We start from the raw sequence: 72,089 nt of genomic DNA on the forward strand, positions 1-72,089 counted from the left end.
CTAATATAATTTCATCAAACATAACTCAGAAGTCCAAACTCAAATCAGTAAAATTATCAATATAGAAGTGCTTTGTCTCTGTCTAAATTTAAGATCTAATTGATAATTCAAAGTCTGTGTTATATCTCTTGCTTAATTTGCTTTCTTCTTTCTCATCTTAACAGCAAAAATAGAAGATTATAAACTTATAATTGATTTGCAAATTTAAGTTAGATATTTAAATACAAACCATTTCTTGAGAATCATAGAGACAAATGGGATGTGGGGTGAAATGCTGACTAATGTCAGAATTGAATCTGTCAAGTGAAATATATATATTAAAATATGAATGTCAGGTTTGAATAATAAATAATATTTTTAATATATTATATTTTTCTAATATGTGAACTAAAATATGTATTAGCTTATTAACTTTAGCAACTCTTGGTTTCATGCATGAAGGATTAGCTGACAGACACATTCAAAAATGTCCAGTGTACATAAAGGGTTTGTTGAAAGCCCCTTGGGCAACATTGCATTGTGTCAACAAAATCCAGAGCAGTTTTTAGTTAGAAAACCTGACAAAATAACACAGCTCCAGGCTGATTTGACATCATAGCTGGACGATGAAAGACAAGCTGAAAATTTGCCTTCTGCAAAGCATATTCCTCTCGAATGTGTTATTTAAGGTCATTTTTAAGCCATTATTATAAGGTTTTAAAATACTGTCTCTAATAGAAAAAAAAACCCTAAGTAAAACAAAAAAAAAGTATTGGCAGTGAGGGAGAAGAAGGGGAGAGAAATTAAATTGTGATACCCAGAAAAAAAATTGAACTGAGATAATGACTCTCTGTAGTATCTCTGTTTCTCTGTAGAGATAGTGTCTGTCTTTAGCTATAATATGTCCGGATCCAAATATTAATTTGAAACTTAATTCCACTTTTGTTAAAAAAAAAAAGTCATGTGCTTCAGTATGTGCACAGTAGGTGTTGTCTAACAATGTGTAGAAGTTTGTGCAGGTATTCAATATGAACAGGGGAAAAAAAATCTGAATATTAAAACAGACAGCTTGTTTTGCTCTTTTTTCAGACAGAGCTGTAGGAGACAAGTGATGCTGAAAATAGTTTAAATAAACCTTAATACAACCAAGATAAAATGTGAAAGATATTCTTGTTAAATGCTGAGTAACAGGCAAGTATGAAGACACAAATAGCATACACTAAAAAATACTTATGTCAGAATATGACAAACTATATCTTTTGAAATTAAAAAAAAAAAAAAAAAAAAAGGAAGGAGATACTGTACTTTTACTGCTAAGTAAAAAAAGCACTGGCTTGGTTCCTATATCACTGCTCAAGAACACTGTTTAATCCTTTTTGTTTTCATTTTGGATAGTTTTTAAGACAATTCCAATTTGACACATGGGATGTTATCCATAAGGAAAATAGATCCAAGGCCACCAGTGTTTTGTACCTCTTTTGTTACCTATTTAGACACTGAAAGAAAACAAAAGATAAGGTAGATCTACAAGGAAGACACCGAAGTTAATTAAATCAACAAGGAAAAGAAATAATAAACGGGTGAATTAATGAATTCTGATGGATGCAGGCCAAAATTTTGACACTCAAAACAAAAAAAATGGAAGGGTGGAAAAGATAAACTTTTTTCTTTGTTTGTGCTGGTACTTTCTGTTTTATTTACAAGACATTGAGGAAGGAAATCAATAAGATACTAACTGTCATACTTTCTTCAGAAAAAAATAGCAAGAGAGTTTTTTATGAAGCAATGAAAAATTGCTCCCTTTGGCTGGAAAATTATCAGTTTTGTTTCTTGGCAAGTGCAGGTGGAAAGACTGTCAGCTAGTGATATTTTTTGTATTTAAGGTTAAATAAGGAATCGGGCAGTATGTTGAAATTCCTTTATGATGTGACAGGTGAAGGCTGTATTTGGCAATAGATGTTTAGATGCCATCTACTTTAAATTACAATAATAGTCAATGAGCAGTGCTTTTGAGTTGGAATATTTATATATGTTGCTTATTTGTAGTGGTTATTGATTTCTAACCATTTAATCAAGTTAAAACTTGATGAGGAGAAAGAAATAGCATAAAGAACCGTTAAGGTATCAAATGAAACCAAATAAAAGTCTGCTCCAATGGAAAAAGTATACTAGATGGAAGATGATATTACATTATTTCAGCAGTGATGTGGCAGGTAAATTCACAAGGGATAAAAATAAATAAAGGAAAGGCAATGCTGAAATAATCTTGAAAATTTGACTGAGTTTGTGAAGAAAAACAGGGAGAAATTACAATTACCAATAGAACTGCAGATTGACAACGTATGACAAAATTTCACCAAATAAAAATCTATATTTAAACTATATCTTTGAATTCACTTTTACAGTCAATATAGAAAATCTTACAATTTAAAAGTAAAATTTACCCTTAGAAATACACCTACATAGATTATAGAATCAAGCTACTAAAAATCCCAATTCTCTCCACCTATTAAAAGAGTTTGAAAGTATATACTGTAGCTTATTTATAAAAATAACCAATTCTTTGAGATTTTTCTCATAAAGAAAAATGTTATGCAACTTGTTCACAGCAAATATTCACATATTTTTATTTGTTAACTTGTTTTATAAAACTCTTTATAACAACACTCATGTCTTTTACCTACACTCACAAGAAGGGAGCAAGAATGGGTAGTCACACAAAACAGAATATTGTTCTATAATCTGAAGGGGAAACTTGCTTTTTCTAAACTATCTTCTTGAAATTTTGCTCTTTTTATACTTCACGATATCTATTCTCAAATTTGCACTAGCAAATTTTGGTAGGTGAGTGTGTCATTGGGTGTTCTTGATTGTGAAAAAATTGGTCTAAAAACACCTGTTCATGAACTATCTTTAATTTAAATTCTCTTATTGTTGGTACTCAAAAACATTAAAAAACTGAAGTCAGGTGAATGAGACTCATACAGATGCTGAGTTTCAGTATCTCATTTTGTGGAATCATGATATAGCTGATTATAAATTACCCTTGTGATTATTATACTGACAGATTTGAAAAGTGTAAATTAGAGTTCATGAGCCTCAAACAAAATGTATATTAATCTTTGGATAGACAGATAGTTGAAAACTGTGTTAAGTACCAACTTGATTAACAATTAGTCATGTAGTTTCCCTTTTCTGTAAAATAAAAGCTCTAATTGCACTTCAGTATCAGAAAGCAATGCCTGTGTACTTTTAGTTAGTTCAGACTTTAAACTTTTCTAGGTATGGTTTGAGTTTTTTTGGTTCATTTTTAATGTGATGCCACAGATATGATTGAATGGACATTTTCACTCATTTGAATTGTCAAGGACTTAATGAATTACATATTATGTGTTTTATTTCCCTTTTCCTACACTAATTTGGTAACAAATTTTTACAGTTTGAATTTTATTTTACTACAGCCCTTTACAACCTTATTCACTGGTTAAGTTTCAGTTATAAATTATGCAGTAGGATGAGGCAGATTAAGTACAAATATAACGAGATATGTGACACAGGTAATCTTTTTCACTCTCACTCTCACAGGCATAATTCTCTAATAAATCCTTCATTCACAACAGCCAAAGGACATTAGCATAGCACCCTCTTTACTTTTTACCTAGCTGTGCGATGAAGCAGAGCAGTGTACATTTCTAAATACTGCCTGTATTTCTGTAAAGTAATGATTGTTTCTCCATGACAGTTTGCTATTTTATGCAGAATCTTGGTCTTAAAATGTAATACTTTGAAAAGATTTTCAGATGAGCTTAGACCATACAATCTTCAAGGAGGTTTTTATATCGGTCAAGGATCATTGAGTCCAATTCCCTTCTTCTTGCAGGAACACCTAAAATTAACCATATGATTAAGAGCATAATTCAGATGCTCCTTGAACTCTGAAAGGTTTGGTGCTGTGACCACTTCCCTGGGAACTCTGTTCCAGTAACTAACCACCCTCATAGTGAAGAACCTTCCCTTTATGTCCAATCTGAACTTCCCCTAGCACAGCTTCATGCAATTTCTTTGTATCCTGTTGCTGGTCACCAGAGAGGGGAGACGAACATCTTCCCATCCAATGTTCCCCTTAACCAAGTTAAAGACTGTGATGAGGTCACACCTCATCAACTTTCTTTTTTCGAAGGTGAGCAAGCCAGTTGATCTCAGTCACTCCTCCTAAGTGCTGCCTTTGAGACCTGTCACTGTCTGGGTCTCCCTCCCCTGGGCATACTCTGGACTTTCCCGTTATATTAAGGTGCCTGTAACTACACACAATACTCAAGCTGAGGCCACACCAGAGCAGAGCAGAGTGGGACAATCCCCTCCCTTGCCTGGCTGCAATGCTGTGTCTGATGCTCTCCAGGGCAGGATTAGTCCTTTTGGCTGCCAAGGCACACTGCTGACTCATATTCAACTTTCTGTTGACCAGAAAGTCCAGATCTCTTTCTGGGGTTTCTTCCTTCAGCCTCTTGTCCCCTAGTTTGTATCTATAACCAGGATTATACCTCCATATGGTTGCTTGTTGCTCAGCCCTTCAGTCTACTCTGACTTCACTGTAAGGTCTCTCTACCCTCAAGGGATTTCCACAGCCCTTTCTAATTCACTATTAGCAGCAAACTTACTTAGTGTACATTCAAATCATACATTCAGAAAACTTATAAAAACATTAAAGAGCACAGGCTCTAAAATTTTGCCCTGGAGAGCCCACTGATGACTTGATGGTAGCCTGATTCAGATATCTAATTTCAACTTTTTTGGAAATGTAAGTAGCTCTGAATGTGTTAACATAAAGGAGCTATTAAAATATGACTAAAGAAAAGCAATATCTTGCATTTTCAGTTTAAATACTTAATTTATCCCATTTTTACCAGGATTTGTTATTAAAAATCTAGATGGTTTACTCATATGATGTTGGAAACCGCAGTCTTATATATGTAGCAAGAATTACAAAATTTTTAATTTCATTACTCACTTCCCTTTATGCTATGTTTCCTTTCAGTTACAATGTAAACTTCAGCAGTGTGTTCTTTCTATGAATCCCAGACGCAAAGTTTTTAAGAGAATTTCAAGTGTTATCTTTGGGATTTAACACCTGGAAAGCCAACAATCAGTGTCTGAATAAGCCGTCTTCTAAAACACAGTGGACAAAAAAAACCCCAAGCTAAAACAAACCAAGCAAAAAAATGATCATTTGCACATGCCCCACTCCAGTGGGATTGGTAGTAGAATCGTGAAAAAGAGTTAAAATATATGTGTTGAGATAAAAATAGTTAAATAATTGAAATAAAGGAAAAAATAATATCAATAATAACAATCAGATATGAAAAAGAGAGAGAAAGAGAGGAATAAAACACAATCTAAACAAGTGATGCACAACACAACTGTTTCGCACTTACTGATTAATGCCCAGCCTGTCCTTGAGCAGCAATTTATGGATCCCAAACAACTCCCTCCAGTTTACATACTGATATTTGTGGTATGGTATATTCTTTTTGCTGCTGCATGTCAGTTGTCCTGGCCATGCTCTCTCCTGGCTTCTTGTGCATCTCCTCACTGTCAGAGCATGGGAAACTCAGAAGATCTTGATGGAGGGTAAGCCATAACTAAAACATAGTTTTCAATTTGTTTCCACCATTAATCTCATATTAAATCTAAAATGCAACAGTTCATGAGCTACCAGGAAGAAAACTCATCCTATCCCAGACACAACCAGGTCAGTGCAAACAAAGCCAAGGAAATCAGGTCCTTCTCTGCAGTGTCCAGTGACAGGTGTTTCAAACTAAAACATATGAAAATCCACCTGAATAGAAGATTACAATTTCTTACTGCGAGGGTGATCAAACACCAGAACAAGCCATCCAGAGAAGTTGCAAATTCTCCATCCTTGGAGATACTCAGTACCAAACTGGAAAACATCATGGGCAACCTGCTCTAGCTGATTGTGCTTGAGCAACTGGGGTGGCAAGAGGGGCAAGTAGGTGTGTGTGTGTGGGCAAGAAAACCTGTAGGAGTTCTTTCCAATTTCCACCATTCTTGCTGTGAAACAAGGGCTTAAGGATAGTCATAGCATGTCTTTCAATAATATTTTCTCTCACAAAGCACAATTTTTTCATCACATCACACCACAGGGATTACCCTGATGCCTGAAAGAGTCTGTGTGACACACCTATGGTATCAAATGGCAGTCAGGAAAACAAGAATGTTTTTCCAGAGATATTACTTGCAAAAAAAAAAAAAAAAAAATAGTAATTTCTCAAAGTTTGCTTTGCAGCCAATAAAAAATAAAAGTGGCTAAGGAGGAAAAACAGGAATCCTGAGTCTCATTACTGTGTATCGGACAAAATTCCCTTTTCCGGTATTCTTGCAGCTTTTCCTTCTCCTGATCCAAACTGATTTGCTTTTTCTGATTTTGTTGTTGTCCTTCTTTTTATATTTCTATTTGTTTCCCCTGTTATTTATTAGCTGTCTGTGTTATAGAAATGCAATTTTCTCACAATGATTGCATCTTCCTTTCTTAATTGTTTTTATCTCTTTTTTTCCATCTTCTAAATGTCTTGTAAGCCATATAGTATTTCAGCCTCACTGTATTGCTGTGCCTTTCATTACGTAGTGTTGTTAAGAAGCATCATGCAGTGTAAGTCACCTAGAACCATCACTGACAAATACTGTGTAGATAGATGAGAGTTTCTGCATCACAGACAATGAGAAAAGAGGGGAAACCTCCACTCTCCTTACATAATTTTTGAAGCCAATAGGAGGAATGAAAAACCAACACAACAGTCTTCCTGCAGTCTCTTGTGAATTATTGTGGAGCTAACATGAATGAAAATTATAGAAGAGAACTTCAGATTACTGGTAGAATATTTTTTTCTTTTTATTTCTTCTTCCACTTACCTTGTGGTTACTTTTCATATCATCTATCCCATTGCTCCACTTTCTCACAATATAAGGCACCTCATATTTAGAAGCCTGACATAAATTACTTTAGCAAAACTTGTTTGGGATTTTTAAAACTTCTAGTATGATCTCGATTTTATTTATATTTTCTTGAAGCTTTCATCATCTGTTGGTGATAACAAGTTAATATTGCTATTTCTTGATGCTACATTTTCTAAAGTACTTTAAGTACATTATGTACATATTTTGATGACTGCTGTGCGAGGAGGGAAAAAGTTAAAAGCATAAAGGAAATATGTTCATGAAAATTCTAAAAATTGAGTATGATCACTTAATTGATCATGATTTTTTGCATTTCTATGGAATAAACCACTTTGTTGAGCCACTTATATCAATAAAAAGTAAAATTGCTTGAATGTTGAATATTGTAAGTTTTAGGGTTTAGGGATTTACTTCAAGTCAAAAGGCAAAGGAAATCACTGAAATAGACACAGTAATTTAATGGTAGAAATAATCTACATACAAAATGTATGGCTATTTAATGATGCATTGAAACATTGAAGGCTCTGCTACCATTTAAATATTTTTATTTTAAGAAATATCAAAACATGTAGGAAATTTTTACATGTAGTTGTAATCAAGTTAGAATTTTCATTAAGAAGATAACACTTAATATTTCAAAACCTAAAGTATTTTCTTCTTAAAATTATCAGTTGACTTTCAAACTTGGAATTTATTTTGTAAGCCTGGCCAATTTTTGGCTTTTTTTTTTTTTACCAATGATGAAATATCAAATACTTGTATCAAAAGCTTGGCACAAAGGAGCCTCAGTGGAACAAATAATACTACTGTGTTTTTTTGCCTTTTGATATTGTTAAAGATATTGTTAATTTTTAAGGGAATTCTGGCAACTTCTGAAGTAGGTCTTTGATTTTCTGAACCAAATCCCCAGGATACAAATGGCAATAACTTACCTTGTTCTTTGCTTATACAAGTGAAGCGTTCAAATATATTTTCATTTTCCCACTCTTCTAGATAGGTATTCCTTAGAGCAATGACACTATGAAACTAATTTTTTCTAATTTTTCATGTGGTTTTCTTTATTCTCCCCTACCAGCAATAGTGTTTGGTTTCATCTATCCATTTATGATGTTAAAAAGTGAGATCTCAAAATATTTTTTTCATTTGCTTTTACTGACATAATTTTGAAATCTCATCACTCTTACCCCGTAAGATGTTATAGAAAAAACGTTTACAGACACTTAGAGAAGATGTTCAGCAATAACAAATAATATGCATATATAAAAGAAAGAGAAACAGGTGAATGAAATACTAAAGTAGATTTCACTGATAAATAAGTTTAAAAAAAATAAGTTGTTGCAAAAAAGCTGACTACTGACAGCTTCTTGCATTTAAGAAATTGAGTGTTTTCTATCCCAGTATTTTTCTGCTCTAGTAAAATAATTTGAATTTGGACTTTAGATAAAATGGCTCTAGTTCTCCAGGTTATGCTTAATTTAGTGGAGAAATAAATCGTCACAAAACCAAGATAGTGCCAAGTTCCAGAGCAAATTATGTCTGAACAGCTTGTATCCAATTCCCACTATAGTTTCTTCTTTCACTACTTTTTTCCACTCTCGCTCTCCATCAGATAGTATTAAATAGGGAGCTCGAGACAACTGGCATTTAAATGTCAGATACAAACAGCAAAGATTCCTCCTGGACCACAGAGTCTTTTATAGTGGTGTTTATAGTTTAGTCTGTTGAAAAGCTATCACATCATGGGCAAACCACTCACCTATTCTCCACTTATGTGCCTGTTATTGAAGCAAAGGTTTTTCAGTTTATTTCAGTGTGAACTTTGCCTGCATAGGAAAACAGGCTATAAAGCTTTGCCAATTACTTTATTTCTGACCCATACTTTTACCCATTTTCATACCCAGCCTCATACTTTTCAGATTTCATTATTGCTTTATGGAAACTTTGTTATTAATCATTCCTGTAGACAAACTATGTTTCCTACTCCATAAAACATTTTCAGGTATCATCTGAGATGACATGTGTTTGTCTCTAAATGGTTACAGGCAAGAAATACAATGTCAAGATCTTTACTGAGAGTCATTATTTCTATTTATTTTCTGTAGCTACAATTATATCTTTGCTCTTTCCAGTGCAAACACATTTCAAGAGTGTGTGTAAAAGCCAGTATTATCAAGCAAGATTTAGACCTGAAAAATATTTTTAGTTATTTTTGTATTTCTGTGAAAATAAGTTGCTTTCTTCTGTTTTGTGTTTTGGTTCCTGTTTTCAAAATTTTTGAGATAAAGGGGAAAAAGAGACCAATAATGAACAGAATTAAATGCTCCAAAAATAAAATCAAACCAATTCACCCCCCACCCCAAAACCCTCTAATTATATCTTTTGAATAAGTTTCACACAGCCTCTAAGGTTCTGAGCTACAATTCAATGTCAAATTTCCTGAAGCAGTCACAGGGTGAAACTACTACATTCTGCTAATTGTATCACATTAGGCATACTGTTACTGCTATTAATAGGTGTGTCAAGCAATTCCTCTTGACAGGTTGCACCCAAGGCAGAGAAATACCAGTGGAAGCTAAAAGAGATCCACAGAAAACGTTTTTCCATTAGAAAATCACTGAAAAGTTCTTCATTTCTTAGTGGCAGGATGAAACAAGGGAGATGACTCTGAGAATGTTTACACTGCTAATATAATTTTAATGTATATATAGTACAATGAAGACATCCTAAATAACAACAACAATAATAATAATACTAACAATAACACTACTACTGCTGCTACTACTGCTGCTACTGCTACTACTACTAATATTTTGATGTCTGGGGCTAGTTCATTACAAAGGTTCAGGTTCATAATACATGTAATATACTCTTTGTAGATCCAAAAGGGAAAAAAACCCTCCTTACTAGACAGTAAGCAGGAATAATATAATTAATATAATATAATATAATATAATGTAATATAATATGTAATTAATGTAATGTAATATAATACTTAGACACATCAATTTAGGAGACAACAATCCTTTTATATGCATATAAGCTATCTCTAAACTCATCTTGCAGCAGATGAAGATACAGAAGTAGATTCAGTTGATCAAAGGCCTCATATATCCTGCCATAACAATTTACATCATCTGCATGGGGCTGTAAACTATTACACTGGGCCTCAGAGAGATCGTCAATCTTCTGGACTGATGATTGGATTCCAAGTAAGATACCCCAGGATATTTCAAATATTAAGAGAGAATTTCATGTGAGCAACTTAATAATATTTTTAATTTAAACAGAACAAATCACAGAATCACAGAATGGTGATGTTGGAAGGGACCACAGCAGGTCATCTGAGCCAACCTCCAACAGCCAACCAGATCATCCTGGAGCACATGGCACAGAACTGTGTCCAGATGGTTCTTGAACATCTCCTGTAAGGGAGACTCCTCGGCCTCTCTGGGCAATCTGTTTCAGTGGGTGGTCCCTCACACAGTAAAGTTCTAAAGTTCTTCCTCATGCTCAGAAGGAGGTTTCTTTGCACCAGTTTCTTCCCATTGCCTCTTGTCCTTTTGCTTGCCACCACCAAGACAATCCCAACCTTCCCCTTGACACCCTCCCTTCAGATACTTATTTAGACATTGCTGAGGTCCCTTCACAATCTTGGCATTCCCATGTCTTGAGAATGAATAGGCCCATCTCCCTCAGTTTATCCTCAAGAAAAGATGCTCATAAGAGAGACGCTTCAGTCCCTCCATCATCTTTTGTTGCCCTCCACTGGACCCACTCCAGAAGCTCCAGATCTGTCTTGCACTGAGCAACCCAGAATTTGACACAGCACTCCAGATGCGGCCTTACTAGGGCTGAGTAGAGTAGCAGAATCACCTCTCTTAACCTGCTGACAAAGTTCTTCCTAAAGTACCCAAGGACATGTTTGGTCTTCTTGGCCACAAGGTCACACTGCTGCTGCATGGACAGCTTGTAGATCTTTTTACCAGCATCCATAGGTCCTTTTCAGCAGAGCTGTTTTCCAGATCAGCCCCCAGCTTGTGCTGGTGCATGAGGTTATTCTTCTCCAGGTCCAGGACCTTGCATTTACCTATGTTGAATTTCAATTCTTATCTGCCCATCTCTCAAAAAGGTTCAGGTCCCTCTGAAGGGCTGCACAGCCCTCTGGGGTATCAGCCACTCCTCACAGGTTTGTGTCATCAGAGAATATGCTGAGAAGGCATCTGTCCTTTCATCCAAGTAATTTATGGTTAAGTTAAATGATACTGGACACTACTAGTGACAGGATTCCAACACTGTGACACTGATTACAACCTCTTGAGACCTGTCATTTAGACAGTTCTCAATTCACCTCACTGTCCACTCATCTAGTCCATAAGATATAAGGGATGCCTATGCTTTTGTAGAATGGAAATCAGATGTCAGGTTGGTCATGAAGGTGGTGTCTACAGTGTATCACACAGTGTAAGGCATCAAGTTGCTATTATGACTAGTAAAGATCTAGGACAACTCAGTTCTTTAAATATAGGAGTACAGGTCCATTTAAATTCCTGTATCTACTTATGTCTCCTTTAGCTGCTGATTCATAAGGGCATGGGTCTCCATAAAGGCTGTCAATACTGAAAGCCTCATACAAATTCCTCAGATAACCAAAAGAGTTTCAAATTACACTACAAACCTCTCTTTGACAAATGAATTGATCTCATAGTCAGTAAAGTCAATGGAGAGCTACACATTTGTTTTAAAATAGCTGTTTATTTTAGGGTGAGGTAAGTCAATTGAGTATATCGATTAGCTCATCTCTGTGGGAATTGACACAGCTAACTCACCTGAAATCACTTACATGGTATACACCAAGAGTCCATACAGTCATCTGTACCTAGGTTCTTGATGTGTCCTAGGATACACTTTTTATGTTCACTTGTTGCTTCTGGAAGGTTAGAGTCTATCACAGATCCTGTGTCATATCTTTCATGCTTACACTGGTCCTCTAGATGTCTGGGATTATTTGAGCTGTCATTAGATGCTTATGTGTGGATGAGTGAAATAAAAGCTTTAAGCCCATGAAAGCTAACTCCTATGCCAGCTGTCTGCTATTTTTGGTCTCAAGATCTTCTTTTATTAAACGTTCATTTTTTAAACTTTGATACATTCTTTCTTTCTTTTCTTTCTTTTCTTTCTTTTCTTTCTTTTCTTTCCTTTCCTTCTTTTCTTTCTTTCTTTCTTTCTTTCTTTCTTTCTTTCTTTCTTTCTTTCTTTCTTTCTTTCTTTCTTTCTTTCTTTCTTTCTTTCTTTTCTTTTCTTTTCTTTTCTTTTCTTTTCTTTCTTTTCTTTTCTTTTCTTTTCTTTTCTTTTCTTTTCTTTTCTTTTCTTATCTTATCTTATCTTATCTTATCTTATCTTATCTTATCTTTCCTTCTTTCTGTCTTTCTTTCTTTCTTATCCTTTAAAATGTTTTCACTTAATTGCCCTCTATCGGGATGCTCTGCATAACTGAAAGGGAACAGCAAGAGCAGGATTGCTCCATGAAACGAGCCAGAGGCAAGCCTTTTCACAGCAATGTTGCCAACAGAGGTATAGTCCCTGAGCTTAAAAGAAACTCCAGAGCTTCCAGGCAAAAGGTATTTTCAGGTGGGACTTATCATGACATTGCATGGGTGAAGTGAGGCCCATATAGGTGGACATAAGAATCAGAAGTTCCTGACAATGAATAAATATTGCCCTATCTACTCTATCCAGAGTACACAAAATTTATTAAAAAAGTAGATGTTTTTAAGGTAAGAATTAAAAAAAAAATTATATAAGTGGAACAAATTATTTTTTCACATGTCCAGATTTATATTTGTTCATCATTTTAGCTGAGTACTATCTTTGGAAAAATCAAGTCTGATGTTCAGAGTTTGAAATAATGACCCATAATCTACTTTATCATTTCCTCACAACATTTTGTGACTTGCTAGTAATTGCAGTCACTGTGTCATTTGTCAACTGAATATCTGTGCAAATTCCTCTTTTGTACTGGCAGAGAGACCAGGCAGACTACCCCAAATCAGCAAAAATGGCACTACATTTATGCTCTTAGGCAACTACTTCCATCTAGTACAATTGCTCCTTAGGTAAGTCTCATATTGACATCCATTATTTCATACCTCTAAATTTAAAATTATATTAATGTGGAGCAAAAGTTTTTCCTGGAAATCTGATATCTATCCAATTTTAAATGTTTCAGGTATGATTTTTTTGCTGTTGTTGTTTTGTTAGGGTTTTTTATAAAATTATTTTCATAGCAGTCAGCACATATTTAATTTGTAGAAGTTTAATATTTTCTAAATGTAATTTTTCTTTCATTCATATATATAAAACAATATTAAGCCTCTATTAGTTTTGCTATTTGTATTATAGAAAAGCTAGAAATTATTGATTCATCTCTCCTCCTCAGCTATTTTGCACACTTCATATGCAATAGTAAAAGCTTTCCAGAGTAATGACCTTTAGTTTACAGTTCTTCCATGTATAAAAATAAAAACATTTGAAATAATATTTAATATGAAAGAGTGTTGGATTCAGTTAAGTTCCTTGAAAGGGATATAGACTATGTGACACTTTTAAGGCAGAGTACAGAAGTGAAATACCCAGTTGTGACGCTGAAGTACATTTCTGAACTATTTTATTACTTCTAAGAACACAACAAGGATTCTCTCAGGTTTGTTTATAAGGATATGTTGTAGAGAAAATAATTTAAAAGAATAAATAGATGCAGGTGTGACCATGCTTTTAACAGTTATCTAAGAAATTAAATTTGGACTAAAAATATAGGCTGCATACTCTTTATAACAAAGGATCATCACTAAAATAACTGTCAACAACCCTTCTTACTGAAGATATGGAGGAGATAGGAACAAGATTACTGAAGAGAGAAAAACTAAATTAACCCTTTAAGTATAATAGCATTATTTAATCCATTTGCTTTTTGTTTTCAAAGAAAAGCAATTATTAATGTACTGCATCTGGCTGGGATGGAGCTAGCTTCATGGGAATCTGTATAGTTCTCTGGTTTTGGACATGTGCCTATAAAATTGAAAGTTGACAATACACTAATGTTTTGGCTATTGCATTATTCTTGCTCAAGGTTTTATATTTTTCTCAGAGAGAAGGCTGGAGATGGGAAATTTAGGAGGGGACAGAGCTAGGACTTTGACATGAATTGTCCCAAGGGATGTTCCATTTCATAAGATGCCATGTTCAGCAATAAAACCTAAAGCAGAGAAAGAAGAGGAAGTAGGGAGCAGGGTATTGTCTCCCTAGGTGGCCATTGCTCAGAGACTGGCTGGGCATCAAATTGAGGAATTGCCTGATATTTCCTTCTTCTTCCGTTTTTTTTTTGTGTTTTTTTGTTTTTTTTTTTTTAATTTTTTACTTTCCTTCATCCATTAACTGTCTTTGCATTAACTTATCAACTCAAAAATTTTTTCATATGCCCCGCAGGATGCAGTGAGCAAGAAGCTGTGAGGCTGCTTGATTGGCTTGTGTCAATTCATCACAATGAGGATAAAATTTAATTTTACAAACAATAATTATTAAAAGTTTTACTAATTATTTCCTGTTCAGAAAAAAACCCTAGCAATATCCATATATGTTGCAATATCCATCTACATGTATATGCATATTTAGATATATATTTCTTTATATTACTGTTTCCTAGAAATTGTTTCCTCTTATTATTTCCCATAAAATTTAAAATGAAAAATGCTGTTTCAAATATTGGTACATACTTCTCTTTCATAATTGATGATGCTTGGTACAAAATTTAGACTGATGAATTTTACACTAAATCTTATTTTTGAGACACTGATAATCTATACAATAAGAGGCAAACTCGGCTGGTTAAGTTAATGACACACTGGGGATTTGGGTTGGTGTAGAGTAAATTTTCTTCACAGTGGTTAGAATGGGCTGTGACTTTGATTTGTGCTGAGCATGAGGTTAACAATATAGAGATGCTTTTGTTATTGCTGAGCAGGGCTTGCACAGAGCCAAGGCCTTTTCTGCTTTCCACGCTGTCACACTGGTGTGGAAGTTGGGTTGTGTGGGAGGTTGGGGCAGGCAGGCCAGGAGACCAAAACTAATCAACAGGATATTCCAGACCATATGACAACATGCTCAGTATATAAAGCTGAGGAGAAGAGAGAGTAAATGTGTGGGACCTTTGGAGAGATGGCATTTGTTTTCTCAAGCACCATTACATGTGGTGGAACTCAGCTCTCCTGGAGAAGGCTGAACACCTGGGACTTCAGGTGTATTTAGAGAACTGAATGTCATGTTCTCACTCAGAGAACAGCAGTGAATAAAGGCATCTCTGATTTCAGTGAGATTGGGATTTCAATCCCATCATTTCAGGCAGTTTTACATTCAGGTAGAGATATTTTGTATTTTCCTAAAAAATAGGAATAAAAGCTTTACAGTTAAATTGTGAGACTTTATATTTTGTTGAATGTGAGTTGACCTACTGACACTTGAAGGACTTCTTTCATGTTTACATGCTGTTTTAAACAAAGTAAAATTCTTTAGACTGCGTTTTACACATGCTCTGCTTGTTTTCTGCCTATATATTTTCTGCTTCACACTGTCATGTTGCCATGGAATCTCTGTTTTGCACTAGGAAAATAAATTATTGTTTAAAAGAGAAGGTGTTTGTCAAAGTAGACAGCAAAATTAACCATATATCTAATATCATTAGATCAGAAAACTTTGAAGCAAAAGAGAGGAGTTTTTAAAATTATTTATGGCATTTATCTAAAAGCTGGACTTTGTCATTAACTAAATAATTTCATTTACATGTTTCCCATGCTGGATACCTGGGCACCCTCTGCAGTAATACAAACATTCTCAGGCTTTGGTATTAATGCTCAGTGGAATTAGGTCAAGGATTTCAATGTGTGTGATCTGCTCTGACAATATAGGTGTTTCAACCATGAACCAGAGAGAATGAAAGACATGTTGTTCAGAGAAAAACTTTGTAGAGCAACATTCATGACCAAGATAAGAGCAAGCAGAGGAATTATTTCTCTAATTGGCCAAGAAGGTTGAAGTTAAATATTTGAGAATGCCTAGGATGACTTCAGATCTCTGTAGAATAGCAGGGGACAACTGAAAATTATAGTTTTGGAATCTCTAAGCCATATTTCAAATGCCCAAGCAGTTTATTTTGAAGGCCACCTCTCTCCAAAGTGACACAGTCAAAATTAATTTAGGTCAAATCTTACATGGACTGAAAACAGCTACAAGTCTGTAGCAAAGGGATAGCAGTATCTCTACTTACAGAACAAATCGTGGTTCCCTAGGATGCCTACAAGGATGTAATGCTAAGGGCTACACTTAGCTAATGGGAATCATATGATATCATATCCTTAATTTCAAGAAGCTGACATTAATAAGATCAAAATGCTAACTCATATTAAAAATAGAGATTTATTATATTGGACAACAACTATAGTGAAGTTACAAAGTAAGTAAAATTTCAGGGCATTAGTTTGGGTTGGTTTTGTTTTTGATTTTTTTTTTTTTTAATTAAAGGCTATGAAAATTGCTAATGACAGCAGCAGGTATCAGATATAAACTCAAAATTATATTTATCATAGTCAAAAACCAGCATATTTTTAAAGTTCTATAAAGCAAAAATCATCAAATTTGATCCACAATAACTTACCTTTATTATACTAAATGGAATGGTTTATTTTGTTGCTTTCATCAATTGCCTTTTATTAAATATTTATGTTTCAACGATTCTCTATCGAATATAACTAAAGTTGTAGATGATGATTCCTAAAAGCTTAAATAGCATATCATAAATAAGAAATATTTAAAAGAATGAGAAGGCGGCACATTTACTTTGATGTTAATGATGTCCCCAAGGGGGGACAGGTAAAATTTTAAGGAAAGAAAATGAACTCTTATCTGAAATTTTAACAAAAGAGTCACTATTCATCTTGAACCAATTTAGTGATACAGAAATTAGAATGAACAAAGAAAGAAATCTGAAGACCAGTGAAAAAAGTGTAAAGGAATGCAAAGTAAGGGTGGACTCTCTACTAGATATGAACCAAGACCTTGTATAGATTAAATAATATATAGAAAAATTAGCTAAGTAGTATGCTATTCATTCTGCTTATTCATTTTAGCTTGTATTAAATGTAGTGCTCTTTGAAGTCTGTTACTTGCTTTGTACTGTTCCATTGGCAAAGGAATTCAGTAATTTGGTGTATACTTCTTTGTAAAACACATGTAGTATTTTGATATTTTTGGAGAAAAACACACAGCATAGTTGATTAATATTCATGTTAACATTTACAGCCATAAAGGGAATGAACAGCAGGAGACAGACTATAATTGAGTAAACCAGCATTTTAATATTCTTTCCCAGTGACTAAGTATATACCACTAAACTTACGATTGTAGTGCCAGAGCAAAAGGATAAGTGATTCAAAAGTCAAGTTGAAATTGAGTTTTAAGTGTTTTTTTATCATGTAGAATTCAAAGCAGAGTTTCATATCCTACATGACACTTCAGAAAAGTTGAAATTTTGTCAGCTATTAGATCAGCCTGGTAATTAGGATTCAATTTGAGCCCTACATTAGGGAATCTCATGGAATTTATTGACTGAAATGAAACTGCTTCAAGGCAGAACAAAATTAGAATGTCTGAAATCACTTGTAAACGTTGGGAATCTAAATTGTGAAATACCATTATAATTAAGAGCTGCTGGTGACATGCTTGCTGGTGCATCCATCAATTCCATTTCCTTATGACTGACTTAGTATAGTCACTTAATTGCAAGTCCTGACTTTTTTTTTTTTTTCCACTTCCTAGAGGCGCTATGAAGACATGGAGCATTAAGGAAGCTTCAGTAATATTAAACATTCAAAGAAATTTTTATTTCTGTTTTTTGAAGTAACTCTTTGTCAGAAGACAACTTTCCAAAGTTTGGGAAGACATGGACTCAGTTTTTTATTGGTTAGATTCTTCTTCTTATTGTTTTATGTGTCAAAGCAAGTATTTTCAATATTATCAATATTATGGCAGTGCCTTTTAGTTTGTTTATGACTGATATTCTATGAAATTATTGCAGAAAATAGTATCTTCTATGAATCAATTAGAAAAATTCTTGTTTAAACTCAATCTGTCAGTTAATATTCACAGGCTACTGAGATGATGGAAGAAATTGCCCTCAGAAGTAGCCTTCAGAGAAAGGTATCTACTTCCTTGTGGGAGAAACAAACTATTACAATTCCCAAAAACTTATTTTCTTATTTGCTTTAAAAATTTGAGTGCAAAAGATTCAGGATATAAAAACAGGATGGCATAAAAATCAAGCTGCTGCCTTTGTGTTGCAGAAAGCACTATTAAAAATATGATTTTTTTAAACTTCCAATTATGATTTCCTTATTCCATCTTAAAAATAAAAGTTATAAATTGTACTTTGCAAAAATCAGATTACAGACACACACAAAATCCCCAAACAGAAAATAAAATTTACTGAGCACTTCATGAAACACTGCCAGTGTTTGTGTCTAGCTGGCAACACATACAGTTCAATTATGCATGCTTATAATGATGTTGATACATAATCCAGCTCTCCCATTTTAATAAAATAATTGTAGCGAATAGCTATAAAATAAAAATAGAATAAGACATTAATTTTTTAATGAAATGACAAATACAATATTAAAAAACCCTCTAAATCAATATGAGGCATATTTTTTCCTCAAAATTTGGATTTGAAATGTTTGTAATTTTTGGACTGGGAAATTTTGCATTTACCACAATGCTTAACAATTACAATTCCTAAAATTTTGTGATACTCTTCACTGGAACTGTACTTGGTATTCATGAAATGTCAGAATTAAACACAAGTAAATTAGTTTTGTGCCCTCTGACATTTTTGTTATTGTTTAGTTTTTAATTGCATGACTCCACACTCATTTTTATGCACACTCAAGGTACATGCATTGAATGAAAATTTCTTTGCATTTTCCTTTTTTTTTTTCTTCTCAGAAGTCTCCAAGGCTTATTCCTTAGATGTCATCCAAATTATTAATTAAATGTAAAATCATTAATCTTCAAATAATTAATATCTCTTTGAGAATGTATTAAGGTGCTCTGACCACAATAATCTGAATGCTGAATTGATCTTGGTAACATATTTGTGAAACTAAGTAGAATTACAGTCATCATCTGTCAGATAAGAGGTTTAGAGAGTGGGAAGCAAAAGGTATTAAATAACCACTTATCTCCGTGCCAAATTCAAAGCAGAGAAGGTCTGATGTTTTTTTTCCTGGTAGAATTTTCACATAGAAATTCACATGTTCAAAATATATCACTAATTAAATTTGGTAACAGTTGTGAGCTACTGTCATATCTGTAAATTTAAGTCTTGGAGTCTTCTACTAAATATTCTCAACATAAAGACTATACAATTATTATTGATGAAGATGTTGATTTATCAGCCTCAGAAAAGAACAAAACATTTTGTTTAACAAAATGTGCTTATATTACATTCTTCAGAATCAGTCTCCTTTAAAAGAAGGATAGTCTTTCTTTCCCTAATACATTTTTTTCTTCATTTTTACTACAAAAAATCTGGGAGAGAAGAAATAAAAGTATTACAGAAAAGGGAGTAACTAAGTACATAAATGTGATACATTTCAGGAGCATTATTCATTCTATTCATTACTGACATAAGAATCATGCGAAAATATTGCCATTTGATCATAACATTAAAAACTGAGCTTTATAATATGTATTATCTTTTATAGCCTAGAATTCCAAGTAGGATGGGATTGAACCTAGAAGCATTATTCCTATCAATTTATTATTATTGTCACCAATGTAATTTATATTATGTGCCTTCAACTTGGTTCACAGAATCACTGAACAGTTCAGGATGGAAGAAGTTTCCTGCTCAAGCAGAGTCACCTACAGCAGGCCGCCCAAGACCATATCCAGAGAGCTTTTGAACATCTCCAAGGAGAAAACTTCACAGTCTCCCTAAGCAACTTGTTCCCATGCTGAATTACAGTTGCAGTAAAGAAGTGTTTCCTGAAGTTCAGAGGGAGCCTCCTGTGTTTCAGTTTGTGCCCACTGCTTCTTGTCCTGTCACTGTGCATCACTGAAATCATGGCTCCATCTTCTTTGCACCTAATGACACATATTTATAGGATTACCCAAGAGCCTTCTCCAGGCTAAAGAGTCTCAGCTGTTTCATGCTTTCCTCATACATCTTGCTCTTAATAATTTTTGTGGCTCTCATCTTGACTCTCTTCAATATAATAATTTCCCTTCTGTACTGAGGAGCCCAGACATGGTCATGGTCCTCCAGGTGTGGCCTCATTAGTGCTGAAGAGAGGGGAAGAATCACTTCCCATGCCCTGATGGAAGTGCTTTACTGTGATAATTTCAATTGGAATTTGTTTGGTAAGGAAAGATCACAGGATAAAGGAGCTGTTTTATAGATATCTGATTTTTTGGTTTTTGGAGTTGTTTTGCTTTATTTGTTTATTCTGTGAAAGTAAGAACACAAAAAGCAAATATTTTATTTAATTTGAAGTGATATTCAGTTTATACAAGATTTTTTACAAGATATGGAGCAGAGACAGCAGCTCAAAAGAAGAGAAACAAAATTATCTAACATAACTTAGGTATGAAGATTTAAGACTTTTTTTTAATCAAGAAAGTCACAATTGCATTATTTTTGTAAGGATATTCCAGAAAAAAATTGCTTTTATCAGTATTTAATCACACTGGTATCCTGTAAGGAAATGCACAAAAAAGTTAAAAACTCAAATTAATTGGATTTTTTTTTTAATTTAAATAAGCTATGACATGTAGCACCTAGCATGAGTTGGGTTTTTTTAAACATTAGTTAAAAGAGGAATAGACAAAAATAGGGGAGTAATTTAAGGGTAAATGAACTATACAGAGAACCTTGGAGAGGGGGAGGCTGTAAGTCACTCCAACAAGTGGCAGCCTGTTGTTTTGCACCACAGGAATCTTGATGAGCTTAGCTCTACACAGTCCTAGACCTGACCCCAAGAGAGACTCTAGAAAAGCTCCCCAACAGGACCAATCCCAGACTGATTTATGGAAGATATTTAGTCTTCCCACTAACAATTAGGTCCTCTAAATTTCCCACAATCAAGGGATGAAAACTCTGAAAAATTTTAATAAAGGGGATAATTGTATTTTCATAAAAACTATTTTTTAAGTAATTTGCTTAGCAATCCTGCCATGGTTTTGAACTGAATATATAAAGATTACTTCAGAAACATATGAAATATTAATTTATTGCATTCAAATTATTTATTTTATTGCATTAAAAACTATCTACATTTATCAGAATACATAATTGGAGTTCCCATCCAAAAGGGAAAGATTCTGTTCCTCTGTTGTTATAAATTAGTGCAAAATGCTCTTATTGAATGAATCTTGATCCACCAAGTTTTTGACCTGAAGCTACACTAATATCCAGATACTTGATGATGTGTGGGATCTTAGGAAACATTTTTAAACATTTATCTGCATGTGTTTAGTCATGATAGTGAGTGCTTCTCACTATCATAAGAAATTTATCTGCCAGAAACACTTCACTGGGATAAATTGTAATAAGGTGGTCCTACCCATTACAATTAAAGGTGTCCCAATCATGTATCAAGTAACAAACAGCCCATACCCGGTTTTCTGTGACATAATGGAAACTAGGAAATTGTTCTGTCAATTACAATTGGAAGGGTGAATACCATTGTGAAAGGTCACTCAGCCTTTTGCTGAATTGAATGAGTTTCAAGAAGATGTTTTTAACACTACATAATACTAATGTAACAAAACAGTAGACTCTGGTCTCAAAGTACTTATGGCGTCTATCAGTGCTTTGAATTATATTCTTTTTTGTCTTTTTCTTCAGATTCAAACTTAAGAAACATAAATACTATACTGAAACTTTTAAATTCAGTTCCCATAACCCAGTAAAATAATTAAAATGGCAGCCTCAAAAGTCATTCAAATGTTCAATTACTAGTGCTCAGATTACAACAAATTAAATAAATTAAGTCTCTGATCTGAGAAACACTTTATTGTCCTTCCAAAATAGCATAAACATGTGCATTTACATATGCACTGGAACATTTAGGATTCAGGCAGGCATTAGAGAATAGCTGAAGGAAATGAATGTGCTGAAGCTGAAGACAATGACAAATACATTAAAAGGCAAATGCCACAATATTCAATTCACTGCACCACAGTCTTGAAAAAATAAACCATTATTTTAGATCTTTAATCCATTTGTACTGTTTTCATTGCAGACAGACAAATATGAAAATAAAAAATTAGGTTTTCAGAAACTGTTGCTTTACCTTTAGGTTGTTGGTAACACAGCATTTTTTAAAATTATTTTTAGTTTTTTTTTTTTCCCAACAGAATTTCTTCTATATTTAGTATATTTCATTCTTTCTATTAATACAATAGACCATTCCAGAGGCCTTCAAAATTACATCTTTCTCAATATTCACAGAATCATAGAATGGTTATGTTTGGAAGGGGTCTTAAAGGTCATCCTATTCCATCCTATCCTTCTCATGGGCAGGGATGGCATCTACTAAACCATGTAAATCAAAGCTCCATCCAGCCTGCCCTTGAATACCCACAGCCTCTCTGGGCAACTTGATCTGGTGCCTCACCACTCTCATAGTAAAGACTTTCTTCCCAATACCCAATCTAAATCTGATGGCTTTCCAATTGAAGGCATTGCCCCTGTCAAAAGTCCCTCTCCAGATTACCTGTAGGCTTCCTTTAGGTACTGGAATGCTGCAAGAAGGTCTCACCAAAGCTTTATTCAGGCTGAACAATCCCAAGTCTCTCAGCCTGTCTTCACAGGACAGGTTCTCCAGCTCTGTGAACAACTTAGTGTCCCTCCTCTGTGACGGTCCGCTTTTCTCCCCCTGGTCCCAGGCAGTAGGGGTGTCTGGCTAGCGCGCTGCTTCTGGGCTGGACCGGGGTTGCTGCGTGTGTGCGGAGCTCTAGGGTTGTGCCTCCGCGTGGGTCTGCCGCACCGTAGCCAGATGCTGAGACGAGACAAAGGGTGAGGGAAGATGACACACCCTGCTCACGTGGTTGAGAACTCTTTATTCTCGCATGGCCACAGCAGTGGATAATGCAGCTGTTCCCAAGGCAGCATGGGCAGAAATGGCGTCGGGATACCGGGAGCAGGGGGTTAAATAGGGGCTGGGCCGACAGGGGTGGAAACGCCCCTCGTCTAATGGGGACAGACAACAGGGGAGTGACGTGGAACACAACAAGCTATGGGAACATAATAGGGGTGTGTACAGGGTTCTGGGACAAATGGGATTACAGAGGTGGGGTGATTGATACAGAGCTTTCTGAGGGAAAGGGGAGTGGTTACAAGATGGACATGACCAAGCTCCTGTGATACAGCTTGGAGCAAACCATTATGAGGGGAAGATAGGGGTACATAGAACAGGCCTAACTAACATTTATTAAATTCCCTAACTGTACCAACTCAGGATGCAACGCTCTTCTGGACTCAGTCCAACAGTTCTTATACTGGGGCTGGATGTAATACTTTGCAGAGTCTTGCAAGGACAGAGTAGAGGTCAGCCCACTTGACCTGCTGACCATGCTTCTTTCAATGAAGCCTGTGTTATGGTTAATTTTTTCATCTGCAAAACTATATTGCTGTGGCATGTTGACCTTCTCATCCACCACAACACCCAAAGTCCTTCTCTTCAATCAGACTTCCCTTGTTTTCGATATGTTCTTTACCCAGCCTGTGCCAGTGTTTGAGATTGCCCTGAACCAGATGCTGGACCATGCACTTGGCCTTGTTGAACTTTGTGAGGTTTACATGGGCCTACCTCCCCAGGTCCCTTTGGATGGCATCCCTTTCCTTCAGTATGTCGATCACACCACACAGGCTGGTGTCACCCGCAAACTTGCTGAGGGTGCACCCAATCCCACTGCCACGTCACTGACAGAAATGGTCAATAACAACAGTGTCAACAGCAATCCCTGAGGAACACCACTCATCACTGGTCTGCACATGGGCAGAGAGTTGTTGACCACAACTCTGATAGCAACCAGCCAGCTAACTCCTTATCTGCTGAGTGATTTATCTGTTAAGTCCATATCTCTCCAGTTCACACACAAGAACATTATATGGGACAGCATCAAATGTTTTCTACAAGTCCACATAGACAATGTCCATCGCTCTTCACTTATCCATCTATGCTGTAAACCAGAGGATCTGCTTTGTAATTTTTCCAGATATAGAGGTGAGACTGACAGGCCTGTAGTTCCCCAGGTCTTCCTTTTTTAACTTTTTAAAAACTGAAGGTTGTGCTCCCTCTTTTCTGGTCAGTAGGAACTTCACCAGTCTGCCACAACCTTTCCAATACTGTAGATAGTACCTTAGTTCCTTGAAAAGTGCAAATTTGTTTTTTATTTATGCATCAACATGTGTTACAGAGGGCATGAAAAATTGCCATTTCTAGACAGCTTTTGAATAGCTCTAAGGAGGGAAACTCAACTATCTCTGTGGGTGTTCTGTGTCAGTACTTGGCCTACCTCCTGCCAAAACGTATTTTTGCAATTCATACAACATTTTTATCTTTTTTCCTCGAAAAAATTTACAATCCTGAACTGTATCATGCAGTTCAGAGATTCACTAATGCTTTACTAACGCTGACACTGAAGTATCTCAAAATAAATCAAGAAGGTAGTCTGAAATTTTTAATCTAATTAAGTCAACTGGAATTTTTCAATGGATTTCAAAAAGGTGAAAAATTTACTGATAGTCTGGTTTCTAGAAAATCTTACAGCAGTGGACCAATAATGAAAATATCATGAATAAATAAACACAGATGACTTTTATTTAAATTAAGAAATTTAGTATTTCTCAGCTATGCAATGTAATACAACAGCATCTGGCTACTATATACATAACTCTGATGGACTTTTAGAACCAAAAAAAAAAAAAAAAGAAATGTCATTTTCCTTAAATAAAGGAAGTATTTATTTGAAAATCTATGCTAACAGTAATGATTCAGGTAAATAATGTCAATGGTTTTTCTCTAGAGTCAAGTTGCAATAGTAAGAGAAAAGGCATCTTACACATTTGCATTCTTAGAACATAAATGCTATTAATTACCCATTATAAAATCATACAGGTCTGGAAGAAACTGTCTCAAGAACACAATATTGATAACTTCTGTTACAACTTTTTTATATGTGCCTTATGATTTACTTGATAGTCTTACTGTATATAATGGAGAGACTCTAAAGAATCAGAATAAATGGTTTCTTTATTTACTTTTTCAAACTTATTTTCAATACAGAAAATACTATTTTATTTTGCTATCTGGCTATATAATAACTTTAAATAGCACTATACAGCTAGACCTATTCTGGCTATATTTTATTTGAAACCTGCTGGATTCTTGTCCAACAAAGTAGCCTCAAATTATTTCTTCAGATTTGTAACCCACTCATTAAAAAAAAAAAAAAAAAAAAGGTGTGAAAGAACACCTTGTCCATCAGCAATATGTGAAGGTCTAACAGTATAATAGAGAAGGTAAGTAACCTATGGCTTTGACAAGTTTATTCACTCACATTCTGTACATAAGCCCTCATTATCTAAAGTTATTATATGTTGGTTATTATTTCAGCCCTGTTCAATTCTTACTAGAGAAGTTACAAGTCTGGAAAAGTATTATTTTATGGCAGAGATCTTTGGTAGGTCAGATATTAATTAGAGAAGTAAAGAAATTCATACTGAAATACTCTGTGCCATTTTGACCCATCTTCATTGTACTGCAACACTGAGGTGTTTTTTTGAGACACATTCATTACTATGCTTGCCACAAATTATTGAACATTCTCTTGAAGAGATGATCTAGTGAGATATAAATATCTTTTTTTTTCTTATGAATTTGATGGCCTCCACCTCGCCCTGACCTTTATTTCCCATAACCCTGCTCAAGTAATCACCAGCAGCAACTGTAATTGGGTGCACATGGTCATAGACATTTCATAGGACTCCAAGTAGATCTGTGTGACACAAATAATGCAATAGCCAAGGGCTGTTCTAGGCAATTATCTAACCAGAGTGCTGGTCAAGGGCTGATCCAGGACAAGGATGGAATAAACTAATATCTGTAGTCAACATGCAAATATGACCATAAATTAATTATCTAACTAAATAAGTAGTGGACAGCCCAGACTGTTGAGTCTCTAGTACAGAAGTGGGCTGCACATCAGGATCTCCCCTTGAGAAAGGACATATCTCAATGTTACTATTTGAGGATGAGAGACTTCCTTTTGCTGACATACTAGGTAAGTGAATTTGAATGAATGCGCTCAAATTTTGAAATCTTAGATAAAAGGATTGATCATAACATAAAGAGTCGGACAAGTTTGGGCCTAAGTATTGATCCAGACACATGTAAACTCCCCCATGAGAAGGTGTAAGGGATGCCTTTCTGAACCTCATGGCTCCCTCAGGAGGTTGTCCCTGAGAGGTTTGTCTGACCCTGCCCTCTATGCAGTAAATATAAGTGAGTGTACCCAGCCACCTAACCCTATTAAATGACTGTCATATTTACTATTAAACTTTGTTAAATTGCTAGTTTTTAATGAATAAACATATTGTAACTGCCCTGTTCCAAGTGAAGTGGGTCACTCCATCCACAGGAGGCAATTTATTAAAGGCCTTACAGCACAAAGATACTTACCTATATATTTTTCAAAGTTGGGGAGAAAACAGAAATTTAGTAATAGAAGGAACACAGAACAGAAGGTCTTTTTAGGAGACCAGTAAGTTGTCAGCATTGGTGCTTGGCAGCAGTCAGTGGTGGATGGGAACTAACTGTCACCATCAGTTTATCATCCTACTGTAAGACTTTCATACCTTCTTTCTGCAAGTTCTCACAGGCAGCTCCTCGCAACACTGACTCCTTTTCTCTTTCTTCTGCACGGCTGGCTGACTTCTTCCTGTCCCTAGCATGACCACCTAACCCTTTCTGTCCCTTGCAGCATATACTAACCCTTACAGTCCTTAACACAAATGCCTGACCCTTTCTGTCCCTAGCACAACCACCTGACCCTTACCCCTCACAGCACAGCTAACTAACTCCAACTCTCCTCTCGACCAGCTAATCCACTCTTTTATAACACCCATCCTTATTGGACACAGCTGTGCCCTATTGAGGGGAAGCCTGTTCCTACTCTTTGGTAATTAGTACAGCTGCAACTCCTCAGGGGCGAGATTGCCTTCAGCACTATCTCTATTTTCTTACAAACCATCCTCCCACAGAAAGTGCCTAGTACTATGCGTGTTCCTTTGTTTTCACTTATGAATTTCTTCTTTCTCAGTATAAGAACTTGCACTAGATGACAAAAATTAATTGTGTCTGAGAAATAGACAATGGATTGTACTCAAAGCTAGATCCAAAAACTCATTCAGGTGTCTCCACCAGTAAGAGAAAGAACCAAGTGATGGATGCTGATGAACAAAAACCCTCAAACAAAGAAAAACACATATAATCTTTTAGGGTGTTTTAGGTCTGGTTTTTTTTGAGGGATTTTTTTTTAAGCTATGCATGAATGATTTGGTTTAGGATTTAAAGACAAATGAAGTACTTTTAGTGACAAGTAAGTAAATCAAACTACTACTTATGTTCAGTTCACATCTGAGTAGAGAAAGCAAGTTAAATTATACTCAAACCATCTAACTATAAAAAACACCCTTGAAATTGAAGTAGAAATACTTTATTTGCTGTTTTAAATAGAGACAAGCCAATCTGGATTAATAATTAATAACTAAATTTATTTGCGATCGCATAACAATTTAGTGTTCGAATTCGCCCGCAGTCTACAGAGCAGCTCTGGGTACAAACTGACAGAGTCAGTGCCTCTGTCAAGTTTGCGCACCATTGTATTTCTGTAGAGGGTTTTTATACTTTTTATTCCACCTTTGGCTATAAGTCATTCTGGCAAGCTGCATATTCATGCAGTCTTCTCTCACAGAGAAGGCATTTTGGCCTCTGATGTTTTCTGAACAGCAGATAATCAGCTAGTGATGAGCCCAGACATCCTCTTTCTTGTCTTTCCTCCTGATGTTGAGTCTAGGTCAGGCTTGGAGGCCACCTGCTTGTGATTTGTTTGGGTGCGGCCTGATAGCCAGCTTTTCGGCTATTGCTTTCTGATGGCTAGGGCTTTTAAAATGCTAATTAGGTGCCTGGCAACTTGCTCAGCAATTTACAGTAACTCTAAAACATTTTATGGCTACAGTGTATAACATTCATAACTACAGTTTATTACATGCACCCCCAACTGCACGAATTATACATATATAACATTTACTGTTATAGAAGTTACTGAAATAATCACTATCAATTTATGGGTAACTCTCAGTAGAGCTCTAGAGACATATATGTTAGCTGTCTGTAGGTAAAAACTGTTTGTAGGTAAAACCTTAATTTTGATTCTTAAGACCTTATATGAACAAGAAACTTGTTCACTGAAAATTGTATTCAGGTGTATTTCTGAAAAGTAGCTTCAAATCAAATACCTTCATCTATTACCTTCTGTCCATATTTCTCAAAATACCCTGTTTCAGATAACAAAAAACACCAAAAAAAAGGACTCTGTGTCAGGAGAAGCTTTGACTCCCCTGTCTTTCCTCATTTCTTTCCCATTGGATTGCAACATTCATCTAGATAAGGAAAAAAACCCAAGGTTGAGCAGATTCTGTACATCTCCCAAGGCACACAAATTCCAGATATGTTTGTAAATTAGGAGCTCTTCCTTCTAAACCTTCTGGGAACTTCTGTATGTTAGACATGTGCATGTTTTGAGTACCTTTGACATAGGTTGTAAAACATTCATCATCTTGAAGCTATCTACGCCCTATAGATTCAAGGTTCAGGGAATAGAAGAAGAACTTCAAAGAGCACTGCAGCTTCAAACCTGAATTTAATTAGTTATTTATTAACCCAGATTGATGGATGAGGAAAAAAATGAACAAAACCGGAATCATCTTTCACTGTATCTCCTGCTATGAACTGGAGAACTTCTCCACACTCGTGACTGTCACTTCCCAGTGGGATCTGCTTCTGATTTGGAAAAGACTGCCCTCCAGGCAGGGGCCAACAGAAGGAACCTCCAGGACAGCAGACAAACACACTCACTGAATTTCAAGTAGGGCCCCAGTAGAGAGGACGAGAAATACCCACCACTGTCATCTTCTGCCTGGTAGTGAGAACCACTAGGTACTAGAAGATTGCTGTAATTGCTGCAGATACATTTTTCTCAAGGAAGATAGTGCTGTCAGTCTTAGGACAAAAAGGAATATTCAAAGGTGAACATAATATGCAGAGAAAAAGGATAAATACTAGATTCTAAATACTAGAATACTCCCTAACTTTTAGGGAAATTTTTCTGAATCAGATCCTTTTGACTGTTTAACCTTTAAATCATCAAAAGCACTGACAGCTGTTGGCTCTGTATACGCATAAGTATACATGTATATACATATATGGACCTTTTGTCCACAGCAATGGACACAGTGTACCAACTTTTACACACAGCTCAGATAAACCAGCTGTGTACAAACTGATCATCAACATCTGCCTGTGAATAAGTACCAGTACCCTTGTCAGTCTACCATTAGTCCCATTACAAGAAGTCTAGACATCTAAATAAGCTGTCAAAAGTTTCAGACAACTAATGGTTCTCTGTCCCCAGGCATTTGGCACCTAGCTATATCCTTCTGTTCAGTTTAGTTCCAAGTTCCTTTTGCAGATACCTTTCATAGCATACAATGAGAGCACAACCACAAAGGAAGCTGAGGTACAGTAAGACAAAACGGATGAATAGTATGAAAAATTCAAGTAATGTGAATAACTGGGACCAGAGTGGAGCCATCTGAGAGTGCTTAGAGAACTAAAATTCAAAGTATCAGCATCATGGGTGAATTATGCCATTTTAAAATACAGCTGCTTCTTCATGCAGTGGAGTCCCTAATGGATTTCTGTCTATAAAAGAGAAGCCAAAGAAAGAAACATCAATTAGAGTTTGGACAGTTTCTACACAATTCCCTGGAAACCGAATGCTTGATTTAAAGTCAAAGTAAGTTTGCTCCAGTTTTGTGTTCAGATTTTCACTTTTATTCAACCAAGATACTTGAGAGCAGAAAGTATGGCATAACTACAAATTAGGTAGCTATGTAAAATGTGCAGCATGTTTATGTGATTTTGTGAACTTAGTTGCATGTGCATCTTACCTAATATTTTTGCTATTGTCAGATTTATAATAATTATTTTACATCTAGTCCTGACTGCTCCTTTTATATCAGAGTTAATTTCCATATACAAGTTTTCATTTGAACTCACCTTTAGAATCAAGCAGAATTTAATATAGACCTGTAAAACCTTCATATTTGGAGGTCTTTCCCAAGAAACAGCCTCCCATTCCTAAGCATTTGGCAATGGGGACAAAATAAAATAATGAATTACAAATTACAGTTTAAAAAGGAAATAGATAAGTTCAAAACATGTTGTAGGTATCTGATAACTCTAAATTTGTATAAGCATTCAGTTACCTCTAGGCTGTAGAAGTGTTAACAAGGGTTGAAAAACATTTTAAAAAATTTAGACCCCTAACATGTTTCTATGCCTATAAGTTGTGTGAATATACTGTCTAGATTCTCCACATAATGCCTGAATAGAGTTATACATCTAAGAAAAGCATCTGGCTACAGCCAGGAAAAAAAAAGAAAAAGTTACCTAAATCAGGACACATGGAGAAGAAATGAGTATTTCAGGCCCAGCTATAATTTCTTTACATGAGCACAACTTTTATGATGACATATATACTTGTCTGGTCCCATAAACACACAGTAGTTACCTTTTTTTTTTAAGTGAATTAAATGCAAGTGCAATTGCATGAAGTCAGATTTCTTGAAATCTGAATGTTACAATCCAAATGAATACAACTGTATTTGCTGGCAGTTACTTTATTTTTAGAGGTTAAAACATATTTTAGGACATACGAAAAACCTACTTAATTGAAACAGAAATTTAATCAGTTTCTGTAACAAATTATTGTTTTTTTAACATACACATAATTATTGGAGTTGTTTAAATATAAGTCACTTCTTGAACATAATTTGTTTGAGTTTTTGTTGACACAATTCTGGAATCAATTTTGATTTCATTAAATTACCCAGTAATATTCACCTTAATCTCCTCCCCCTGCTTTTTTTGTTGTTTTGGGCTTTTTTTAATGCAACCCATCCAAGACAAAGTTATTTAAAATATTTATCAACAAACAGAAAAAGTTAAGTATTCTGAAAATTTAGATGAACATGCATTTTTAAGAGATTTTTTTCTCTTACTTGAACCAGTGATTTTCATAGTCCTGTGAAAAGCATATATTTTTTCTGTCACAGGAAGAAGAAAGAAATTGAAATGGGTGAGAAGATTCATTGACTGTTGGCTTAGGCATCTTAAGTGGTTTGTTTCTTTAAGTGAAACCTAATTCGAGACAGATTTGAGGCTAAGGAGAAAGAAAAGAGAAGGAAAAGGGAATTAGGAAAGAGGCAATAGAGAGGAAATAGAGGGCAGGGAAAAGCAGAGACAGGAAGGAGACTGACGATCCTGGGAAAATCCTTCCAGGCTAATAGTAGACTGAATTCAAAAAGAACTGTCTGCCTTGTCAAAGAGACAATAAGTATTTTTGCCAGGGGCAGTGTTTTGCTCTTCCTGGCTCATTTTTGCAATAAATTGGCTTGATAATTCATGTCAGATTTTCTTGCAGATTATAGTGAGAGTATAGTGAACATGAAAAAACAGAACATATTCTGTCCAGTGAAACATTCCGTAAGTGTTTTATTCTATACCACTGACCATTCAATGAAGACATAAAAATAAGCCCCTTCCTCATAGGCTGCAGGTGCTCTGTTTTCAATGCTGTTTCTCAAAATCAATGAAAAATGCATCATTGTTTTAAGGTGAGGTGTAAGGCTCAAAAAACTCACTGAACAAGAATTTTTTTTAAAAGGCTTATGATTGTTCATGTTAGATGAACAGGAGAAATACCAACAAGTGTTACACAGAACACTTCTCAAAGCATTACCTTGACCCAATTAGCAATTTAGCAAACTCTAAGCCCATTCAACTTTAAGTCATTCAAAAATTACGAGAAAAGAAAATGAGAAAAAGAAAGAGAGGCACAAAAGATACAGAAAAGGACTTACATAACTTCCAGCTCCTGGGTTTCAGGAGTGTTCAGCTGATAGCAAATTACAAGAGAATGGAATATCAAGACACATACTCACCTCTGTGTTCAGCAATAAATACCCCTCAGCTTTCCTGGGCCCTTCCCCCGGGTGGGATTTCTGGTCATTTGGCTACTCAGGAGCTGGGTTAGGTACTCCTGGGGCAGGTGTGAAGCATTGCCTCTGGTGTGACAGGAATTGGCAGCCACTCCCAGGCTGGGATACAGACTCCAGGGATGGGGTGTGTGGGGCAGGGCACTTCCTCACCCAAGGCCCAGCCTGACTTTTGCACCACACATATGCACGCCAGCATGTCTTGAGACCTCAATATCTCCAGTGTCGCATATTAGAAAATTTGTATCTATACCTAACGTCCTAAACAGGCACAGAATCCTAGGATTTTAATTTCTCAGGTGAAATAAATTATTAAAACCAATATGTGTTTGGGAGTGGTCAAACAGCTAATGTAATGCAACAGTTGCATTTTGCCTATCTCTCTATCACCCCAGAAAAAAAGTTTAAAAAGATGTAATAAAAAAATTTCAGGCAAACATTTCTACATCAAAGCCAGAAACCTTAGACAAACATTTTTTAAAACAAAACAACATTATATTTGTTTATCTAATCAAAATGAGAAGATAATGGGAATTGTTGAAGAATTTTTATGGTAACCTTTGAGAGTAATTAAATACACTTGTATCGAATTTTCTCTTTTTTAATTATTACTAAGAAACACATTTAACAGTCCTACCACTGTAAAAGGTTCTTCAAGGAGTCTACAAAGATGTGCCATAAGCTGAATTTTTGTATTCACTTGCACCAGCACAAATCCTGTGAGCATCAGATACCTTAGCCTGGCTTTGGGTCCATCCCTCAGTCAAGATCTGTGTCCAAAAATTGCATGAGCACAATGCCTTTGAACAAATAGTTACTCAGATGTCAGTTAAATTTATAACAACCACAGAAGCAATTAAGTTTTTTGTATTACAAGAATAAAATAACTTTTTACCTATTATCTGAAGTACTACCTCATCTAAGGATAGTACTATAAAAAAACAGTGAGATTTGAAAAAATAATAAAAAAAATCTTTAAAAGCAGTGTATTGCAAGTAAAAGTTGCAAAACCATGGGGGGAAATAATGTCACTAGTCTTGAAAAATAGCTAGGGTTTTCTTTTGTATTTGTTAATTTTTGTCATCATGAATAGCAAAAAATGATATCAATAAATTTGTAAATAACTGGAAAACTGGTCTAGCTAAAGATTGCTCTGGTATTAGAGATAAACCAAATGCTAAGAATAAAAGTTTTTTCTTAGGTCTTCTTACAGACTTTTATGCATGATGCACTTGTTTAGTTAGCGCACTAAGAGTCAAAGATGGTGGAGCTGGAGTCTTTTCTTCCCTTGACTACCTATTTTTCATTAGGAACTCAACATCATCTATTACATATATGATTTTGTTGCTTTTTTTTCCTGAATTAATATGACAAATACTAACTAAATCTAGCATTTCATAAAACAAGCTAGTCCCTTGAAGTACTATAGATGAATTATGCTTATTTTACAGCCTAGGTCCATATCAATATATTCCTCTATATTTTCCCAGACACACATTTATTCATTCTTCTCTCTGTTTAAAAAACTTCTATTCAGAGACCAGTGTTTCAATAGCCACTTTTTTTTTTCCAAAATGTACTATAGCATTAGTTGTATCAGCTGCTTCTTGTAAGTTTGTAAATAGAAGTTTGATTTCCCAGAAGCCTATTTTTGCTTTAATATGTTTCAGAGAAAAAAAAAATGAGAAAGAATACTGTTCTGCACCTTTGAATTGTTGGTTTAAGTAAAGGATAAATTTATGTCTGTCTTTGAAAGGCTTCATACTGTGGCATTGGAAAAAGTACTGTGAACCTCTTGAAAACCAGCACACATCTGAGATTACTGTAGGTCACTAGCACCATTTGGGTCACCTCAGGATTGAGCTACAGATGTTTTAAATACTGCCTCTTTTCATCATTTATATTTTAATGGTCAGACACTACTGATGCATTTTGATGCTAGAGGGTGAAAAAGTCTATTTTGAAATACCATCCATGTAAAGTTGAAAAGCCTCCCCAGCACAATATACACACTCACAGGCAGCAGGGGACTTTATCAGAGAAATGTTGAATTAAGCCTGGTTAACTCAGATGAAAGAACCGATCTCTTGAACAGGATGAACACAATTTGTGCTACCAGATTTCCCTCTTATACCCCAGCATTCCACTGATTTAAAGAAGATGTTAAATTAAAGCTATAGCATAGCAGCGGGGAGATGGTTCCAGCAGAGATGGCATTAAAATTAACTTTCTTATAGCAAAAGCTGTTGCATAATAGACTGAGAGGGCAGGGGAGGATGAGGTTGAGGCTGTGTTTAGTTCTAGGATGTAAGAAATATCTCTGAAATTTATTATGATAATAATATTTCAGTAAAGTTTTAATCAGGTAGTCAAAGTTAAAATGGGCAAATTTTACTGCTGCTACAATGAATAACATAATCTTAGAAAAAGGAAAAAGAAATATGGGGTGTTGATTCTGATCTCAATAGCACCTGGCAGTGCTATTGGTATCTTCTGCTGTTAGGAGTGCCAGTTCCTTCTAATCCTTCAGAATTTTTCTAAATTGTGAGAGTTTTCTTCTCCATAGGGGGGTCTATGTGCAATTCTCCCAGTTAGACATACATCTAATAAACTTGCTGGATCATATTAATCCATATTTGAGTGTTTTATTGTCCATACATGAATGTTTTTTTCAGGGCTAAGTAGATTCTTGTGGGAAATAGTGTGCACTCATATTCTGTTCTGGTATGTAACCATCATATAGCCTCATCTGCCCACTCCATTTCTGGAACTAATAAAAAGACAAATATATCATGTTGAGTTTAGACCACATTAAGTTTAAAATTCATCTGACTCCAGGACTACTTCCTATTTATGGACAGAGCCCACTTCCGTTCCTAGCATCATGAAGTCAGAGAGTAATAAAACCACAGAATTACAGACTCAGATGGTAGTTGAAATTATAAGAGACCTTTGGAGCACATCTAGTCCAACTCCCCCTGCTCAAACAGAACCACCTACAGCTGGATGTCCTGGACCATGTTAGGGTGTCCTGGATGGTATCCAGATGGCTTTTGAATATCTCCAAGGAGGAACATTCCACACATCTCTGGGCAACATCTCCCAGTGCTTCATCACCCTTAGAATAAAGTACCTTGATGTTCAGAGGAAACACCCCTGAAAACAGACTGGCTCTATTACCTTTGCACCCTACTTCAGGTAATTAGATAAATTAATGAGATTTCCCATGGTCCTTCTCTTTTCTGAGCTAAAAAGTCTCAGATCTCTCATTCTTTCCTTGTATTGGAGTTATCTATCCATTAATCATCACTGTAGCACTATAAGACTATCAATGTCTGATTAATATTTCAGGCAACAAATTAAATTTTTCAGGAGCAATATGTTTGTGAATTATACCCATTAGAAGAAATATTCAAAAATTTAGTCTGATGAGAAAGGTTGATAATAAAAAAGAAACTCAAAGGTTCTCATTTCCTATAACTTTATTTTTGGGACTTTCTGAAATGTATACACATGGTCTAAGATTGAAACAGTGCTTCTCACTTCTTAAATTAACTTATTTTGCTTTAAAAATTGCAGTTTTTTAAAAAAAAACTACTTTTAACCTTGAAGTTTTGAAGTCTTACAGAGAAATCTATAACAGACAGCTTAAAAGTTTAGCAGAAGGATGATCCACACAATGAACTCCTCCTTTATTTTCAACATTGTTGATAAATTCAACAGTGCATTATTACTATATTAAGATAATACTGTTTTTGACCAAATAGAGTGCTAGAAGGGGTTCAAGCTATTATTATGAAAATCTGTTTACTGCATAACATACAAGTAATGCTTTAGTCTCATATAGTCTTTAGTATCTCAAACCTTTCTCTAAAACTATTATGTTTATTCTGCCTTTACTGACACATATGCATCTTTACTGATATCTATACTGATAAATATGCATTCATTAGGAAGAATTTTTTTTCCTTTCTCAACAGGATTGAGTTTCCTCTCTAACAAATGCCTGTAACTTTTTTTGAGAAGTTCTTAAAATGTGTAAGAATCACTGAAAACTCAAAATCACTCTACTTTTCCAAGTATAAACTACATTTTAAGTTATCGTGGCTTCCTTTTACTGTTTTCAAGGCACTGTGAGAATGTTACTAGTTCTTTCTTCATTTGGGAATTAGAGAAAGGTTTTATGATTTCAGACAGGCATTAAAACTTCTGAGAGTTGTTATAGCAATATCTCTGACACCGACATGAGTGGTAATATGCTCCAGTTCTTACTCTGCTGCCTGTGAAGACAAAGAATTTCTTACAGTTTAATGTTGTATAAGAAAAAAGTCATTATTTAATACGTCATCATAGTTGCAAATGTCATGGTTTAAGGTCTGCTGGCAGGAAAGCACCATCACTATTCTGACACTAGAGTGGGGGAGAGCATGGGAAGAGTAAAAGTGAGAAAACTCATGGGTTGTGATTAATTGGTTGAGATTAATAGGTAAATCAAAAGCTGTACATTCAAGCAAAGCAAAACAAGGAATTTATTTATTGCTTCCAATGGGCAGGCAGGTGTTCAGCCATCTCCAGGAAAGCAGGGCTCCATCACATGGTTATTTGGGAAGACAAATGTCATCATTCTGAATATCCTTCCCTTCCTTCTTCACCCAGCTCTCTATGCAGAGCATGGTGACACATGGTATGGAATATCCCTTTGGTCAGTTGGGATCAGCTGTCCTAGCTGCATCCCCTTCCAGCTTGTTGTGCTCTCTCAGCTACCTTGTTGGTGGGTTGGGGTAAGAAGCAGGAGAGGCCTTGGCTCTGTGTGAGCACTGCTCAGCAACGACAAAAATATATCTATATTTTCAATACAGCAAAAGTCCAAAACACAGCCCTATACCAGCTACTACAAAGAAAATTAACTCTATCCCAACCAAAACCAGCACAGTCCTTCAGTGGAAACATGAGAATACTTTAAAACTGACTCAATTTAAAATAGGAGATAAGAAAGAAGGGAAAGACACAGACTATAAGGAGAACATAGACTATAAACAAGATTAACAATATTTTAGAATGAATAGTATCTGCAATGCTGTGGAAGATCAAAAAGCCCATGCAGACTAGGAATTTCGCACAACACCTATGCTGAAAATATAGATAAAGTTTAAATAATGAAGAGATAAAATGAGATTAAGATGAGATGAGATAATAAAATGAGATTAATCTTGTGCTCTGGAGGATAGGTCACTCAATTATTCCCTAGGCCTACATACAATAGTCCCATGGTTGTGACAGCTACCACCAAAACTAATAAGCAGCCGGGGGTTTTATGTAATTTTTTTCCTTACAAGGATTTTTTTAAAAAGTAAAAAAATAAAATGGATGGTGACGAGGCATCAAAGAAGACACATTTTTTAAAAATCAAGCAGGTAAGTTACTAGATTAACTAAAAATAAATCAAAAGTATTTACATGAATAAGGCAGGGGGGAAATTCCATAGGGATTGGAGGGATAGTACAAGGTGTTGATGATGGTGGTGACTGGCATATGCCCTTACCTAAGGTGCCTAAAATGTGTGAATGGTGAATGTGTCTTATGTAGTGTGTTGCTGGAAGCATAAAACATATAAATTAGAATTCATCACACCAATGTAATTCCAGTTCAAAAAATGATCGGCAAAAAATTATATACTTTATCTTTTTGAGATTATTACATGTATAATTTGCCATATTTTGAGTATAGTACTGTCCTGGGTAGAGGTAATTTGGCTCTTTTTTATAAATTACATAGAGAGATCAGAAAATACATTATCATCCTATATTTTCTTCAGTATACACAATGAAATTTGATTTTTATTGCCCAGATTTTATTTATTCAGATCTTGGATTTGCTAAATTTCAATATGTGTTGCAACACCAGCCTTTTCTTGGAGTCAAGGAGTTGAAGGAGAGACTGAATTGTGTCCAGACTTTTTCATGTTATCAAAGTTCTGAAGTATCTTAATTGTGGGCTTCCAGATGTCTTTCAGGAGGTGGTTAAGTGATGTCTCATAGAGGTTACATGGCTTCTACTTTGTAGTACTGAGAATAAAGAGTGTGTTGCAACTGTTTATGAGATGCTTACTATTATGCGTTTTCACAAACAGATTAGATGAGCCTAACAGCACCCAGAGTGGAACAGTAAATGCCTAATTGCTCAGGAAATTCATTCCATAGTTCTCAACCATTCACTATTCCCTCACCATTGAACATCAATCTGGCTGTGATTTGAATCTTCACTTATCAAAAGATAGAAATAATCCATTACCTTCCATGCCTAACCTCCTTAAATTAAAAGGTTTGAAATGACTGAGAAGTGGAGGGGTGAGGGAATGAGAGGGGAGGTATTACCTTTTATAAAATATTCATAACATTTCATGTTTCAGTGAGATCATTGAAATATTATTTTGCTACATATTAAAATTTAAGCTTTGTTTTGACATTTAGAAGATGCTTAAGGCTATGAATAAGTTGATGAACTAAACAGAGAATAAGCTATACTATGCTTTGCTGTGCAGGTATAAAAGAGCTGTTTCACTTGGTTTCTTTAGTGCAAACAGCAATTCTGAAGCTTTAATTCCCCACTCAACACCTGGAGGAGCTAGAAGAGTTAACAGATTCCATTTATCATGACTTAGACTATGACTGGTTCACTTAAAGGTTTATCTGTTACTGCAATTATTATGTTATTTAGGATGTTGAAATTTCTGGCATTTTAGGAACTATTGGTTACATTGGTTTTTATCAATTCAATGAAGATCAAAGTTTTCAAGTACTTCTTTCATGCAATTGTGATACAGATGTTTGTCAAGTATTTGAGTATGGGGTTAATCTGTCTTTGTAGCTTATGTATAAACAGGAGCAACATATCTGGAATTTGAAAAGAAGATTATTACAGGATAGATTACATCATTTATCCTTTATTTGAGGGAAAAATATCTTTGAGAGAGAACTGTCCCATTCTATAAAACTGTCATCAGAATAGCTAAAGGCCAAATTTACAGTAAAATTCCCTTCAAAAACATAGTTATCCAGCTCTGTCAGCTACATTGAGGTTCTGATTCTGTCAAGAGCACTTTCTAATAGCACAAAATTATTTTTCTGATTGCTGCTTGGTAGTTATATGTGAAATTGCCTAGTAATGAACAATTACAAAGCACGATAAGGCAAAAGTTTTGTTTTTCTTTGTTTAAATGAGCTTGTCTGAAATGTCAAAATCACAGTACTACACGCACTTCAGGCTGAAGCACTGACTGAAGGCCTCTTTTGTGCATGGACTAATTCAGTCTTGAGACTCAACTTAGATAGATGATGATGTTCCAGACTCTAGTACAGTCCTTGGGCTGATTTAGGCAACATCCTGTCTCTTGTGTGCTCCAGTCCAGGAGAAAAGTCTTGAAAAAATAACTGAATTACATGAAAATCTCCTTGATGTATCTGATTAATTTTAATTTTTTAGTTTTCATATAAAAATTGCATATTTTTGGTTTTGCAACTATATTTAAGAATAACAAAAATTAATTCTACATTACCAATCAAAAGAGATTAGGTAAAAGTCTATTATTACTGCTACCAAAATGCCTAGGTTTTGCAGAATTTTCTTATCCAGTCAAATATTAAATTTTTAACAATAAAAAAGAGGTAGAAACTAACAAATGGGACAAAGCATACGTCTATGTCAATTTTATTTTATATAACAATTGAAGCTAAAAATCTTGAACTATCCCATCTCATTAAATAAACCAGTTCATTAAACATATTAATGCTATATTAGAATTTTACAAATTTCATTTCTTCTGCTTTTGTGATAGTAGAGTAATGTAAGGGGAGGGTTTAAGAAGACTGTAGACACTCTAGGGCTGTGTCTCCAGGGAAAGCTATCCTAAGGAGAAAAGCTACTTTGTGCTTCAATGAAGCCTGTCCTCCATTATACAAGAACATTTCCTATTCTCTGGAGTCCCGTGCTGAAAATATTCTGGTGAAATTCATAAAAGGAGTCTTATTTTTCCATACAGCTGAGGCAGAAAGTATCATACATATTCCTCTAGCATCTGGAGCATTAATTATTTGAAGAACATCATGTATTAATTATCTTCCTTGATAAATTCAAAGAAAACTTCCCAAATCAGAAAGGAGTTCAATAAAAGTCCAGGTACTGGTTGAGAAACTATTACTATTTCTTGGGAATTTTGTGTGCATGTGTGTGTATATATATATATATATATATATATATATGTATGTGTATAGATATACATATATATTTATATGTATCTCTGTTTGTGTCTCTGTGTGTGTGTAGAATAGTTACACATATATATTATATGTGTATATATAAAAATATATAGAGACAAAAAACATATACACTTACTTGGATATATGTGTATGTATGTATAATATACACATATATGAGTTTAACATATATTTTTAATGACAAAAGAATTCACTTAAGTATCACATATTACAAAGATTTAAGAGATGATTCTAGTACTTTTCAAACTTTCATATTCATACGTGGAATGGCACTGACTTAATTCTGTGGATTTAGCCCCTACCAGAGCAGATTCAATTTACCTAATTTTAGCTGCTTTAAAATGCAAGTATCTTGTATCAGCTACTTTCTTACTCTTTCTCTATTAGAGGAGAAGAATCATTGATGTAGTGTAATTCTTTTTATCTTATCTACTTTAGAATGACATTAGCTGTCTTTTCTACAGAAAGTTAAGAGCTTAGGTTAGAAAATACGTTACTCTAAATTGAAATAAAAAAACCCAAACAACAAAACCACACAACTATATTGAAATAAATCTTAGCCTGACTTCTGTTTAGTTTAGTCAGGTTCTGATAAATTAGGCAACAGCATACCACCATGGAATTTCTTGAAAGTATAATAAGCAACATGATAAACAATGTCTTTGGATATAAAACACAAAAGGCTTTACTTTACATGTTAAAATAATTTTTTGGGAAGAAATTGCTTCAATTACAAGTACATTATTTTTTGCATAATGAAGAGAGATAGTTCCTTCAAGACAACAATGAATATAATCTATTTCAAATAGGAATTTCAACAGATGTTCAAATTAAAAATACTTACTTTTTCTATTTACTAAGTGCAGAGAGAAACTTCCTCCGAGAAGATATATCTATAAAAGGATAGGTAGCCAGAGGAATATTGCTTCCCCAGCATGTGACATTTTTTGATCATGATCTATAATTTGAGGATTTTTTTAATATTAAACATATATTTTTGCTTTGCTTTATAATTCAATGTGTAACTAGACCATGAATAAAAATTTGGATGACTAAAAGATATGTTTTAAACTCATGACATAGCCAGTGTACTTTAATATAGACAGTTGCTTAATACCTTTCTTTCCCAACACACATATATATAAACATGCTATCCACCAGTTCCAAGAAGACCAGAACAAACCTTGTTTAATTTTAGTGTGAATTACGAATGACATTTGTTATATAACTACAGAAGCATTAAAGCATCCACTGTTCTAAATGCCTATGTGCTATTAAAGTGACTATTACATTTCTTTTGTGAGCTGCTGATAACGGTATTATTTTTACAAAACAATTAACATTATGTACTTAAGATGTCAACTCACACATACTGGTTTTGCTTTTATCCAGAGTTTTCAGGCAGAAATTCATTATTGACTGATGATAGTGCTCTGACGCTATGAAAATAGCTATTAAATAATCCATTTACTACCAAATTAATTTAGCAGTTTTAGATTGATAATAGCAGTTGCTATTAAAAATAGCAGATATAAGTGCACTCCTCACACAAACAAGAAGACTCAGGATATTTACTTTTCAGATTATCTTTTTTCTATATCCTGAAAGTACTTCACAAGATAAAGTCTTCTTGTTATGAACAACTGGAAAGTGGTTTTAGTCTTCAGCTGCTTTCAATAACAAGCAATAGCTCATCTTCACATGAAGATTTCATCTTCATATGAAGATTTCATCTTCATAAGATTGATATTTGTATGCCAATTGGTACATTATGCTTTTTGTAAAGTACAAAGGTCAACTAGTGGGATGTCTGATGCTTGGAGTCAAACACATGGAACACTGATAAGCAAAGATTCTAAGAATGTGCATAACTGATGTGCAAGAAGAATAATGTACTACTTCTTAGGATCTTAAATTGGCTGAAGATTCTTTTGCTGAAAATTCTTTTGCTGTAATGTACCAGTTCTGTATTTATTTTCAGTTTCATAGCATTTTTGGGAGACCCTGTGTCTGCTGTTGGCCTCTCAGATTAATTTCAAGTCCTAGCTAGATACTAAACCAGACTGGATTGTAGAAAAAGCACTATCAATTCAAAGTAAGGTTGTCTTCCACTGCATTCACTCTGTAATCCATAATTAATTCTCCATCCTCTACCATTTTTAAATCAAGCCTAAATACAGGGTCAAACATTCACAGAATAACTAAGATGAGTTCTCAACTTTGGCCACAAAGAGCTTTGGGGGTTTTTGTTTGTGTTTTTTGTTGTTGTTTTGTCTGTTTGGTTTTCATTTTGGTTTTGGTTTTTGTTTGGTTTTGGTTTTTTGAAACTGTGAATGGAGAAAGTTGAGGAGATGGATTTTGCTGGGATGGAACATTACTATTGTGATAAAGAGGTAAAATCTACAAGTTTTTCGGTTTTGTTTTGCCTTTATGGCCATTGCTGGAGCAATCTCTTTATGTTAATAGATAGCTGCAAATCAGACATAATTCCTATAGCATAATTGTGTAATGGCTGTAAATTAACATTTAACTTCCCTTTTGTCAAGCTAGATAAAATGATAAATAAAGAAAAAACATAACTTTAAAAATTAACTTCTACTTCACATAGCAAATATTAAATACTTTTAGAAGTACTTAAGTAATGTCTAAGTAATTTCTACTTAAAAGTCTTGGATGTTTTATTTATAGAGTGAAATACTATTTTCTTTTCTTATCACTGTTGTTTATATTTATATTTTAACTAGTTTATATTAATTATTCCTGGTTATGTTTTAGTGGATATGGTGGCATTTGGTCAAAGATTGGCTTTGGTGATCTTGGAGGTGTTTTCCAAATTAATGATTCTATGTTTCTATTCTATGACTTTTAATGCATTTGATTATTCACAGAAAAATAAAGTTGTATGAAATGGGCAATCAATTTACAGGGCTATGTACAAAAAGACAGTTTATTCTAAAAGGATTGCAAACTCTGAAGTGTTAGACAGGATTCAGAGTGGTAGTGATTTCATCATAAAGGCCATGAAAAGAACAGGAAAAAGTGAGCCTAGCAAACCTATAATTTGTCCTTTTCAGACAAATTATAATGCTTTGGTTGGTGGAATGTTGCATCCTGGGTTTGGGCTCAAATTATGGGTTTTTTCTTTGTTAGTTGTCCAGTTCTCTGTACCCTCGTGCATCCCCCGGGTTTTCCCCTAGTGCAGTTTCTGTGCCCGTCTCCCCGTTCTCGTGGTCCCACTCACCCCAAAGCCCCGTGTCCGCCCCTGCCGTGTTCCCATTGGTCGCTGTAGTACACGTCATCACCGCGATGTCTGTACCCATTGGGCGGGAGGACTCCCCGTCCGCTCTGTCCCTTCCCTATTTCATCCCACTCCTCGGCATGCTCGAGGCCATTTGCGTCCATGCGAAGCTGGGAGCGGGTTGCAGCTTTTCCACCGCAGCTCTCGCAGCCAATAAAGCATCCAGCTGCCACGTGGACGGATTTGGACAAATTCCCTGCCTCTTTGTTTCTTCCCTCGCGCCGACGGTGAAGTGCGGCCAACAGCCCACCCTGAAGCGCAGCAGCAAAAGCGCCCGGGAACTGCGGCGAGCCCCAGCCCCGATGAAAAGCTGAGACGCTCAAGCCGGGCGCTCGAGAGCTGACCGGGTCCGAGAAAAGTAACGCGAAGCTGCAGTGGAATGACCCAAAACCCAACTGAAATGTGAGTGACTAATTCACAGGGGAAGACTCAGTAAAAATATATTCAGTTTGAGGGAGATATTCCCCCTCACTTTCTATAGTTTGTAAAAGGATTTTGCTTGAAAAGCTTTCTTAAATCCCAGCTGCAACAATACCTTCTTCATAAGTGTTTGCAAGTTTCTTACTCTAATGGTATGAGTTGAGTAGGAATTTGAGAGAACCTGTTAGTTATATACAGACTTCATAATGCTGGCTCATTCCCTTTCTGTTATTCTCTCTCCCCCTTAAATGAGAATATCTAAATTTCTTTGGTCTTTTATAGGACTTTCATTACCCTCTTATGGTCTCTCTGTAAAACCATCATGAAATAAATTTAAATCTCTGTTGTGTGTCTTTTATGAGCTGTTTGACTCTATCTGCACTATGGGAGGTGGAGTGGTGGAAACCAAACAAAAAAGACAAACAAAAAACAAGTCAGCAATAACTTGGTGGTCTTCAGACTCACACTTCACATCTATAGAACTGAAACTCTTATGCTCTCCTTTCATGTAGGAATGTAATAATTTTAAGAAAAAAAATCTTTGTACTCCTGAGGTTATATTACAGTTTGCCTAAGAAAGTCAAAACAAGTTAGAGAATGAGAATGTCAGGAAATTATTCTGTGAATTGAACTTCCAAACTGCGGTTCAATTGAAGCTACTAACATATATTAACAAATTTCCTGCCTTTTCAGTCCCTGACTGTTAAAGCTGACATGTCACAGTTAAAAATCCACTCTAAAGAGAAAATACAGTCTGAGAGAAGAAGAAAAATCATCTTTGTAATATACATGGAAAATGTACCTCAGTAATTAAATTACATTGTTAATGAGCTAAGAACTTCTCCTTAATCTCAGTGAACTATTTTTATGTGATTTCTTATATCTGTGAATTACAGAATAATTGAAATACTTTTACCTAAATCAATTATTGACTTCGACTATTATAACAGAAGAAAGCAAATATTTTTTCTTTTTAATGTTTTCCCAAACATTATGATTTAAGCTACTTAATCTATTAAAGGATATATAAACTTAAAAGTTTTAAAAGTGCCATTATATTATTTTATGTAAAAATTCACATTCAGTAAACATAAGGTCAAAATTTGTTGATAAAGTGCAGTGAATGATTTGGTGTAATTACCTGTGAAATTTTTCAGAAATAAAGTCAGTGTGAAAACTATTTCTGACTATGTCTGGGTTTTTTGTGTATTGATACGTCACTGCTGATAAGAGACCCAGTTAAATATTACATTAGTGTTAGATTTAATGCTGATGATTTAGAATATGCAGAGGCTGCAAAGAAGGTGATACCATTAACGTTATTAGATTTATTTTCTATTCTCATGTGCAGGAAAGACTAAATACCTGAAGGAAACAAGTTATTTTGTTGCTTCTGTTTAAGGCTGTATAACAGTTTTCTGGGAATGGTTGTGCTAGATTTGGGCCAGTATAGAGTTAATTTTCTTCACAGTAGCTGTTCTGGAGCTATGTTTTTGATGTGTGCTGAAAGCAGTGTTGATCACATAGGGATATTCTGGTTTCTGCTGAGCAGTGATTACACAGATTCAAGGCTTTTTCTGCCTCTCATACCACCTCACCACCCAGGAGGCTGGGAGTGCATAAGAATTTGAAAGGAGACATAGCCAGGACAACTGACCCCAATTGACCAAAGTGCTATCCCATACCATATGACATCATACTCTGCATATAAAGCTAGGGGAAGAAGAAGGTAGAGGGGGGTAAGAGCAATGGCATTTGTCTTCCCTAGTCATTATTAAACATGATGGACCCCTGGATTCCTGGAGATGGCTGAACACCTGCCTACCAGTGGGAAGTAGTGAATTAATTCCTTGTTTTTTTGCTTGTGTCCATGGCTTTTGCTTTTAACTTACCTATTACATTATCTTTATCTCAAGACATGAGTTTTTTTCTCTTTTACTCTTCTGATTCTGTCCCCCATTCCACTGTGGGGGAAAGTGAGCAATTGACTGCATGGTGCTTAGTTGCCGGCTGGGACTAAGCCTCTACAACAGTTTTTACAGAGGTTTATTTATACATTTCCATTTCTCTGATGAGAAAATCTCTTGCTAAAAGCTAAAAGGTTTGACTACTTAACTAGAAGTCCACCCATCCCAGCTGGAGTAAAGGCCGTGTCTGTGTGGACAGTTGTTCTATACCCATAGAAGTGTCCATTAGGCATGGAGAGATCAGCCCTATTGAACATACTGTAGGTATCCATAAGTCTGACATCTTTAACAATGTGGAGTAATTTGTTCATATTCATTTGCCATCTGTGTTGCACATGTACAGTTACTGTGTGCCCAGACTGAACTGGATTCACTGAATATGTCCACAGTAGCAAGTAATGTGGATAAAAAGTTCTAGGCTTGCAGAGTGAAACAACTGGTACTGGGGATGTGATACACACATTAAGTCTTTCAAAACAATGTCACTTTGAACTGTACATCCATCAGCTGTCTGGGTGCCAGGCAAACTCTTAGATTTCTCAATAAATTCTTGGTCTTCCCAATAAGTTCCATTTAAAGTGCGTGTTGAGGACAGCATAGAGATCTGCTCCAAAATTCACTTCTAAGAAAAACCAAAATTATTCTTTAAATGCCCCTACTTGCCTCTGCCTAAAACAGACTGTGGAAAATAACAATTCCTGAAGGTTAAGGAGAAAAGGTTGTATGTTTTCTTTGTTGTTTCTTCTGATTTTGACTTTTATGGAAATGTATTAGTCAACTAAATCTTCCATGGGGAGTAACCCCAGATTATGGATTAACTCTTTAATAGAGGCAAGTAGTGGAGCTGAGTTTCTATAATGCCATGTTCTAAGGGAAAGAAACAGCTGGATAAATGCAACTCTATGGCTTCAAAAACTAGATCAGGCATCAGCCTTTAAAAATTCTACTGCAAAGAGAATTCTTGGAAATTACATTTCTCTTCCAAGGATGAGTAGTATATTCTGTGAATAGTCTTTTTGTAAACAAACTTTATAACACCAACCAAACTTTCTTTCATCACCAGCACAAACTTGACAATAGAGAAAAACATATTTAAGTGGTCTATTACAGCCTCTCCAGAGAGAATAAACAGCTCAATTATTGAAATGAAGCTGGATATGAAGCAAACTATAAAAATTTTATTAGGTTTTCAAAAGGAGTTCTCACTTTTCGAATCTATGAAAGATAGGTGAACACAAAAAATTTATTTTTCATAATCTAGCCCCCCTTATTTTTTTCTATGAAACCAGAAATCTTTAATGTTTATAATTTAAAAGCCAACAAAAAATTCAGCCTACAGAAGCATATGAGAGAATATGAACTTCATGTAATGTTTTTATGCATCCCATAGGTCTCAAACAAGAAAATATATCAAACTGATTTGGAAAAGAAACACCATTTTGGAAATGCTATATATGGCTATACTGTGCTTTTTCAGAGGTTCAATATATTCACTGAATACGTATATTTATTTTACTGATCAACTTGTCCATTCATTTAATTAGATTTATCAAGTCCAAATACACCTGGTTGCTCAGGACACTGTTCAAACACCTTTTGAATGCCTCCAAGAAGACAAACTCCACAACTTCTCTAGACAGCCCATGCCAGATCTTGTTCACCCTAGCAGTAAGAAAAATAATTCACGTATATATAATATTCTGTTTGTTTTGGGCAAGGGAAAAAGAAAGGGAAAGGGAAAGGGAAAGGGAAAGGGAAAGGGAAAGGGAAAGGGAAAGGGAAAGGGAAAGGGAAAGGGAAAGGGAAAAAGGAAAGGGAAGGGAAAGGGAAAGGGAAAGGGGAAGGGAAGGGAAGGGAAGGGAAGGGAAGGGAAGGGAAGGGAAGGGAAGGGAAGGGAAGGGAAGGCAAGGCAAGGCAAGGCAAGGCAAGGCAAGGCAAGGCAAGGCAAGGCAAGGCAAGGCAAGGCAAGGCAAGGCAAGGCAAGGGGAAAGGGGAAAGGGGAAAGGGGAAAGGGGAAAGGGGAAAGGGGAAAGGGGAAAGGGGAAAGGGGAAAGGGGAAGGGGGAAAGGGGAAAGGGGAAAGGGGAAAGGGGAAAGGGGAAAGGGGAAAGGGGAAAGGAGAAAAGAAAAGAAAAGAAAAGAAAAGAAAAGAAAAGAAAAGAAAAGAAAAGAAAAGAAAAGAAAAGAAAAGAAAAGAAAAGAAAAGAAAAGAAAAGAAAAGAAAAGAAAAGAAAAGAAAAGAAAAAAGAAAAGAAAAGAAAAGAAAAGAAAAGAAAAGAAAAGAAAAGAAAAGAAAAGAAAAGAAAAGAAAAGAAAAAAAAAGAAAAGAAAAAAAGAAAAGAAAAGAAAAGAAAGAAAAGAAAAGAAAAGAAAAGAAAAGAAAAGAAAAGAAAAGAAAAGAAAAGAAAAGAAAAGAAAAGAAAAGAAAAGAAAAGAAAAGAAAAGAAAAGAAAATCCTGAGTTTTATCATTTGATTTGAGGTTCTTCTATGTTTTACTAACACTAAAACTGAAATACCTTAAAACATGACAGAGTGAAACTTGTAACCTAAGTAAGGCAGCTGGAGTAGTTTCTCCACTGTTTTCAACAAAGGAGAGAAATTGTTCTGATGATTTCTGATTTGTCAGGAGAGCTTTCACTAAAAATCTCTTTCCTGATGTTCAGTGGGAACCTCCTGTGTTTCATTTTCTGCCCCTTGCCTCTAGTCCTCTCACTTTGCACCACTGAAATGAGTCTGACTATACTGGTTTTGCAGCCTCCATTTAGGAATTTATATGGATTGACAAGATCCCTCCTGGGCCTTCTCTTTAGGTCTAACAGTCTCAGCTTTCTCAGCCTTTCCTCATGGCTGTGCTCCAGACCCTTAGTCACCTTAGCAGCCCTTTTTAGCATGCTCTGTAGTATGTCATTGTTTCCCTTTTACTGGAGAATGCAGAATTGGACTCCAGAAGTGTTATTAAAAAGTGGTCATGGTGGAGAAAAAGACAGGGATTTGTCATAATGAGTGTATTTTTGGCTCTTATGTCAGAAGGAACTATAATGGTTGCTTATCCACAGCAAAATCACATCAGATACTTCTATTTCACTTACAAAAGCTGGTTCTGTGTGAGGTGGTAATCTTTCTTTCAACAACATCTTTTATACCTGTGAAACAAAGGTTACCAGAAAATTTATATCAGTTCTAACTTGCCACACATCAAAGCATCCCATCCTTATTGTGCTGGCAGAGATGTGGTAGGTTTTAGCAGATCCAAAGCTTAGTACAGATGCAAAATACCACTTTAATTTACATATGCAGGTAAGGAGTATGGGCCTTTTTTTGCCTGGGGTAAGAGGACAATTTTTATGTGATTAATTACACTGGAATCCAGATATGATAAATAAGTCTTTTCATAATTTTGCTGTGATTGATGCTGTTCCATTGCATTGTTTTGCTTAACTGTTTTAACTGCTAGAGGCCTTGCCCAGAGTAAGGATCTGGTGGGCATAAAGACAGAACTTAAGCAATATTTATGCAAACGTGCTGTTCTGCAGGTTGGCTGAAGGTTTCTCTACAAAACTATTGTCCATATTCTTAAGATGACACAATTCAGTAGTTATCCTGTGATGATAATACTGCCTGTGTGACTGTCTCTGCTCTCTGCTTGTCCTTCTCCTTCAGCTTCCCACCAGAGCCCAGTACATATTCCCAGCACTGTCAAAATAATGAAAAACTGATAGTGGGAAGAGACGTAGGTGAAGAAAGTCACACTTCTGTTCTAGCCTATATCCCTCTTCTCTGTCTTCTGTCCACTTCTGTCTGCTGGCAAATTCATGGTCCTCTGAATGTCAGAGAGTAACTTCTGGGACAAGTAGAAAGCAAGATGGGGAAACAGCAAGACATGGAGTCTCCTGTTTTTGGAGTCAGATAATACATGTAAAACCTGAACAAAATGCCTCTGACAAGTGAGCAATCCGCTGCCACATCTCATCTCATCCATACCACTACTCCAACAGCTGCCATGTGTCTCACTCTTTCTCTCACATTTCCATGCTTATGCTATTTGCATTGACCATCATCCTTGTATCTCATTCAGCTGCCTCCAGAGCCAACACCTAACTTTGCCATGGTGTGGTTTACAAGCTTACTTGACAGAAATTAATAGAAAATTTGTGCATTAAAGGAAGTTTATTATATTCTAATAACTGTATCACAAAACAGAATTGAAAATCACAAATTAAAAAATAGTGACTAATAAATTTAATATTTTGATTATTCAAAAAAATAAAATAGAAATTATTTTTATGTCATCAAGAACTAATGTTTGAAAAATTGAAACTGTCACCTGACTTCTTTGAGCATTTTTGCCTTTTTAAGTAACTAAATTCACAGGGCATTAATACTTTCCATGTATCCACTGAAAATATTTTACCACTTTGACTGTTACATTTTGCCCTCCAAAATTATTTAATTTGAAATTATGAGAAAGATATTCATAATACATGTATGAGACAAGATCCATGGATTAAAATTCCATAAATGCTTCAGCAAGCCTGAAAGATTTTATGAAAAATATATTTATTCAAGAAAGAGAAGGCTAATGTAAATATCTTAACTTACACTAGAATTTATAACATTTTTGGAAACATTGTATCACAGCCTTTCTCATCACTAATAGCAGATTCTTTGGCAGCTTCTCAAGCTAACTGGTAATGAGGATTGCTCTGTCATAATAGCATAACCATAGACTAACATTAAACCATTAAACATTCCAAGAAATGCATAGAAAGTACAATTTAAATTAGTTAATCAGAGGGAATAGAGAGTAGCAGTCAAGCAAAGCAGTGCATGATCTTGGAAAGAATGAAATAGTGTTGTCAATAATTCAAGTAAATTAATACTTAAAAAAAAAGAGGAAAAAATATGTTTCCATGTTTGGTTATGTGACTGGCTGTAAGCATTGTTTTGTAATTTAATAAATTAAGATCAAATAGTTGATCAAATATGCTATTCAGGTTTTCTGTTGCCAACTTCTGTATTCAACTTGTCAGGGTTTAAAAATGTCCCTGGAGCTCACAGCATTCGAATTTTACTGGGGAGTAGATTGAAAGTTACATATGGAAAAATGTCAACATCAAGGGCCGTGTAACTACTAACTTTAATTCACTGATCTATTTGAATTTAGAAGGAAAAAGAAGAAAAATCACAGGATTCAAAAGCTTTGATTTTATTATCCTTATTGAAAAAGTCTTTCAGTAATCAAAAAAAATAAGGAAAGAAAGGGAAACTTCTTTTAATCACAGAAATTGTTAACCGAATGGCATACTTGTAAAGATGGAAAACTTAACCAGATATTTGGTCAAGAAATTGGCCTTTATTAATTTTTTGCCTTAAAGATCCAAGCTTTAATTCTGTGTAAGAGAATCTGGAAAGTGAGGGTGTGTGCTTGTTTAAGCTACTTGATAAAGGGCTATTCAGCATAAGAGAAACAAGTAATAAAGTAATTTATAATTAAACATATGAGCACACAAACCTAAAAGTAATAACAGTGACAATAATGGAGATCAGAGCTCCGATGGTGGATAGAACATAAAGGAACTATTCAGCTACAGCCTTGAAGATGCTTACCTTGAACACTGTAACTGCCACAGGGAAAAAAAATAGCACGAGTATTATGGGTTACTTGAGTGGGATTTGTGGAATATATAAAATTTACCACAGGATGTTTAGCGTAAGGGTCAAAGATGGGCAAAAGGGGGCACCATGTGACATCAGGAGGAACAAGTGTGGGAAGACAGAGAAGACATGGGATAAAAGGGGACAGTTGCATGTAAAAAGGGCCAGTCAACACACTCCCAGTCTATACTATCTTTTCATTATATAAATCCATTTTTTCTTGAATATATTTTCCTGTGTAATTTCACCTTCTGTCTCCCTGCAAAAGGGAAAAGAATCAACTGTATCTCTCAGCCTGGACAGGGACTCCAGGTACCAAGTTTGTCTCCAGCAGCCAAGGAGGAGGGAGTCTTGGGCTGAAGCTGCTAGAGGAGGCAGACACTCTTAACATGCCTTAACAGCTCAAATACCAAAATTCTCTAATATGGATGTTTTCTATTTTGAAGCCTGAATACTATTCTGGCAGAGTTGCATTTTGAATGCAATATGTTATATTTAGAATTTTCAAGTAGAAGCATTCTGATTTTTAATGTCAAGCCTTTGTAAATATAGGGAGAATACACTCATGATTTATAATGAAGAAAATGAAAAGTCAGCCAAGTGACTATTTCTGTACATATTTTATACAGCATGAGAAAAATATGAAAGCTGGCTTCAAAACTCAAAGATAATGAAGGTTGACTTCCCAGAAGTGGGATGAGATACATTACACCATAGTCTTATTTCTGAGCAGAAGGAAAAAAAAATTAATTTATTAGTGAAGTGAAGTTACAATCTTTTTATGTTTATATTTAAACAAAAGACACAACTCCAAGTATCATAACATCATGTACACACTCAAAAACATTAAGAAAATAACAAATGCAACAGATGTGTTCCATGCAGAATAGCAAGCATGTACCTCATCTCAAAAAAACCTTATCTTTCAGGTATTTTGTCTTAGTGCTAATTTTAGGCATTTTGTGTTAGTTTTTTCCAATTCCCCCTACCACCCCCTGTTTCCTCAAAAAGGCCTTATTTTCTCTGGCAAAACATGACTTTTATGAGTTTTGCCAGCAGCAAGGATTATTTTCCCACAACTCTCATGGTAAATAAGAAATGGTGAACCGCTAAAGGTTTGGAAGCACAACTGTGATAAACAATTTATCTGAAACCTTTCTTAGTGGCCTAGGGCTTTTTGTGGGAGTTTATCATTCAGCATTCCACCACACGTTTGGAGAATTAACACTTTATTGTGCCACATAGGAGGAATCAAAGGAAAGCTGGTTCCAGAAGTCAAATTGTCTCGGGGAACACTGGAAGCATGAACAGTTTGAATTGTGTCAGTTGAGGACAGAAAATAATTTGTTGCCTTTTTTTTTTTTCCAAATAAATTTGCTCCCCTCTTGAGGATCATCCAGCTTTATTACTTGCAAAATAAAGGGTTTGTATCAATCCATGTATGTCTCTACTTCAAATGTTTTGGAGAAGCACTTGAAGACTCCACGAACAGATTCTAGCTCCTGTTACACTGACAGTGCAGCTTTATTCTGCTCATTATTACTTTTTGTATCTGTGTAAGAAAAAAACTCATTACTATCCTAATTTTATTCCAGATCTGAAATAATAAATCATTTTAGAAAAGGGAAAGTTATCTGATGTTATAATCTAGGTTGCTGGTGAGTAGTCACAACTCTAACACTCCATAGGTCTGGATCCTTATAGCTTTTATTTCTCTTCCCTACACTCTGTGTCATCCTCTTTCCCTGTTAACTACATACAGAGCCTTGTTCAATCGTTCTGTGGTCACAGTTCAGTACTAGACAAATTGCAGGCAGTGCATTTACTTCAGTCCTTATCCTAATTAGCTTTCTTGTGCAACCATTGCTACTGAAATATGCCACTCGTTGAATACCTAACATTCTTAATCCCAGACCTCAAAAGTACTTTCTCTCTTCTTAGTTTGTTCCATTATATTTAAATTTTCTCAGTCTTTTAACAGTGCTCCCTGAAATAATAATGTTTTTTTAATTTGGATTTCAGAAATGGTTGTTATTTTGCCAATGTATTTCATAATTTTTTTTTTCTTAATCAGAAACTGGAAGAAAATACTTTTGCCATAATTGGGAAAGTGGAAACAACCTGCAGGTATTGCATTAATAAAAATTATGCAACTGATTGTGAAGACTACTCCAGGAAAGGAATGGGGGGGTTTTGGGTAGATTTGCTGAAAAAAGGCAGAGATCATACTTACAGAATTTCCATTAAAGATTATCCTATTTTAGATACTAGCTCAGTAATGCTAAGATACATTCTGGAGATACATTCTGGATAGAAGGTAAAAAGTCTAGTCTAGAAATAGATTCTGCAACTATAGTTTTGCTAATTTACATGTCTTCCTCAGTGTCACTTTGCAGTTACAAGATGCATCAGGCTGTGATTTTTTTCTGTCTGCATAATGGACAATTCATTTCATTGTGGTAGTAACCTGCCAAATTGCCACTGCAATTTTGTAAATTTCCAGGGCTTTCACAGACCAGAAATAAAATAAGATCCTGCATTTTAGCTGATTAAACTGTATTTCCTATTCCAACAAGTGAATATAATCAGAATTTGTGTTTCTACCATTCTGACCACTGAGGCACTCCTATCAAAATGCTCCAAGCAGTTGAACCAGATTAATGATTCTCAGAAATAGGAATTTATCACTGCTGCCTGCCCTCTTGATATCAAACTCAATCTTTTATATGGATTTGCTTCTCAGAAAACAACTGACCGTGACTGTTGAGTGCTGTTCCTCTTTCCTAAAGGTAAATTTTGAAATACTAGAGGTAAAGGAAAGATATAACAACATTAGTAACTAATAAAATCTCAGTTTTAAGAAAGGAGTTCTTCATGACTTGATCATCAGCTTTAGAATAAATATGGTCATGGCTAAAAAGATTATTTAATAGATTGCAAGACAAATGCAGTGAAAATACAGACTGAGAAGGACAATCACTCTTAAATGCAGTTCTGTACAATTCTGCAAATTGTGCCATTTTAGTAACTTCTTTTTACCTGATGCATGAAAACTACCTAAAGCAGAGACTGTGTGTTCTTATTTGGACAGTTCTAGGCACAACAGTACTTAATAAAAGAACTGCTGGAACAATAGAATCTTGCAAAAATAACCTTTACAATCTAAAGTTAAGATTAATTTCAAAAGAGGGAACATTTATGTGTTAGGCTGATTACATGAAAAGATTTTCTATGTAATTTAGATCAATGTTTTCCTGGCAATGAGATTGAATAAAAAGGTATTAATTATTCACAATGTAATCATTAAGAAATTGGGTAATGGTAATCACATTGCACAACCAAATAAAATTAACAGATGTCACCAAGAGGAATAAGATAATAAAATATAATTAAATAGGGGGGAAAAAATAACAAAAAAAAAAAAGAAAGGTATAAAAATGTAGCAATACCACTATTTTTAAAATGAATGGGATCTTTAAGAGGACCAAAGTGAATAGAAAATTATTACTTTGTGTGTTTGTGCACATACTAAATTGATAAAATTTCTGGACAGGAAGTAGAAGAGATTTAAAAAGTATATCCAGCTTCTATATCCTACTGTATTTCTTTTCTCAGAAATGAGAGGATGCATGTGAATAAAATGTTTGGAATGATTTTGTAAACAATTTGACTTCACAAAAGAGACTTGCCATCAATCACCCTTTAGGAATTTTTGAAAAATTATATTTCATCTACAAGCATCACTTTCTGTCTTAGAACTTGCACTCCTTGAAAGACATGGATTAAGAGATCATGTAACCTCTGAAATCCAAATCATAGTTTTCTAGACCCACACTGAAAATATGCAGTACTAAATGTGTTTGTTAATGGGCATAGGGCGTGGATTACCAGTAAGTATGACTATGATAGTGCAACCTGAGTACTTCACTCAGTTATGTTTTTGCTATGAATCAACCTTTGGAAAATTCCACAACTCTTTCCCTTTTAAATGTTCATAATTGTGCAAAAAAATCCATATTATAGATAGATGCAAAAAAAAAAAAAACCTTTCAAAATTATTCATGTAAACTCAAATATATACAATATTTAAATTGTACAGATATTATTTTGCAGAATTACGTGCATGCTTTGACTTGAAAATCATAGGACTATTCCAAAGTCCTTCAATGATTCCCAACTTAACATATGTTTTTACAGTATTTTATACCAGCTTTGCTTATTACACAAAAATGTAAATGAAAAGAAGGGTTCAAGGAGCCCTCTGCAGCCTGTTCTTCCCACCTTTCTTGTCTGCAAAACAAATAAAGGGTAATAGTTTCTTATGCCACATCAGATGATATAAAACAGCCTCACCATTTCATGAAATTCCATTTAAATAGACATAGAGCCAAATAAAAATATATAGTAACCGAAGATAAGAATACAACTAATTTTAAAATTAAGTTTTGGTTACAAAAAAACAAATGCCAAAGTGCTAGCTAAAATAAAAGTATCATTTTCAGTGAAGAGAGAGACAAATGCTTTAAGAGCAGAATGAATTCTTCTGAAACAAAGGGTTTCATTTATTTTGAACATATAAATTCTTTTCAACTTTTAAAAAATAGGAAATTTCAAAATTAAAAGGGAATTTAATAAAAAGTGATGCAGATATTAGAACTTGCTATCATTGAAGTGAAAAAAGAAATTACACTTTCATCATAGTTTATTTTCCTGAACTTCATGCTATCTCTACTTTTAGCCATATTTGCTGCATTTCCTGCAACATAACCAATGCTGGCTTTAATACAATAACTTTTAAAGTGTAATTTCAAAAAAATAGGTTCATTTCACAAATACAACCTCTGGGTGTCATAGTTCAATATTCTGTCATACTTTTAGTTTTTTTCACATGAGGAAGATTTAGAGTTTTAGTACTAAATTTATTTCTTTGAAGATAATTGACATTACATGGAGTTTTGATTTATAAAAGTGATACAGCAATAGACTGTTGCGGTATGTGGCTTTGATTGTAATTCGGTCCTGGTAGTCAGTTTTTATACCCTCCTCCCCCCATTTTGTATCATTATAGCATATTTTATTTCCAATGGATTGTTCATTTCCCCCCTGTATTTTTGGCGTTGCCTTAGTTGTCCATCTCCCCAAAGACCTGCCCTTTTGTTCTCTCTTCCTCCTCCCATTCAATGTCAATCTCTTCCCATGACTGCTCCTTTCTCTATAAATTTTCCTATTAATTTTGTATCCTCCAAAGCCCCATTGATTTGTTTAAGTTACTCTCCTCTCCTGTACTCCCCTATTAGTTTAAATATTGCATTCCCTACCTTGTGTTCCACCCCCAGTTTCTCCCAATTGGTTAAAGAGTGTATCCCCTCCCTGTATCCTCCCTGGGACCTCCCCCGTTTATAAGCTGATGTCTGTGTTTGTTTGGCATCTTTTCTGTTCCTGACCCTCCAGCTAGTAAATTCCTTTGGAAAACATAAAGAAGACCTCTCCCTGTTCCTTGTCCCTACCCTCGGCACAGTCCTATCCCCAGCGCCGTCCATCTGGGCCATAGAGCAGCTCTGCCCTACAGCTGCACTCTGGATTCGACAGCTATCTGGGGGTGGCCGGGTGGCCCACTCTCGCTGATGGTGTCGGGAGCTAGTCAGGCCGAAGAAATCCGGCACTGCAGCAACAGACTGAATTGCAAACAGAAGCACAATACAGTAATTGCAATGTACATTTGGATCACAATACAAACATGATTCCTGTTGCCATGCTCACTGTCACAACTAAGCATCCCAAGGCACTGGAAAGGACTGCGTGGGTTAATAACAGTTCAAGCTCTTTGCTCTCTTCAAAGTTCTCTCTGTTTCAGGCTTTTTTTTTAAACTGTATACTGGGCTGAGACACTTAAAAGCCTCCTCCATGGTGATCTGTCTGGATTAGGAATATAATGCATTCAAATGATTAATTTTGGAAGACCACTTAAAAAATTGTTTGATCCCCTTTAACTGATACATATGTGTATTTGCAGCTAAGTCCACCTTCTGGTCCTCTTGTTGAGAGAAATTCAGCTTCCTTTACAAAGCTGTGATCCCATTCCTAAGTTTTTTTGGAGCTTCATGAGTGCACCATGCTTGCCTATTTTATCCGAGTCTTCCTACATTGCTGTGGTTTGCTGATCACTTACAAATTGATAGATTGATCTCATGGCACTTGTGTTAGTATTCTTTCAAATTAATTTTTACAAGCTCTGAAAATCCATGACTTGCCATTTCAAATTTAACATATCAGAATGATCTTTCTCCTGGATCCATTAGTTGGGGTTTTTTTATATAATAAGAAAAATAAATTAAGACAGAATTAACCATGTTAAACATCAGGCAAATAAATGAGCAGTTTTTTGTCAGTCTTTACATCAGAGTGAATTACAGCCAATTCCTTCTTTTTTTTTCATATTATTTACAAACACAACATATTCTTGTTGAACAGATCCATATGACCTTCTCTTCTTTCAAGTCCAGTCAGGACGCAGTCCTATAAAACCACATATGCTATTAGACTGAGATGGTGTGAGCATATTTTCTGTGTACTATTTGATTCTTATTTAATCTGGATTGAACTCTACATATGCTGACTGTTCTAGAACAGATCAAAGACAGATTAATTAACATATGTTCCAAGCACTTTTCTGACAATTTGGATTCTTGGTTTCTTTGACATACACCTTTCTTGCCCTCGTAGTGTTTGATAGCTGAGTTACTAATTCAAACAGAAAAAAAAAAAAAAAAAAAAGGAATAAGTTGTCAAAATCATTTTGGGCACAGAACCCTTCAAACATGCTATGGAAAACAGCATGCCTGTTTAGTAGGATGATTGCTACTGTATTAAAAGTCTCCTCTGGTGCAAATGGTGTATATATATATGCAGCTATCTAATATCACCAGTTACTTAAATAAATTCCAAGTTATATATATATTGATTCACTTGACTAGGTTGATTCCAAAGAAGCCGTTACTTTCAATCAAATAAATGATAAGCATTTTCAAATATTTATGTTTAGTGAATCACATAGTCAATGGGAAAAATAAAAAGCATATTTAAAATTATGGATCATTTGAAAGAATATCTATCCCTTCCTTACCCTGCATTACCACATAGATACATTTTGGCATGTATTTTTTGCTTCAATTAAATATGACATTAATATATATGTAGAATAATCTGGATAATTTTTTTTTAATTTTTTGCTGGAGTTTTTCTGCTGTAGCTAAGGATGAAAATTTACATTCACCAGTTCTGACTCTTACTGGGCAAAGATTTAAGGAATTCACAGCATAAAAACTGCAGAGAACCTTCAAAGTTCATTTCCTGAATATGACATTACTGACAGTGTGAAGGGAGCTACACACTTTTTATAAGGTTCAGGAAACACACAACAGTCCAAAACGTGAGCTTCTCAACCACCTACTGTCACCTTAGCTGGGGGGCACTCAAACACCTGACTTGCTAAGAAATAATCATCAGCTATTCCAGTCCTCAGCTGCTCTCCACTCTTCACTGCCAGTGAATTCCATTATTTTACCAAAAAAAAACCAAAAAAACAAAAAAAACCACCACAATGGCAGTTACAGGGAGACAGTGGGAACATGACTCTGTAGCCTACTATGTGGGATTCTTACAAAAAGGTGGTGAAAGAGGACTCTGACCCTTGTTGCTAGGGTTACTTCTTTAATTTGTTTAGTTGGTTATGTAAAAACACTACTGGGGGCAGGGAGCATAACCCATGCAAGCACCTGAATGAGTAATTTGAGCAAGCATATACTCTTTAGAGTCCTCCTGGACTAAAGAAGCATTCTTCATTTTTGCTTCTCTGAAAAAGTAAGTCTTGAGGTCTTCTTTGCTCCACAGAGAAGACTTTATGACAACAGGAGGAGAAAGCTGCCTGATAAACACAACAACATTAAAAATCTCTTACTTCAGGTCCTAGCAGAAGTAGGGTCATCAGTACAGCTCAGCAAGCCCATGCACCTGGTCACTTTTGTCTCCCCACCTGAGACAGGTGATTGTGTCCACATGGTGGGAGCTGGCAGTTTTATTCAGGATTAGCTACCATAGACAAGCAAGAAAATTCTATCAGGATCACATGGTACGAGAAGATTTTCTGGGTTTGTGTTTGCAGTAAAGAGTATTTCTAAATACTTTTATTTCAAAATACTTTTTCATCAGTTTGACTATTCCTCTAAAATATTTTAAGGCAAAAGAATCTTAGAGTAATAAAGGTTGGAAAAGACCTCTAAGATCATTGAGTCCAACCATTAACCTAGCACTACCATGTTCACCACTAAAGTATATCCCCAAGTGCCACATCCACATCAAGCTACATGGTGGCATGCTTGGGATGTAGCTTGATTTTCTATAATCATATTTTGCTTCATTAAAAAATGCATTTATAAAAACAAATGATAGAGTAAGCTTGAGTTTACAAATTGTAGCACCTTGTGCTGTGATTGCAATTTAGAGTGATATGTTGCCACTTTGAATAATTTTTCATTGGCAGCTGTGGGGATTTTTAGAATTGCATGTTATTTTGGCCAACAGCCAGAATGAATAAAGTGATGCAATAATGTCTCTTCATTTATTGTACTTGAATGACTGGAAGTTTTTTTAGCTTCAATGTTCCAGAATAATTTTATGTAACAGCAGGAGGTGTGTAGACCTCAAACTAAACTACTCCTTTGATGTAACTTTTCAGAAAACTACATAGAAGATAGTTTGTTTTAATTACTGAGGCAAATGAAAGAGCTCATGGGATTGATCAGTGAAAACCCTATTAACTGACTTACTTAAAAATAGAAGATTGACAATTATTATTATTAGAATACATATTTAAGGTTTTGGTTTGATTTAAATTTTCAGTTTCCAAAAAACTTTAAGACTGAAATAGCATCTGGAGCCTCAGAAGTTCTCTCTCCTACTTCTTCCATTCCAGTAAGAGTATTTGATATTAAAATTTGATTTGAATAATTTGTCTTTCTGTTTTGAAAAAAAAAATAAAAATAAAAACCTCAAAAATTCTTCTCTGTAATTAATAAATGCTTCTCTTTAATTTGTAAAATGCCATTGCTTAGATTCTTAGATAGAGAATACTAAATGGTTCATGCATTCCCTTCAGTATCATTTAAGTCACCAATGCTTTGGTTTCTGAATGGACTGAATGAATCCAGATGCATCTTTATAGCTTCATTTTTCAGTGCTTAAGAAGCCTGAAGCACTTCAGAAATTATTTTTAAAAATCCAGTACACAAACTAATAAACAACTTCAAAAAGCAGAAGAAAATAAAAGTGTCTGAAGCCATATATTTTCCATTTGACCTGCATGTGGTTTGATGATAGTTACTGTTATCTTGCTGTATAACATCTGTGCCTGAGATTAGTAGTCAGCTTTTTTAATAAACAGAGGTTAGGACTTTTCCATAATATCCCTACACTGAACATTATTTCCAATGTAAATGACATCAGTTTAAGAGTAGATGGAAATATTTGGACATTATATGGGATGCCTGTATAGGTTTGGAAATTTTTGCCAACTCTGCTCTTTTTTTCAGGTGAGTATGTACACAAACTTCTGCTGAAGAAAAGCACACTTCTTGCCATTCTCCGAGAATTGTCCTTCTTCATCTAATTAAAGGCTTCTATCTAGCAATTATTCTTGATAATATTGGCAATAATAATCATTAAAAAAATTTGCTTTTATGTTTTCATAAGCTTTCTTATCAAATTTTCAGAGCACTTGTTCACATACAGGTGTCAATCTTATGTTATTTAACAACAGTTTTCTTTCTTAAATAATCCTTGCCTTCAATACAGAAAGGTAGGTATAGTATTCCATGTAAGATTTGTAACTGAGAAACACGTAAGAAAGTAGATGAAAGGGAAGGTTTGCAAGAAATTTGTGAATTGTTCAGTGAGATGAACAATGAGTAATGAGAACAATGAGTGAAATTTCAAGTTCCTAACTGTATATGTACATATCTCATGACAGACTTTTTCCAAGTGCTTTAAAAATATTAACTAATGAGTAATGAAACTGAAATTTTAGTAAATTTTCATCTATCATCTTGATCAAAAAAAAGGTATTCTTAGGCTTGAAAAATTCACAATTAATGCTAAATGGTACTGTGGAAATCTGTGTTTAACCTTCGGATATAATAAATAGATTATATCAGTAACTTACATCAAACATTTATATGCAATAATTAATTTGCAAGTTGATCTTTAAATGTTGGATGCATATTGACCCATGCAAAAATTTGTAATAGGAAAATTCCTATTTTCATCAAAATATCCAGAATGTTCCGAGGGAAAATTTATCTTTACAGATAGTAAATTATCTTCTTTTAAAATTACAAGAATCGGGAAGCCTTTGTTTATTTTGAATACCTGTATAAGGCTCTTGCCATACATGTTCACTGTTATTTTAATACTTTAGCATGCTTCTCAGATGTGGCGTCTTGGACCTAGGTCCCGCGGGGGAGCCCGCCGGTCGCAGGTCTGCAGGACCCCCAGATGACTAAAGCTCGAATCCGCCAAATAGACGGGTCGGCACACGGAGCGCTGCAGTTCTCAGAGGTTTATTCAAGGCAGGAAAAGGCAGGAAAAGGTAAAAGGAGCAAAGGGAGACAACCTCTTGAGAGGGGAGCTACCCTGAGTGCCTGGACTCCGAGGTCTGGGTGACCAGAGCCCTCGGAGCCCCCCCCGAAGGAGGGGATAGGGGTTATATCCGAGAGAGAGGAGGTGGGGTCGGGGTACATACCTCCAATGGGGTAAGATCTTGTGGGAGGGATAGGGATAGTACAAACCAATGGGAGATAAGGGAAGGAGTGGTTACAAGGAGGGAACCAATAACAGAACTTAGAACAAAGAACTTTCCAGAACCTGGGATGGTACCATTGCTTAACTGACATTAACTGGGGAGGGTACACCAAATGATGGACATAGGGAACGGCGGGAATCTTATTACCATGCCCCTACACCACAGTAGTTTCCCATGGTAATCCCGGTAGATCTCTTCTGAGACCTCCTCCCACACTCAGAGACTTCTTTAGATTATGCCTTGGTTAGATAATTTTACGCACTGGATATGGAGACATATCTTCTTACCAGTATTTATACTTTAGAACCCTACTGGACTTAATGGAAATTTATCTGATATGCCATTAAAACTATTTTATTCTAACATTAGAAGACAGTCAAGGCTGTAGATAAAAACATAATCTTTTACTGGACCAAAAATTGTAACTGGGAAGAATTTGGCAAAATTTAGGTACAAAATTCTTTACTTTGGTCTAAATAAAAACAGTGGGAAAAAATGTCTCTTTAGTTTAATATGCATAAATTGGGCATTCTTTGAAAACACTGGCATATATGAGAAGGGAGTTATTTTAATTGGAAGTGAGGAGAGATAAAGACAGAAAATATGGGACAGAGAGGAAGGAGACAGAAGGAGGGGAGTTATGCAGCCTAAGAAAAAAGGAATGATTTGTGTCTTGAAGTTTTGCTACACAGGATTCAAGCAAGCTTTAAATTTTAATTTACAATCTCATGTTTGGAAGATGAGCTGGTGATCAGTGAAATGAAGTTATTCCTTACTAAGTGCTACATTTTCACTAGATTTTAGAGTGCGTTAACTATTACACATAAAGTGAATTGATCAAAGGAACACTTTTTCATCAGGAAGATATGGTATCATGTAGTAGCCATTTGGTTTATAACTGCAGAAATATACATCACACAATGGAGTAATGCATATCACTTTTGGAAGTAAGGCTTCATCTCAGTCTAATGAGTATGTTTTTTCCCTGGATAATGATTATAATTACTATAGCAACTGTTAATGAAATTTTTGTATATGCAATTATAACATTTTCATGCTCTGTAAGACAACTGTTTTAATATCTATCAATGAGCCTAAAATAATAAAAAGTAGTTGAAAATATTATTAAGTTCATAGGTATGTCCAAGGATAGTAATTGTGAAGAACTATGTAAAAAAAAATCCCAAAAACTAGTAAGTTATCCAGATGAAATTTAAATTTAAAATTAAATGTATCAGCCACAACAGGTGAGATCCAGGATATAGATCTGAAATCTATATTGATGAGATCCAGGCAGTTATTCTTGTCATTTCAGGATTTTATTAGTTCCGCATTTTAATGTCTGTGTATATTCATGTATAGTATATATAGTGAAATGTTTTCTTGCTATTATTTAGCTTCCATGTACTACTATTCCTTGAAAAAGAATCCAGCTGGAGATAGATTGCAGATCCTTATTTAAATTCTGTCACTTCTGTAATATATTTTGCATGATTTACCCATCCCAACAGAGTTTTCTTTTCATGTCTTCTGCCTCCAGCTGGGGAGATTTGGAGAGAAACAGCATAGGTCAGGATTTGAAACAAATTAATCAACTGCACAAAATACTGAAACAACAACTACTACCGCCCAGAAATAGGATGATGGTTAGTTATCCATGGAGAAATGAAGACTCTATTAAACTTCCCAGTCTCTCAATATCCTGATGTTCCCTGACAAGCCTAAACTGCAGGTCAAATTCATCTCATTCATCACACAGTGTAAATCTGATGCTTTTAAACATATTTCAAGGTTGTGTTTGGCTTAAAGTTAGCCTAAAACAACAGCTTTCCCTTTCTCAAATCAAATTCTACATTTATTTTCCTATTTTCTTTTTTTTCCAACTTTTCAGTTATTAATGCATATCATTAAAAAAGCATATGACAGAAAACCACCTGTGCAGGCAGATTCACTCTGGCAACTTAATAGGAAAAAAGTACTAAAAGAAACAAACCACTTCCACCTCTGGGTTTTAATTTTGCAATTTTCATAGTTACTCACCTACCATAGCAATGGGACTAGAGTAGTGTGACCAAAACCCGTTAAAACAAGTAAACACAATTCAACTGAATGTTGATAATGTTTTGTGAGAACTTGAAGGAACAAAATAATCATGGTGACAATAACATGGAAAGGAAGATTAGTTGCTTTTTCCTAGGTTGCGTCTAACTATATCATGAACCTGTGGTTCATGAAATATTTTGGGGTGAATGGAGTAATACTGAAGATTAGATAATGTACAGATTCTTAAGGCAACCATATATTTAGGATATTTAAAAAATATTTTTACTGTATTAAAATTTCTCCTTGAGTTACTATTCCTACTGCATAGTTACACTTCATTGTCAGTAGCCTGAACCACCAGAGCCATGTACCAGATACTAGCTCTTTCTGAAATATTTTACATCTTCAGTAAGCCAACTGCTGCAAACAGAAATCTGGTAAGTTCTAATACAGCTTCAGAGGTTATGCCATCAAAAGTAAAAAGTAAGGGAAGGGGGTATTGGAGAGAGGTTTGCTAAAAAGGAGAGATGCAGGAAAATGCTCACATTGTTCCTATGTCTATAAAAGCTAAAAGCACCTTAGTGTTCAAGAGCCATAACCTCAAATTTATATATAACTATATGTGTGTATATATATACTTTAGTATCTTTGGGCACTAAAGGAAGCCCACTTAAAATTAAGAAGCCTTCCTAATTTAATTTTGTCACCCAGAGCCCTCCTAATTCCAGGTAATTTCTATGCTATCTAACCCTCTGAAAACTCCAGTTCCAAATATACTTTTGTATTTAGCAGAAGTATTCTGTAGTGATAAACTTTGCATACAGACACATACCCATAAACGCTTAGCAGATGGATATTTATCACTTAGAGTTTATCTACAAGCACAAGGTCTTGGTGACCACCTTGCATGTATTGGTTCACTGGTTTATCAGTTCATTAGTATTTCCTATATTTTTAATGGAAGGTGAGAAATAAAGTACCGAGGGTACTGGGTGCTGGGAATTTATAGAGATATCTAAAATCCTTCAGGAAGTCAAAAGTCTGAGAAAAAAGGGGGACTAAAAATTGATGTAATCACTTCTGTTCTCCTATCTATCTTTCTTTCCAACTCAGAACCAAATTTATGATTTCACTGTGGAAACCTTCAAACTATTTTCTATTTCAATATTTAATAAAATACCAACCATATGAAGTATATTCTATAAATGTCTTCATTCTCCAAGCACTTTACCATAAATTTTGCTAATGTTCTTCAAAGAGAGGCCAATTTATGTATTTAAAATTATATATTTTGGATTGCTTTATCCTTCAGTAAATTTTGATAAAGCTATGGAGACCAGCTCATTGCTCTGTGTTTCTTTAATCTATTAAAGATTGTCTGTGTAGAAAAGGATTTTTTTATTAATGCCAAATAGAGATGTTCTGAATAGTATTTGTTCTGCATAGAACACTGCATTTTATTTCAGTCATATTTAGGAAGCTGTGACTCATTTTTTACAGAGTCACAGGAAAAGAAGTCATTCTGATAGGTTTCTTGCTTATATTTTGCTTGCTTGTTTATTTTTGTTCATCTGTTACATGCTTTGCATAATGCTTCAGTCATGAATGGTCAACCCTGAGAAGGCAGAAACTTTCTTGCATTTTTGCTTCTTATTACATTACTTTTTGTCAAATGTCAGTATTTCACTTATAATTCCATGTGAAGCAGAAAAATACATAATTATTTCATTTATGAAATAAAGAATAATAATATTTAAATTTTAATTGAAGCATCACTGAAAAATTTATATTGAACACTAAAAAAGAAAAACTTGATTTAATTAATAAAAAGATGTAGAAGTACAAAACATTATTATGCTGTGAAAAACATCAAGCAATCTTCATGTTAAAGTTTGAAACATGATTCATACAAGTTCACCTTATTTCAGAGGCTGGACAGAGAATAAATTGAAAGCATCACTGAGAAGAAGGAATTGGGAGTTAGCAAAAAGCTCAACATGACCTGGCTATTTGCATTTGCAGCCCAGAAAGTGAACTCTATCCTGGGCTGCATCAAAACAAGTGTGGCCAGTAGGTCAAAGGAGCTGATTCCCCTCCTCTACTGTCTTGAGACTGCGTCTTGAGGGCTGTGTTCAATTTTGGCACCTCTAAAGGAGGATATGGACTTGTTGCAGTGATTCCATAGGAGGGACACAAAGATGATACTTCATTTGGGGATGCAGCACCTCTGCTATGAAAACAGACTGAAAGACTTGGGTCTGTTCAGCCTGGATAAAAAAAGGCTCCAGGGAGACGTTATAGCAGCCTTCTAATATGTGAAGGGGAACTACAAGAAAGCTGGAGAGGGACTATTTAGAAGTACACATAATGGTAAAACAAGGGGCAGTGGTTTAAACTTAAAGAGGGTAAACTTAAACTGCATCTTATGAAGAACTTCCTTACTGAAGAAATTTTTTGTTTCCATATGAACATAAAAGTTTTTGAAGCCAGGATGGATGAGGCTTTAAACAACCTGGTTAGTAAAAGGTGTGCCTGCCCACAGCAGGGGATTGGAACTAGAAGATTTTTAAGATCCCTTTCAATCAACGTCACTTTTTGATTCTTTGTTTCTATGATTTCTGAAAGAAACATTAGAGAAATCTGAAAGCGCAGGAGATTCCTATCTCAAATATGACACCTGATCTGTGTGACTGAAGGTAGATGACTGAGGGTGAAAGGATAACAATACAGAAGTCTGGGAAAAATATGGTTCCTACTCCATGGACAGACCCTGGTCAGAATGCCTGACCTCCTGTGCACAATACACTGCAAAAGCGACTAAATGAGGGTGGAGCAGGACACTGTAGACTGGTTGGTCAGAAGAATCTTGGCTTTCCTGAAGTGCTGACAGACTAATCAAATACTAAGGGTTTGAGAAAATCCTCCCTTTTCATATGACGGTGACTCTATTCACATATAACTTTTGTAACACTGATTTATTCTCAAATTGTTTTTGTCTACACCTTCAGTGTTTCATAAGACTGTATAAGCAGTCTCTATATATATCACAACACAACTTCTAAAAAAAAATGTATTATTTTATAGTTAGACTTTTTTTATTCTGCTGCTATCTGCAACAGTCAATATTGATTAAAAACTATAAAAAAGACAATTTACTTGATTCCTTACAATGAAAAGAGTCATCATAATAGGTAAGCAAATGACTTATTCTAACAGTGATAATTACAGAGAATCTGCTTAGATTCATGGGGTGCAAAAAATAGGCAACTTCATCAGGTTTCAAATTCTTATGTCTCAAAAAACTTTTATTTTTGAGATATTAGCAAGTACCCCCTTTACTTTCACACTGATTTAATTTAGAAAAGTTTGGAAATATCAGAGTGCCTGCTGCAAGGAAGTCTGCTCATCAGCTGTCTTTCATTAATGTGATGGTATATTCTAAGATCATAAAGTACAGAAGAAGGAGATGGAGAAGTAGGACCTTGCTGACTTTTTGTCCTGAATATTAAGATCCTGTGGTTTCTGTCTGGAATGATTGATAGTTTTTTGCTTTTTTTTTTTCCTGTTTACTTGTCTTTCTGTTCTAGAAGCATCTCTCCTCCTCCTAGGGACACAGGATTAAATTGAGCTATCTTGTCTGAAAGCAGTAGAGACAGTAACCATTTTGAGTTTTGACATTTAGAGATTGATGGAAGAGAAAATAACACAGGTAAAAAATTTAGGCAGTGATGAAATAGTATGTCTGAAACCAATTACTCAGAAGACAGCCCTTGTACTAGCAAAGGAGAATGTTTTACTTTAAGTTGCAGAAAACAAATGTGCTTTATAGATGATAATAATATCTCATGTAGAAAAAGCACTTTCATTTCTATAATATTTATCTATATGACAATTCATTTTTTTTCTTAAAATAAATGAATAAGGCTGTTATTAAAAGGAACTGACCGGCAGTGGCACAGGAATCAGAAGGGAATCACTTTCCTGCTAAAAATAGTGTTTTGGGAAGAAATCTCTTTTAGGTAATATTTCTGATGCAACATTTTTAATTTTCATAAAGCACCATTATAATGCTGAGTTTAGTTTTGGCTCTGGTAAAGAGCAATGTTCTTTAGTTGAAAGCTTTTATTGGTTGTCTGAATTTCTCCCCTGAGTGACCTATTTGGGATTAGTTGCTTTAATATGAATTAGGTGCTTACTAAGGCAGAGTTTATTAACTGGTGTTTTCTTTTAAAGAAAATAAATGGTTTGACATCAGAAGAACCCAGCCCAAAACTAAAACCAAACAACTATAAGAAAGAAAAGCAAGTTAATGTTGTTGGTTTTTTTTAATTAATAAATGCCATTCAGATATCAGATAATTCACTTTTTTATTTTGATGAGACAGTGAGCTGAAAACAAAGAATACTTGTCTGAAACTTCAGCCTGGAAAATCAACATTTACAAGGGAATAGTATGGTGGAAAAGGAAATCCTTCAGTTAAAGCAGATGAATGTTGGAAGAGATTGCCAAGGGCAGATATACAATGAGCCTCAGTGAAAGATTCAAAGCCAATTTACACCACTGTGTGAAACCTGGCTTAAAAATAATAAAATATTTCCTTCTCTAATGCAGAGGTATTGGCTAAATGACCCAGCAGAAACCTGTCACATCCAAAATACTCTTTTAAGAAAAATCCATTACACTGAAAACTGTAATACATTTTTTCTACTGCCCAAGGAAAATACAAATCTGTATTTCTACTGGGCATTTTGGATATGAGCCAGCAATATCTGCTTGCAGCCATAAACTCAATTGTATCTTGGGCCACATAAAAAGAAGTATAGCCAGCAGGTCAAGGGAGGTGATTGTCTGTCCTTCTCCTATGAGATTGTCATAGGTAGAATGGGAGCTTCAGACAAAGTTTATTAAATAAGCCCTCCGAATGAGTCACAGGGCACAGAAAGGACCCCCTTGCTTTTTAACTCCTTCTCAGAGAGGAATCTGGATGTGGCTGGATCCAATCCTAATCACAGTCAATGGCTTATATCTACAGAATAATATAGCTGTACCTGAAACTTTATAGAACTTTTTTTCCTGGAGGATTAAGGATGACAAAGCAAATACAATTATATAAATAAACCAAAGGATCTATTTAAATTATTTAATGATTATAATGATGATAATAATTAGACAAAAATAGCTTAAGTAGAATTATTTGCTATAAAGCATGGATAGTTATAGCTACTAGTATAATGTACTATTTTGGAAGCAATATTGAAGCAATTATATTTAAGCAATTATATTGAGGCAATTATATTAAAGCTAGCAAAACAATTATTAAGTTGAGATTGGTGTTACTCACCCATGCTGACGATTGTGTGCAAATCTGTTGATCAGCCTCAAGGACTAACCTTGAAGGGTGTTCCCATTCAGGGGAAGGATCCTCACACATCTCAGGGAGATATACTAGAAATCCTCACTGTGCAAAAGTGGGAGTGGCCTTTTACTGGATAAAGTGATTGGTTGCCAGTCATATATATTTTTTAGATTATGTGTTTTCAGATTTCTTTAGCCAAATAGACTTTGTGCTGTAAAAAGTGTTACCAACTCTTTGGTTTCTTCTGCTCAAAACTTTTGACTCATTTCTGTATCAAGGCCTGCACATCCTTGCTGCTCCCAGCCTCATTCAGGGAACATCTGTATTGCATGTCCTCATGGTGGGGCTGAGAGGTCAGTCAAGCTGGTCTCAGCATTCTTCAACTTCCAACAGCAGACCCTTCTGTCCTAGTTGCAGAGAGAGGGTATAGTGTAGCACAGTGTGGGCATGACTGAGGTGTTGTCCTACACTACTGACTTCATCCCTGGTGAGCATAATTTCAGGAATGTGATACACCCTTGCCAAGAGGACCTGTTTACCTCACTCTCTTGAGTGAAAGAGCTATTGGCATCAGCCGTGGGTACTCCATCCTTTAACGCCATCCTTCCCCCACTCATCCTTTTGAGCTGCAGCTCCAAAATGCGGTGCTGAAAAAAAGCATCGAAGTGGCGCTGAACAGCAGTGTCCATGGGGCAGGCTATATCCCTGTTTATGGAGAGCATCCTGCTACAGAGACCCCCCCCTGGAGTAGAACTCTGTCCACCTCTGGAGTTCCCTGTAAAAGAAAGACCTGGACCTGTTTGAGCAGGTCCAGAAGATGGTCACAAAAATCATCAGGGGACTGGAAAACTTCTTCTATGAGAAAAGGCTAAGAAAATTGTGGTGGTTTGGCCTGGAGAAGAGAAGGGTTCAGACAGAACTTATGGTGGCCTTTTGATAGTTAAAGGAGGCTTAAGAAAGATGGAAAGAACTTTTTGCCAAGGCCTGAAATGACGAGAGAAGGGGTAACAGTTTTAAAGTGAAAGTGTACAAATTTACATTGGGCATCAGGAAGAAATTTTATTTTTTTTTTTAATGCAGTGGAACAGGTTGCCCAGAGAAGTTATGGGTACCCCACCAGAGGATGTGCTCAGAGTCAGTTTGGATGGGTCTTTGGGCAATCTGATAAAGTTAAAGATGACCCTGCTCATGGCAGAGGGTTTAGACTGGAGGATCTGACCTGTACAGACGCAGAAGTCCCTGTTGGAATTTTTTGTCATTATTAGCTACTTAAAGTTACTAAAACCGCAAAAACATACCTACACCTTACTTTTATTGCATGAAATAATGTATTTCTACCATGATTTCCACCGTACATTTCCAAAAGCATAAAGTCATGATGACAAAACATCTGTAATTTAATGTCACCTCCTGTGTTTAATAAATTATAGAATTTTATTCAGTTACTTCATACAAACATAGGTAATTAAATTTAATTCATCTCTCTCTTCAGGCCAGAAGTCACACAGTAGAAACTCTCAGGACTGTACTACTTGATCTCAAATATGCAGAGGCGAATTGCAGTAGGTCTGGAGTGTTGCATATAACAATTTATCCATTCTAGGAGATATGGTTTTGACACAGCTGATCACCTGTTTAATCCCTTTCCCAACAGTTTTTTTTGTGTAGCAGCATCACTGAATGTAATCTTTCTGAGCACCAACTGTTTATGACCTGTTCTAGTTGTCCCTTATTTTCAATTTGCATGTGTCTGTTTTGGTTCTTATTATGCCCTTTTTGCTGTACTGAAGACATTATTATAAAGAGTTATATTTA

The sequence above is a fragment of the Anomalospiza imberbis genome, chromosome 2, assembly GCF_031753505.1.
Source record: "Anomalospiza imberbis isolate Cuckoo-Finch-1a 21T00152 chromosome 2, ASM3175350v1, whole genome shotgun sequence".
In the NCBI taxonomy this organism is placed as follows: Eukaryota; Metazoa; Chordata; class Aves; order Passeriformes; family Viduidae; genus Anomalospiza; species Anomalospiza imberbis.